This window comes from Diabrotica virgifera, chromosome 3 (genome assembly GCF_917563875.1).
Source record: "Diabrotica virgifera virgifera chromosome 3, PGI_DIABVI_V3a".
Lineage (NCBI taxonomy): Eukaryota > Metazoa > Arthropoda > Insecta > Coleoptera > Chrysomelidae > Diabrotica > Diabrotica virgifera.
Window position 1 is genome coordinate 142,420,024 of NC_065445.1, and position 72,089 is coordinate 142,492,112.

General features: G+C 32.7%; 2 protein-coding genes across 2 annotated transcripts; one reads left to right on the forward strand and one right to left on the reverse strand.

The window, feature by feature from the left end:
* The first annotated feature begins 5,668 nt into the window (after nt 1–5,668).
* On the forward strand, nt 5,669–6,697 carry LOC126881339 (insulin-like growth factor-binding protein complex acid labile subunit). Its single transcript, XM_050645563.1, has one exon. It carries the CDS (start codon nt 5,691–5,693, stop codon nt 6,618–6,620), a length of 930 nt encoding a protein of 309 aa, XP_050501520.1. The 5' UTR covers nt 5,669–5,690; the 3' UTR covers nt 6,621–6,697.
* A 23,254-nt stretch (nt 6,698–29,951) lies between these two features.
* Nucleotides 29,952–30,976, reverse strand: LOC126881338 (relaxin receptor 2-like). The gene has a single exon (XM_050645562.1). It carries the CDS (start codon nt 30,951–30,953, stop codon nt 30,021–30,023), a length of 933 nt encoding a protein of 310 aa, XP_050501519.1. The 5' UTR covers nt 30,954–30,976; the 3' UTR covers nt 29,952–30,020.
* Between the last annotated feature and the right edge of the window lie 41,113 nt (nt 30,977–72,089).

Sequence of the window (72,089 nt, forward strand, 5' to 3'; positions counted from 1 at the left end):
AAAATTGCACTTTTGACACTTATATCATAAATAACTATTAATAGTTGCCGAGATATTCTATTTGTTTATAAGCAAAAAAATTGTTTATAATTTTTAAATATTCTTGAGACCGCTTAAATAGTCCAATTTTAATTATGTAAAGTACATTAGATAGGTATCTGTTCGTTCAATTTCCATTGGCTTCTGGAAATATAATCTATATCAAAAGGGCTTTTATGTCACCAAGTTATTAAATTAATAATAAATAATTACTTACTTAAAATTTTAGTTGAAAATTAGAGATTTTGTTGGAAAAGCCCGCATTTTCCGAGGAAAATTTTCGTGGAGGTAAATCAGGAAAAACATGTTTCTATGCAGAATTTAATTACGGTTAATCTTTATTTGGGTGTTTTTGGTATAAAGTTAAAATCTTTGGAGTGACAGAGCAGTAATTGAAAAAGAAAAACGATTTGCAGACGCCATTTTGTTGATAAAAAAAGTAGCACACTATCTGCGGAATTTGTATACCTATATTATTAATATGCAGAATCATAAGATTCGATTCCAGCAATAAAATTTCTGGTAAATAACTTTTCCTTGTATTTTGCTAATTAGCCCAGAGTATTTGTATATTTTAAGTTTTTAAATGATATAATTTTGAGGGCACTCTTGCCCTATTTTGTATTTTAGAAGTGAGAATAGGAAATAATTGACGAGATGATAATACTGACAAATTTTAATATTACATCGAATGTGGAATACATCAATAGCACAAGCTAACCTTAAAATATCTTTGTGTTTTCCTATATTTAAACTATATTTATGAATTAAATCTAAAACATTGTCTACCATATAGAAATTAGAAAAAGTAATTTATAGCAAATATCTAATAATGTATTCACATCCTTGTTGTAGTCCTCTTCTTATTGGAATCTTTTTAGATTTTTGTTGGTCTACTCGAACTATGGCTTTCTATATCGGTTTAAATTTGTAATGATTCTCACATCCTAATCTACTGTTTCTGTGTTCCGTGATATGTTAGGAAGCCTACTGTGTTGCATGTTGTCGAAGGCTTTCTCAAAGTCAACCAAACATATGAATACGTCACAGATGATTCCTGTTCTGCTCTCATCTAGTAGTCTAGTCTAGTACACTCTCAAGAAAACTTTTAAAACATGGTTCATCAAACTGATGGTCCTATATTCCTCACATTTCATTGCGTTGGATTTTTTGGGTATTGGGATGAACTCAGATATTAGCAATTCTTTCGGAATTTCCTCAGTATAGTAAACTTCGTTGAATAACTCTACCAGTATATCCATGTGGTTCTGTGTTAGTAATCTTAAAATTTCTGTAGGTATTTTATCCTGTCCTACTTCTTTAATTTTTCTGTATATGTTAATGCTGTCATATTGTGTATCTAATCTTTTTATCTCTACACATTTTTCGGATAGCCACAATTCCTTTGTTTCTTTGATTTTTATTTAATTGTTTTATTTACGTTTTTGTATTGTTGTTCATTTTTATTTCTATATCTTTTTCCGATATCAATGACTTTCTTGTGTTATCCATTGTTTGCTTTTAGGAAATGGGAAATTTCTCAGGATCTTCTTTAACTCTTTTCATTTTTCTGTAGTATTAAGTTGTTCTTGTCTTTCTACTTTCTGAACTTCCTGTTGTATTTGTTTTTTGATCTCTTAGCAGAGCTCAGCTTATTTTAGTCTTCTTATATTAATTCTATGTGTTTTGTTTACTGTTTTTATTTTCTTTATTTTGAGTTTCATGTCTGCTAAAACAAGGTTGTGGTCACTTGCTATATTTGCTCTAGACCAGGGCATTTAGCACTAGAAACACCCGAATAAATAATTTTTTAAATACAGCACCTAGAGACTTGCAGTTTTTGCATTATGTTCAGGATGACGTCAGGAAAAAAGTGTACTATTCAAAAATGGGTGGAAATGCATAATTGCCCTGTAAAGTGCATAAAATTCATCCAAAATTTCATAAATATAAAAATATAGTCAAAATCAATATACTAAGCAACAAAATTTATTATTTGGAGCGTTTTCGGGGTCACTAAATACGATTACGCCATCAGACCTGATCCCCGGATCACCTGGTGCCCAAGCTCACGGCAAGAGACGTCATTTTCTGGAGTTTCGATGGTTTTCGGCATTAAATCGATGCAAACGGATTATTCACGAGTTTTAGGGGTCGCTAAATACGAATATGATATCAGAATTGACCTCCGGAGTACCTGATGCCCAGGGTCGCTACTAAGGCACGTCATCTTCTGGAGTTTAGAGGGATTTCGGCACTAAATTGATGCAACTGGAGTACTCGGGGGATTTTGAGGTGGTTAAACACGAAGATGCCATCGGGATAGACCTTAGGATCACCTGGTGCCCAAGGCCACTGCAAGGGACGTCATCTTTTGGAGTTTCGAGGGCTTTCGGTATCAAATTGATGCAAGCGGATTCCTTACGGGATTTTGAAATCGCTAAACACGAATATGCCATCAACACCGACTCCCTGTGCACCTGGTGTCCAAGCTCACTGCAAGGGGCGTCCTCTTCTGGAGTTTGAGAGATTTTGGCATTAAATTGATAAAAATGGATTACTCGGCGATTTTTGAGTCGTTAAACACGAATATGCCATCAGAACTGACCTCTGGATTACCTGGTGCCCAAGGTCACTGCAAGGGACGTCATCTTCTGGAGTTTCGAGGGCTTTCGGTATTAAATTGATGCAAACGGATTACTAACGTGATTTTGGAATTGCTAAACACGAATATGATATCAGAATTGAACTCCGGAGTATCTGGTGACGAGGTTCGTTACTAGGGCACGTCATCTTCTGGAGTTTCGAGGGTTTTCAGCATAAAATGGATGCAGATGGATTATTCGGGGGGTTTTTGAGGTCGCTAAACACGAATATGCCATTAGAACAGACCAACGGATCACCTTTTGCCCAGGGTCACAGCAAGGGACGTCATATTCTGAAGTTTCGAGAAATTTCATTAAATTGATGCAAATGGAATATTGAGGGGTTCTTTTCGGTATTCAATTGATACAAACGGATTACTTACTAATCGGATTTTGGATTTTTTGAACACGATTGCATCATCAGAACAGACACCATAGCACCTGGTACCAGGAACACGACATCTTCTGGAGTGTCGAGAGTTTTCGGTACTTAATTGATGCAAATGGATTGCTCATAGGTTTTTGAGGTTTCTGAACATAAACACGCCATCAGAACAGACACCGGAGCACCTGGTGCCTAAGTCACGTTATCTTCTGTAGTTTCGATGGTTTTCGGTACTAAATTAGTGCAAATGGATTACTCTTGGGTGTTTGGGGTTGCTGAACATAATTATTCCATCAGACCTAACCCACGCAGCATCTGGTGCCTAAGGTAGGTCAACTTCTGGAGTTTCGAGTGTTTTCGGTACTAAATTGATGAAAAAGGATTACTCATGGGTTTCTGAGGTATCTGAACATGAAAACGCCATCAAAATAGACACCGAAGCACCTAGTGCATAAAGCACGTTATCTTCTGGAGTTTAGAGTGTTTTCGATACTAAATTTATGAAAAATGGATTACTTTTTGGTTTTGGGGTTGTTGAACAAGAATATGGCTTACATGAGGAATTATGGAGTATCTTGTGATTACGGTAATCACTAATAACGTCAACGAATAATAACACTCATATAAAAAAAATAAATAGATCAATACAGTAGAGTTCGTATTCCGCAAACCCAAAAACCTATGAGCTATTTCGTTTACATCAATTTAGTACCAAAATTTTTCTAAACTCCATAAGATGATATACCTTAGGCACCAGTTGCTCCGGTGTTTGTTCTGACAGCGTATTTGTCTTCAGCAACCCCCAAAACCCATGAGTAATCCGTTTGAATATATTTATAACTCTCAAAAGCTCCTCCAAATATCCTCAAAACTCCAGAGGATAACGTGCCTTAGGCCCAAGTGCTCCGGTGTTTCTTCTGATGGCGTATTTGTGTTTAGCAACCCCAAAAACCCGTGAGTAATCTGTTTGCATCAATTAAGTACCTAAAACTTTCGAAAATCCAGAAAATGGCGTGCCTTAGGTATCAGGTCCTCCGGTGTTTGGTCTGATGGGGTATTCGTGTTCAGTATCCCCAAAAACCTATACGTAATCTGTTTGCATCAATATAGTACCGAGAACCTCGCCTAGTGGATGACGCCCCTTGCAGTGACCCTGGGCACCAGGTTCCACGATCGTCTGTTTTGATGACATGTTAGTGTTTACCGACCTAAAAAAACCCCCGAGTAATTTAGTTTCATCAATTTAATGCCGAAATTCCTTAAAACTTCAGAAGGTGCTGTCCCTTGTAGTGATCTTGGGCACCAGGTGCACAGGGGGTCGGTTGTGATGGCATATTCGTGTTTAACGACTTCAAAAACCCTCCAGTAATCCATTTGCATCAATTAAATGCAGAAAACCCTCGAAACCCCAGAAGATGACGTGCACTAGTAGCGACCCTGGGCACCAGGAATTCCAAAGTTCAATTATGATGGTATATTCATGTTTAGCGACCCCAAAAACCGTAAGTAGTCCATTTGCATCAATTTAATACCGAAATCCCTCGAAACTCCATAAGATGACGTCCCTTGCAGTGACCATGGGCACCAGGTAATCCAGAGGTCTGTTCTGATGGCATATTCGTGTTTAATCACCTCAAAAACCCCCAGAATAGTCCAGTTGCATAAATTTAGTGCCGAAATCCCTCGAAACTCTAGAAGATGAAGTGCTTTAGTAGCAACCCTGGGCACCAGGTACTCCGGAGGTCAATTCTGATGGCATATTAGTACTTAGTGACCCCTAAAACCCGTGAGTAATCCGTTTTCATCGATTTAATGCCGAAAACTATCGAAACTCCAGAAGATGACGTCTCTTGCACTGACCTTGGGCACCAGGTGATCCGGGGGTCAGTGCTGATTGCGTAATCGTTTTCAGTGACCCCAAAAAACCCACAAATAATAAATTTTGTTCCTTAGTGTACTGATTTTGACTTTATTTTTATATTTATGCAATTTTGGATGCATTTTATGCACTTTACAGTGCAATTATGCATTTCCACCCATTTTTGAATAGTAGACTTTTTTCCTGACGTCATCCTGAACATAATGCAAAAAACTTCAAGTCTCTAGGTGCTGTATTTAAAAATTTATTTATTTTGTGCTAAATGCCCTCGTCTACTCCTTGGTATCTAAGTTGTAATCGATACTATGGCGTTACGAAATTTTTGGTTTATAATGTAGTAAATCTGGTTATCTATTATATTTTAACTGTCATCTCTGGGGGCTTTTCAGGTGTACCTATATTCTTCAGACTGCTAGTTTGAAGCATGTGTTCATGTTTGAAGCATAGTTCGTTGTCTTTGAAAAACTGAACTAGCCTCTCTCCTCTCTAATTACGTGTTCCTAGTCCATATTCGCCTGCTACTTCTCCATCTTTTCCTTTCTCACTATGTTTAGGATATTGTTTTATTTCTCAGAGGACCTTAAAGCCTACCATATATCATATTTCGTTTTAATGCAGAATTTGTGTTTACTTGCTTAATTTTACAAACACCTCCATGAGACAGCACGACCCCGTATATCGAAGGTTAAAGTGTATCTTTTCAGTGAAATGTAGCATAATATAAAAACATCTATTCATCAATATGTCGTTAAAAACGACCGTTCTAATTTTATTATCGATTACTGTGTCAACGATAACTTCAAAATATTGCAATTCTAGCCACCTTCGAGATGGCATGTACTTCTTTAGTATCAAAGAAAACTTTATGTACTATCCTTGGAATACATATGTACCACCCGAGGGACAGGTGAAGTTTATGATAGCCAGAGAACAAAATATTCCGCAAATATGTAAGGATGCTACCAGGTACAACACATTGCGAGAGGTTATATTCTATAAAATTAATTTGCAGTACATGGAACCTGGATTGTTTCATAGTAGACATTTGGAGCAGATATTTATACAATATAACCAGTTGAAAAATATTCCTCTAGGATTGTTTAATGGTACTAAAATAAGGAGTTTGGTGTTGAGTGATAACCAAATTGAATATATTGATGATGGAGCTTTCAAAGATATGTCCAAATTGGAAGCTATTGCTTTGGATTTTAATAAGCTGAAATCATTCAATCCAGAATGGTTTATTGGTTCTAGTGTCTTCCATGAGTTACGTTTCATACATAATGAATTGAGGGACCTACCAGCGGAGACTACAAAATATATGGTGGAATCTTTCGACAAGCCAGGGTTCAAAGTATTTGGATCTATCAACTTTGATAACAATGGTATTCAATTTATTCATCAGGATGCCTTTAGTAACCTAAGGTATTTCGGAGCGATCAGTTTGAGTAATAATAAAATCCTGGGACTGCCCGATAAAGTATTTAGCCGGTTTGAATTTTTGTTGACACTATACATGAAGTCTAATTCCTTTAAATGTTTTACCAACCACACCGTAAACAGTTTTCATGGTGTAAAGAGATTGTTTTTGGGAGATAATCATATCAACGGCGATTGTGTGCAAAGGATTAAAAAATATTTTTATTGGAAAAATGATTTAGTGTATTTTTAAAACGTTTGTGTACCTAATCTAGTTTATTTCATTTATACCCTAGTTTGGTAAACTTAATAAAGAGTTTTTAAAAGACAGTAATTAATTTTCTTAATTGATTTAACGACGTAAAATTTACAGTTTTTAACACGTGTATATATGTGTATTTGTTTATATTATGGGATTTGGCCACAATTATTGGTGAAATGAAAATTACATTTTTTTTATTTAAATTTATTATGTGTCTCGTCTGCAATGTCCATTGACACAAACAATATTCGATACACAATAATTAATTACAATGAGCACTTATAACTAAATATTATTATAGTAGCCCAATAAATGACCGTTGTGGAGTGTAATTTTCAGGGGCAACTCCGAATTGCATGAAAATTTGGATTTAGGTTCTACTTACCCTCCACTTCAAAGTTGAATTTGTCCCATTGGTTGCTTTTACTTGGGGGGTGTCAGTCACCCCTTCTTAGGCGGTGAAAAACGCGTGTTTAAAATAAGCCCGGAAATGGATAAATTGACCTATTATAAGCAACTTTAGTTCTATAAAATTTTTTACCTAAGTCAATATTTTTCGCGTTATTCGCAATTGAAAATGTTGATTTTTCGACAAAAAACTACGTTTTCAGACCGTTTTTCGCAAATTACTCAAAAAGTAAATATTTTATCGAAAACAATATTCTTAGCAAAAGTGTAGCTTATAAAAGAACAAAAAAAAACGGTATATCAGCAAAGTACATAAATTGAGAAAAAGCAAAGTTGTAGCTCATGAAAAATACGTTCTTATTCGTCTAATTCCAAATCGAATAAGTCAACGCTAAATCACCGAAAAATTAAGCAATTTTCGGGAAAAGCCTATTAATATTTTTAAAGTACCTAAAAAAAGATTTATATTTGTTTTTTATAAAAGTTTCTAGCACCAAAAATAAACGAGTTACACTGAAAAAAAAAAGTTGGTCCCTTTTTTTGGTAAAAAAAAATGTGAAAGCCTACCTCTATTTAGCACCCTAAATAAAATTAATCGTTACCGTTTTACCATTTATTCTAACTGTATGTATATTGTTTATCTGATCTGTAAGTTTGATTGGCTTGAAGTGCTTATTTTTGAAAAACTTGGTTTTATAGTAAAACAAAATTTTCTAAAAATTTTTGAAAATTTTTTTTTTCAAAATAACTTAAAAAGTATTAGTGATAAGACAAATCTTAAAGAGTAAAAAATATAGGTTTTGTTATTATAAATATGCTAGTTTCATTTTGTTTTTCCGCAAGACAAAAATTGGTTAAGATATGGCTGTTCAAAATTTGCATACACTCGTGATTAGTGACCAGTTCAAGCTTTTTTAACTATAACCCTTTCAAAAATAAGCACTTTAAACCGGCGAGACTGACAGATTATATAAAAAATAGATAAGTAAGTAAATTGTTTGTAAAGCGGTAGCGATTAATTTCATTTGAGGAGCTAAACACGGGGAGACTTGCATGCTTTTTTTACAAAAAAAAAGAGGACCAACTTTATTTTGAGCATAACTCGCTTAGTTTTTAATGCTAGGAACTTTTATGAACAATTATAAGTAAGCTATTTATAAACACTTTAAAAAAGTTAAAATAGGTTTTTCCCGAAAAGTGCTTAATTTTTCGGTGATTTCACCTTGAAATATTCGATTTGGAATTAGACGCACAAGAACGTATTTTCCATGAGCTACAACTTTGTTTTTACTTGATTGATAGACTTTACTGATACACATTTTTTTTTTTTTTCAGTTTTTCATAAGCTACACTTTTGTTAGGATTATTTTTTTCGATCAAGTATTTACTTTTTGAGTTATTTGCGAAAAACCGTCCGAAAACGTAGTTTTTTTGTATATATGTTACACTTATATACATATATGTATATATATATATATATATATATATATATGTTACACTTGAAGTTTCCGCGGGAGCTATATGTGCTTTCTGTTGTTTTCCGGGTTTGACTCCGCGTTGAATAATTTTGGTTTTGATAAAAACCATTATTTTGACTACGTTTCGGCAACGGCTACGTTTTTAACTACAGTTTACTTCAAGCAGCAGCGAGAAGCGGAACTACCTGACTTGACAATGGCAAGTGAGATCTTGCCGAAACGTAGTCAAAATAATGGTTTTTATCAAAACCAAAATTATTCAACGCGGAGTCAAACCCGGAAAACAACAGAAAGCATATATATATATATATATATATATATATATATATATATATATATATATATATATATATATATATATATATATATATATATATATATATATATATATATTTGTACAAATATTTTCGACCGTACTGTGTTAAATAGTGATTTTTTGAATAACGGCAATTCGGTCAGATGAAATAAAACTCTATTTGTTCTAGGTCTCAATATTTCGTCACTATTTGGTGACTTCTTCAGGAGAAAACTGTAAATTTATTAAGATTAGATATGGACAAAAATCAAAACATTTCATTACTTACAACTATAAGAGTGATAATTTAAATTCGTTTAACATATTATATTGAACATTGACTTGAGAAATGACTGATGTTATTTTGACATATATTTCGGAGTTATGGTAACTGCAATATATTTTATGTTAATAGAATATTGTCTAATATTGAAAAAAATTTTATTTTTTATTTTTAGTGAATACGTCAAAGTAAACAAGAAAAAGTATTTGCGAAATTTTAAGGTGGAAAGGTAATAGTAGACAAATGAAAAAGGACTTGAAGTATTTTAAATTGACTATAAAATGTAATCGATGGTACGTAATGAGTTAGTGTAAGACTGGTATTCAGAACTTGAATAAAAATAAGGTAGATTCATTGTTAGTAGATTAATTGAGTAATTTGTTTGTATTTTTTAAATTTTGGGAAAGAATGTTATGAATTACTTAGAATATTACAGTAGATATTACTCAAATGGTTAGTGTCAGTCTTATAATTAATTGATTCTGGAGTTTTGTTAATATGTACCATCTCAAGGAAGAGTCGTTTTTTATAGTTGTCAACTTGTTCCAAAATTTTTACATTATTAAAATCAAATTTATGTCCTGTATTTAAGTGGTGATCTACTAAGGCACAACAGTTTTTTTTGATGTTGCAGTCACTTTTATGTTGAGTGACGCGTTGCTTAAGCCACTGTTTACTTTGTGTAAACTTAAAGTAAAAAACTGTATAAACTGTATAAACTCAAAGTAAACAGTGGCTTAAGCAACGCGTCACTCAACATAAAAGTGACTGCAACATCAAAAAAAACTGTTGTGCCTTAGTAGATCACCACTTAAATACAGGACATAAATTTGATTTTAATAATGTAAAAATTTTGGAACAAGTTGACAACTATAAAAAACGACTCTTCCTTGAGATGGTACATATTAACAAAACTCCAGAATCAATTAATTATAAGACTGACACTAACCATTTGAGTAATATCTACTGTAATATTCTAAGTAATTCATAACATTCTTTCCCAAAATTTAAAAAATACAAACAAATTACTCAATTAATCTACTAACAATGAATCTACCTTATTTTTATTCAAGTTCTGAATACCAGTCTTACACTAACTCATTACGTACCATCGATTACATTTTATAGTCAATTTAAAATACTTCAAGTCCTTTTTCATTTGTCTACTATTACCTTTCCACCTTAAAATTTCGCAAATACTTTTTCTTGTTTACTTTGACGTATTCACTAAAAATAAAAAATAAAATTTTTTTCAATATTAGACAATATTCTATTAACATAAAATATATTGCAGTTACCATAACTCCGAAATATATGTCAAAATAACATCAGTCATTTCTCAAGTCAATGTTCAATATAATATGTTAAACGAATTTAAATTATCACTCTTATAGTTGTAAGTAATGAAATGTTTTGATTTTTGTCCATATCTAATCTTAATAAATTTACAGTTTTCTCCTGAAGAAGTCACCAAATAGTGACGAAATATTGAGACCTAGAACAAATAGAGTTTTATTTCATCTGACCGAATTGCCGTTATTCAAAAATTCACTATATATATATATATATATATATATATATATATATATATATATATATATATATATATAATCATATCCCTTCTACCATACAATGGTGTAGGTTTGCAACATTAACCAAATTAACATATCTAGTTTTACATAGGTACTTACAAATATACAAATTACACTTTTACATCTAATTCTACATTTCTAAAATTAATTTCATTAATTCTATAAAAGTATCAGTTATCTATATACAAATTTTTTCCACTCTTTTCTGTCTTGTGCTATCGCTTTGGCATCTGTCCAGTTTGATCTTTTCTTTTGCAGAATGGCTCCTATTGCTTTATCCTATGTTTGTCTGGGTCTTCCTCTCTTCCTATTTTTTGATATTTTTGCTTCCCATACTCTTCGAACTGGTCTAGTTTCTTTCATTCGTTGTAGATGTCCCCACCAACATAATTGTCTTTGCTCTATATACTCCAATGTGGATGGTATTTTTAACTCTCTTCTTATGTCTACATTCCGTAGTCGGTCTAATTTAGTGACGCCTTTTACTTTTCTCAGGAACTTCATTTCCATGGCTTGGATCTTGCTTTTTTGTCGGTTTGTTAAGACCCAAGATTCGCTGCCGAAGGTTAGTACTGGTCTATAGATTGATTTGAACACTTTTATTTTTGTTTCTCTTGAAATTTCTTTTCTACTGATAAATTTTTTATTCATTGTATGGTACAGCTTTATTGTTTTGTCTATTCTATTGTTTACTTCAGCATCTTGAGTGCCTGCCTGGTCAATTATTACACCTAGATAAGAGAAAGTTTTCACTTGTTCAATTTGTGTTCCTTCAATTTCTATTCTTAGCTCCTGTCTCTCTTCACCGATCTGTAGTACTTTGGTCTTGCTTTTGTTTATTACCATTTCATTTTCGATGAACACTCTGTTCCATATTTCAATGTTGTGTTGTAAATCTTTTTCACTTCTTGCAATTAACACCAAGTCGTCTGCAAACACTCCTTCTGATATTTCTACTCTACGAAGATATCTGTGTCCAACATTTAATTTTCTGCTTTCTATTGTGCATCTTTTAATTATTTGGTCCATAAACAATATAAACAGCGTTGGGCTAAGAGCTCCGCCTTGTCTTAGTCCTCCTGTTACTGTGAAAGTGTTTGATCTATTGTTGTTACTAATCACCGAGTTCACATTCTGACTATATATTTTCTGGATGATTCGTATCATTTTATGTCCTACACCTTTCTCTCTTAGCACTTTCCATACTCTCTGTCTGGGTACTTTGTCGAAGGCCTTTTCTAGGTCTAAGAAGGCTAAGTATATGTTCTTTTTCTCTTGAAGCGCTTTTTCGCCTATTTGTTTTAGCGTGAATATATGATCTTGTATGCTCCTTCCGCTTCTGAAACCACTTTGTGACTCGTCTAGTGTATCTTCCGCGATTATTCTTATTCGTTTATCTATGATTTTCTCTAATATTTTCATGGATACACATAGCAATGTCAATCCTCTGTAGTTATTACATTCTCTTTTGTCACCTTTCTTATGTATGGGAACTATCAATGCGGTTTTCCAGTCCTCTGGTAATATTTCATCTTTCCATACTTTATTCATTATTTCTAGTAGTATTTCAGTACCTTGTTGTCCCATGTTTCTTATTATTTCCACCGTTACTTTGTCAATTCCCGGAGTTCTTCCATATTTTAGCTGTTTTATGGCTTCTTGTAGTTCTTCTAATGTTATTGGTTCTTCTACATTTTCTTCAGGTGTTTCTTCTGGTTCAGTATTGGTTTCTGCATTGTTGTCATGGTTCAATAGTTCTTCAAAGTATTCTTGCCATCTATTCATTATTTGAGTTGGTTCTGCTAATAAGTTTCCATTTTTACTCTTAATATTGTGTACTTTTTGCTTGTTCTCTGTTCTTAATGTTTTTAGTGTTCTATAGAAGAGCTTTTGATTACTTTGACTGTCTTGTTCCATTTTATCACCAAATTTTGTCCATGTTTCCTTTTTAGCTGCAGTTACTAGTAGCTTTACTTTTTTTCTTTCATTTTTATAAATGTTGTAGTATTCGTTTGTCTTGTTTTGCAGATATTGTTTCCATGCTTTTTTCTTAGCTTTTACTTGTGTTTTTATTTGTTCTGTCCACCAAGCTGTCTGTTTTTTCGTGGGATTTGTTTTACTTATTCCGCATACTTCTTTAGCTGAGTCTAGTAATAGGTGTTTAAACCAATTCCACGTTTGGTTTGTATTCTCTTCGTTCGTTTCTATTTTATTATTGAGTTTTTCGTTTACTTTCTTCTCATAGTCTCTTGCTGTTTCTTTATTTCTGAGTTTATAAGTATTAATAATTGTCTCCACCGTTACCATTATTTGATTATCTGGTCGATTAACTTTTATGTCTATTGTTTTCTCTCTTATCTTTGCAACAACCATATAGTGATCACTACCTATTTCTGGGCCTCTATGTACTTTAGTATTCATAACTTTTTTTCTGTCGTGGCTTTCAACTAGTACATAGTCAATTATGGATTTTTCGTTACGGCTCTTTACTTCTCTTGTGTACATATGGATATCTTTGTGCTTAAAAAATGTGTTAGTTATAATCAAGTTGTGGATAGTGCAAAATTCAAGCATTCTTCTCCCATTATTATTTCTAGACTGCTCTCCATACTGCCCTATGCATCTTGTGTATAACTCATCTCTTGTTCCAACTCTACTATTGAAGTCGCCTATTATGTATATCTCTCCTTTAGCGCTTTCTGTTATCAGTGTCAACTCATGCCAAAATTCATCTTTGTTGTATGCTGTGTCGTCTTCGTTTGGGCCATAAACTACTATTACAGTTTTTATGCGATTATTCTCTGTATTATTAATTTCGATACTCAATATTCTTTCTGACCATGCTTTCCAATCACCTATTTGTTTCTCCATACTTTTATGTATTATACATCCTACTCCTGCAGCTGCTCTTTGATCTTCTCGGACTCCACTATATATCATTGTGTGTTCATTCTCTAATTTTATTTCACCTTTACCTTTTTTCTTAGTCTCAGTTATTGCTAGTATGTCTAATTACGTTGTTTCAAATTCTTCTATTAGTTCTATTTCTTTCCCAGTTATACTTTTAATATTCCATGTTCCAATTTTCCAATATTCACCTTTATTTCTTCTTTGCTTTGATGTTTTGGTTATGTTTGTATTACTGCATGCATTTACCATTTTCTTGTCCTTGTTCATAGCCAGTTCCGTTCCTTTTTTTTTTCAAAATAACTTAAAAAGTATTAGTGATAAGACAAATCTTAAAGAGTAAAAAAATATAGGTTTTGTTATTATAAATATGCTAGTTTCATTTTGTTTTTCCGCAAGACAAAAATTGGTTAAGATATGGCTGTTCAAAATTTGCATACACTCGTGATTAGTGACCAGTTCAAGCTTTTTTAACTATAACCCTTTCAAAAATAAGCACTTTAAACCGGCGAGACTGACAGATTATATAAAAAATAGATAAGTAAGTAAATTGTTTGTAAAGCGGTAGCGATTAATTTAATTTGAGGAGCTAAACACGGGGAGACTTGCATGCTTTTTTTACAAAAAAAAAGAGGACCAACTTTATTTTGAGCATAACTCGCTTAGTTTTTAATGCTAGGAACTTTTATGAACAATTATAAGTAAGCTATTTATAAACACTTTAAAAAAGTTAAAATAGGTTTTTCCCGAAAAGTGCTTAATTTTTCGGTGATTTCACCTTGAAATATTCGATTTGGAATTAGACGCACAAGAACGTACATTTTCCATGAGCTACAACTTTGTTTTTACTTGATTGATAGACTTTACTGATACACATTTTTTTTTCAGTTTTTCATAAGCTACACTTTTGTTAGGATTATTTTTTTCGATCAAGTATTTACTTTTTGAGTTATTTGCGAAAAACCGTCCGAAAACGTAGTTTTTTTGTCGAAAAATAAACATTTTCAATCGAAAATAACTCGAAAAGTATTGACTTACATAAAAAACTCTATAGAACAAAAGTTGCTTAAAATCAGTCAATTTATCTATTTCCGGTCTTATCTTGAATATATGTTTTTTCACCCCCGAGAATGGGTGACTGTCACCCCCCAAGTAAAAGCAACCAACGGCACAATTTCAACTTTGAAATGGAGGGTAAGTAGAGCATATATCCAAATTTTCATGCAATTCGGAGTTGCCCCTGAAAATTACACGGTATCGCCGTATTTCCCGTTCATTTACTGGGATATAGTATTTATTTGGCACAGGCATTTGCCATTCAGCCAGTCACAACTTTTTAAGTTCTTCCTAAAGAAAAGAAAGTAATTATCACAATACCTATTTGATTATCAGTAAGGAACAAACATGGTTACTCGCTTCTCGTCTAGGGACCCATCACTAAATTAATACACAAACTATTTAGACTGGCTCACGGAGAGTAGGTTTTATACAAATGGGGTAAAGCAAAGGTTACTAGTTTAACTGCACTTACAAGTTAAGATTACTTTTTGAAATAAATTTTGTTAAATAGTAGTATACGGTTTTATTATTTAATGTGAAAAGGTATCAAATGTTATAGGGGGAAGGATTCTAGGTTTCATTAAATTTTTTGTTGTCATCAGTATGTTGTATATATTTTGTACATTCAAAGAAAATATGGTTTAAATCTGCTTTTTTTTTGACAATTTTCACATAAATTGAAATTTACAATTCTAAGTTTTGTCAGATTGGCCGGATAACATGCGTGTCCACATTTAATTCTGATAATAGAGGTTATTATTACAGTTAATTTCTAAATATGGGCCATTCCACGAACATACGCCTGTTTTGGATTACTTCGACAACGAATATTTTACTGTGCAACATAAGAAGTACGAAAGTGTAAATGGCGCTAATAATTATTCCAATAAAGAACAATGTAATTTGCAATTTACTTTCGTTCTTCTTATTTTGCACAGTAAAATATTCGTTGTCGAAGTAATCCAAAACAGGCGTATGTTCGTGGAATAGGGTATAGTACCTACATGTAAATACTAGATAAAAATTATGACAACAATATTGGGTATACGATGATTACTATTCGCGATGTTATACAGAGTGGGAAAAAGAAAAAGAGTCCACCTCGATATTTGGCAGTAGGTAGTTATTAGATTTTACGGAAATGCCGAAACAGGTCGATTTTTATTTTTAAATTACAATTTTTTTATATATATTTCCTACTAGTGACGTAATCCATGAGGGCGTGATGACGTAATCGATGATTTTATTAAATGGGAATAGGTAGTGTTGCCCAAAATCGGTCTTGGTCTTGCAGTCTTGGTCTTGTTCTTGCATTTTCGCAACACCAAGACCAACACCAAGACCGCCTAATTTTAGCAAGACCAAGACCAAGACTGACCCTACAAGATTTGAGCAAGATCAAGACTAACCCTGCGAGACTCTTGCGTCGTGCAGTTAGGACCGAGTGTCAATTAGGTAGTATAATATTTCAGGAATATGCTTAGATGCATAGAGACTCTATGAGACGCAAAAACATATGGGTCATTCTGCTACTTTTTTTCATATGGGTCCGATTTTCTTCAAATTTTAGTATGTTATAGTAGGTTATAAAAAAAAACTGTTGCCAAATTTTCAGATTTTTCCCCCTCTCCAAATCGGGGAACGAGCCATTTTTAGCTGAAAAAACGACCTTTTTTCATCGTTTTTTTACCTATTTTTAAAAATCTCTCAAAATTCGACTTTTCAACATTTTCTTATTCTGCAAGTTGCATTTTATACGTTAAGTCGTCAGGTTTCAAACAAGAGTGATCAAATTCATATATAGTGTGTCCATAAAAAGCTAGCCTATTGTCGAAAATGTGACGTTTTTTGCAATTTTCGTGTCCATTAAAATCGTGAAACCTGCTTCTATTATTTTTGACAAATTTTAACAATGTCATTTGATTCTAACAGAAACGCCATTATTATTGGCCTTTTAGAAGTTTAAAAACCTTAAGGTATGACAAAACTACAGCCCATTTAAAATTGCAAAAAATCGAAAAAACTTGTTTTTGCTCATTTGGACCCCAATTACAACTTCTGTGCAGAAATATATTTTGCTTTCAGATTTTCAACATTTTTTGCTCAAGGCACCAATTTAAAGATTTTGACTATCTCGTTCATGGCATTTGATATTATAATAGAAATTTAAGGCAATGAAATTTGAAAAAAATCGAAAAAGCGCTTTTTTGCTAATGTTGACCCCTATTACAACTTTTTTGTAGAAATATATTTTCCTTTCAAACTTTCAGTATTTTTTGGTTTTAGTACAAATTTAAAAATTTTGCCTATCCCGTTAATGGTATTTGATAATGAGATAGAAATTTATGGCCTTAAAATTTAAAAAAATCGAAGAATTTCGTTTTTGCTAATATTGATCCCTATTACAACTTTTTTGTGGAAAAATATTTTGCGTTCAAATTTTCAGTATTTTTCGCTTAACCTTCCGATGACCAACCTTTTTTTGTTACACGGATGACCAACGGGGGTACAAAATGACCCCAAGTCAAAAATGACAATTGACAAAAAAATGAAGTTTTTTTAAGAAATGTAACAATGTATTCGTAATTTTAATGTTACTATTGTATCAATAAATGATAAATAAACATTAGTAAAGCATACTTTTAGTTATAACTGAACAAAAACAGGAACCATCATTCTCAACTTACAACTAAGGAAATTTTAAAATATACACTAATTACTGTTGCTCTGAAACTATTTCCTTGGGGCACTTTTATGATTATCTATTTATATGGGAAATAAGCCGCAATTAAATTGAAAAAATAATTTTATTAACGTTTCGACGCCCAAATCGGGTGTCGTCAAAATACAAAATACTACTAAAATAAACAAAAATGTTGTTGCTAAGTAAAAAATTCTTCTAATAATTTATTTAATCTGACTCATTTATATTGGCAATTCAGATATATATTATACAATTTAAAGTAGAAGACTTTAAAATAATATTGCCAATATTTATGAGCTGCGTTCCTGAGGCGATTTTACTAAAAGATAGTTCGTTAGATTAACCTCAACTTAAGAATATCGGTCACAAAAAAAATCATAGCATGTGATCTGTCTTTAAAAAGACAATAAAATGCAACGATGACAGTAAAATTCTCGCGTTAGAGATTCCATAGTAAATCACAAGAGAAAACCAAGAAAAAACCTCGTGATACTATCCCGACATCGTAAGTATTTGGTCTTACATTTAATTTACTCTCAAAAAAATTAATACCAAATTCTGACTTTAACATGTTTAAATTATAAATAATATTAATAATACATAGATATATAAGTAATACTAAAATATAAAATATGTATGTACTAACTCGTATATATATTTTTTTCTTGGTTTTCCCTTGTGATTTAGTGTGGAATCTCTAACGTGAGAATTTTACTGTCATCGTTGCATTTGGTTGACTTTTTAAAGACAGATCACATGCAATGATTTTTTTTGTGACGGATATTCTTAAGTTGGGGTTGATTTCATTTAATCGAATGAATATCTGTTAGTAAAGTCGTCCCAGGAACGCAACTCATAAATATTGGCAATATCATTTTAAAGTCTTCTACTTTAAAATGTATAATATATGTCTGCATTTCCAATATAAATGAGTCAGACTAAATAAATTATTACAAGAATTTTTTACTTAGCAACATGTTTGTTTATTTTAGTAGTATTTTGTATTTTGACAACGACACCCGATATGGGCGTCGAAACGTTAATAAAATTATTTTTTCAATTTAATTCTGGCTTATTTCCCATATAAATAGTTAATCATAAAAATGCCACAAGGAAATAACTTCAGAACAACAGTAATTAGTGTATATTTTAAAGTTTCTTTAGTTCTAAGTTCAGAATGATGATTCCTGCTTTTGTTCAGTTGTAATTAAAAGTATGCTTTACTAATGTTTATTTATAATTTATTGATACAATAGTAACATTAAAATTACGAATACATTATTACATTTCTTAAAATAACTTCATTTTTTTTTCAATTGTCATTTTTGACTTGGGGTAATTTTTACCCCCGTTGATCATCCGTGTAACAAAAAAAGGTTGGTCATCGGAAGGTTAAGCGGAAAATACTGAGAGTTTGAACGCAAAATATTTTTCCACAAAAAAGTTGTAATAGGGATCAATATTAGAAAAAACGAAATTTTTCGATTTTTTTTTAATTTCAATGCCTTAAATTTCTATCTCATTATCAAATATCATTAACGGAATATGCAAAATCTTTAAATTGGTACTTAAAGCAAAAAATACTGAAAGTTTGAAAGGAAAATATGTTTCTACAAAAAAGTTGTAATAGGGGTCAACACAAGCAAAAACGCGGGTTTTCGATTTTTTCAAATTTCATTGCCTTAAATTTCTATCATAATACCAAATACCATGAACGAGATAGTCAAAATCTTTAAATTGGTGCCTTGAGCAAAAAATTTTGAAAATCTGAAAGCAAAATATTTTTCTGCACAGAAGTTTTAATGGGGGTCACGATGAGCAAAAACGCGTTTTTTCGATTTTTTGCAATTTTAAATGGGCTGTAATTTTATCAGACCTTAAGGTTTTTAAAGTTCTAAAAGGCCAATACTAATGGTGCTTCTATTAGAATCAAATGGCATTGTTAAAATTTGCCAAAAATAAGACAAGCAGGTTTCACGATTATTTTAATGGACACGAAAATTGCAAAAAAAAGGTCATATTTTCGACAATAGGCTAACTTTTTATGGACACCATCCATTCATCCAATGGCACTACAGCCCAAATCGAGCCTTGGCCTCCTTCAATAAGCTTCTCCAATCATTTCGATTTACCGCTGTTCTTTTCCATGAACGCGTTCCCAGGAAGTTCCTGGCATCCTCATCGACCTCGTCTTCCCATCTCTTTTTAGGTATTCCAACCGGTCTTCTTCCCTGCATTCTTGCATTCAGCAATTTTCTGGGGATTCTATTCTCATGCATGCGGACCACGTGCCCTGCCCACCGTAATCTCTGCAGTTTAGTGTGTTGTGCTAGAGTTGGTTCGCTATATTGCTCGTATATTTCTCTATTATACCTAAATCGCCAGTGGTTATTTTCCCTTATTGGGCCCAGTTTATGGACACACTGTATATGAATTTCATAACTCTTGTTTGAAACCTGACGACTTAGTGTACAAAATGCAGCTTGCAGAATAAGAAAATGTTGAAAACTCGAATTTTGAGAGATTTTAAAATATAGGTAAAAAAACGATGAAAAAAGGTCGTTTTTTCAGCTAAAAATGGCTCGTTCTCCGATTTAGAGAGGGAGAAAAATCTGAAAATTCGGCAACAGTGTTTTTTTATAACCTTCTATAACGTACTAAAATTTGAAGAAAATCGGAGGACCCCCACCCCCACCGCACGACTTTGGTCGAAAAGTAGCAGAATGACCCAAATTTGTAAAATTGGACTTCTGCGCATTACGAACAATACACTTTGGACACTTGGACACTTGGTTTGCAACACTAGGAATAGGGGTCGTGTGGCAGCTTATTTGAAAGGGTGTTCAATTCTCTATTTAGTAATATAAACTCAGAATTCAGAAGAATGTGAGTAATTTATTTAATTTAAAATAAATTTTACTGCTGTCAGAAAATAGAAAAAAATGTGTATACCTTAATATAGCTAATAAATTATTAATAAAATATGAATTTTTAGTATACTAACTTAACAAAATATGAAAATGCAACTAAATCAAACTAAGAAAAATAAAAAAATAGGTAACACCCTTGTTTGAACCGGGGAGTCACGATCTGAAGTCGAATGCTCTACCACTGAGCTATATTCGCTATGTTTATAATGGGTCTACCCCAAAATCCCGACAGCCAAAATCCCGACGGCCAAAATCCCGACGGCCAAAATACCGACAGGCCAAAATTTCGACACGCCAGAATCCCGACAGGTTTGATAAGTTCCTTTATAACATATAACTACATTAATTTCTGGTTTTTTGTTTATGACCATATGTTTTTTATTTTTTGTTGCTAAACAAAAAGTATTTAGCATTTAATATGAATTAATTTTCTAAATAAAATTTCTAACATGGGTATATGAATTAAATTATTTTTTTTTGCCAATATATAGTCCAATAATATATGTATAATCAAATCCTGAATTCAAGTTTACTTTCATATAATACATGTTATCATGTCACTTACAACCTTCCATTTCAGTAAGTATAGCTTTTATATTGTAAAATGAAGTGTTTAATGATTTTTTCTTTTAAAATACATACTAATTTATACCCGTACTTATTAGTAAGTAATTAATTTTTTAATTTCAATACTGTATAATATGATTTGGTATTGCATTTGAAAAGAAAACAATAAATATTCAAAATGTAGTGGTCGGGATTTTTGCTTATGGGAGGATTGTTGCATGTCGGTATTTTGGTCTGTCGGGATTCTGGCGTGTCGGGTTTCTGGCGTGTCGGTGTTTTGGCCGTCGGGATTTTGGCTGTCGGGATTTTGGTTGTCTGGATTGTGGCTGTCGGGATTTTGGGCCCCACCAGTTTTTAATGAATTACAAGATTTCCCGGACATGGTGAAAAAGACCAAGTAAAGTGTATAAAAACGTTTTAATATAAATTCGTGTATGGTTATACAAATGTTTAATACTAAATCACGAACGATAATTATTAAGCTCTTATTTATTTGAATTATTCCTCTCTCCCTCGCAGTTATTTAAACTTTAGTCCTGTCGCCAGGGGGGGTACAACGGCCTTCTTATTTCAGATGGACTTACCCATTTTTTTTATGTATTTTGACCAGTAGAACACGAATTTTTTGGGTAACAGTTGATCCGGATGTCGATAAGTTTGTTATAAACAAAGAACTTGAGGAATTACATAACAGCGATTTTTCGCAAAACAAAATATTTTTCTGTATTTTTTGGGTGATTGTCAGCAAAAAATGGCCTTACAAGCTTTTTCGTAGGATGCATAGTTTTAGAGATAAACGCGGTTGAACTTTCAAAAAATCGAAAAAGTGCAATTTTTGAACCCGAATAACTTTTGATTAAAAAATAAAATAGCAATTCTGCTTACTGCATTTGAAAGTTTAAGTCAAATTCTATCGGCTTCGATTATTTGCATTGATAAAAATTAAGTTTTTATTTGTTAAAGAAAGCCATAAAAACATAGTGTTTCCCGTGCCCAATACATGCGTTTTAATGTACGTAATATACGTAGAAATTGTGTGTATGCGCGCCTACTCGTTCGATTTCAAATGGGAAATGCATTGAAAACATCATTCAATCACTGTGTGTTTAGAGCTTTGTTTAACAATAAAAAAATTAATTTTGAGCAATGAAAGTAATCAAAACCGATAGAATTTGACTTGAACTTTCAAATGCGGGAAGCAGAATTGATATTTTATTTTTCAATCAAAAGTTATTCGGGTTCAAAAATTGCAATTTTTCGATTTTTTGAAAGTTCAACCGCGTTTATGTCGAAAACTATGCATCCCACGAAAAAACCTGTAAAAACATTTTTTGCTTAGAATGACAAAGAAAATACAAAACAATATTTTGTTTTGCGAAAAATCGCTGGTATGTGATTCCTCAAGTTCTTTGTTTATAACAATCTTATCGACATCCGGATCGACTGTTATCCAAAAAATTCGTGTTCTACGGGTCAAAATACATAAAAAAAACTTGGGTAAGTCCATCTGAATTAAGGAGGCCGTTGTACCCCCACTGGCGACAGGACTATTTTAAACCCTTTATAATTTAATCTTTTTATCTAATCTCTTTAGTTTCAAATTATTGAGAGTCGACTGTACACTTACTCAATTCTTTAACAACATTCGCTCGGAGCGTTAATTATGATTATAATAGGTCACATGGTAATCTCTCGTAATTTGGAGGACGATCTTTATGTGTATAATTTATATGTTATTTACAAAACAAGAGATTATCTAAAGTTGTGATTTTAATTTTGTGCTAATGCGTCAATACATTATTAGATATTTGCTATAAATACGTTTTCTAATTTCTATAAGATAGAAAATGTTTTAGATTTAATTCATAAATATAGATAAACACAAAGATATTTTAAGGTTAGCTTGTACTATTAATGTATTCCACATTCGATGTAGTCTTAATATATGTCAGTATTATCATCTCGTCAATTATTTCCTATTCTCATTTCTAAAATTCAAAATCGGGCAAGGGCGCCCTCAAAATTATATAAATTAAAAACTGAAAATATACAAATAATCTGGGCTAATTAGCAAAATACAAGTAAAAGTTATTTACCAGAAATTTTATTGCTGGAATCGAATGTTATGATTCTGTATATTAATAATATAGGTATGCAAAGTCCGCAGAGAGTGTGCTACTTTTTATAAACAAAATGGCGCCTGCAAATCGTGTTTCTTTTTCAATTATTGCTCTGTAACTCCAAAGATTTTAACTTTATACCAAAAACACCCAAATAAAGATTAAACGTAATTCAAATCTGCATAGAATCATGTTTTTCCCGATTTATTTAGACGAAAATTTTCCTCGGAAAATCTTTAATTTTCAACTAAAATTTTAAGTAAGTAATTATTGATCAATAATTAAATAACTTGGTGACATAAAAGCCCTTTTAATATAGATTATATTTCTAGAAGCCAATGGAAATTGAATGAACGGATACCTATCTAATATACTTTACACAATTAAAATTGGACTATTTAAGCGGTCTCAAGAATATTTAAAAATTATAAACAATTTTTTTGCTTATAAACAAATAGAATATCTCGGCAACTATTAAAAGAAATTAAATTATGAAAACGGTATTGGAAAGAACGCGGCAGAAAACTTTTTTTAAAAGAAAAAAGGTTTAATTGCGATGAGTGGTTCCTGAGATATAATCGGCCAAAGTTGACCGGCATGTACGCCGAAGATATAAACAATAGGATGGTAATTTTTGAAACATCACCATTTTATTTCGGTACTCTTTCTCCACACAAATTTTCATATTTTTCAAAGACTCATAAAATATATTATAATAGTAAAAACTATCGGTATTACGAGTGAAAAATGACAAAAATACCAAAATTTCAATCAAAAATCAAGTTGGAGAAAATGTAATCTCAAAGTTCAAAATCGGTATACGTTAAAAAATGCATTTTCTCAGCTTCCCATGAAGCAATTTTCTTCATTCTTCATTTTTTTGTTCCCAAGTAACTGGAGTAGAGCCACCTAACTAACGCATTATTAAATGTCAAAGTTGCTTTTGTTTTGTTATAATAAATTTATTTATATATTATAACAAAAATTTTTAATTTGTTTAAACAAAGATTCTTTAAATAATTATACAGCTTTCAAATGAGAATATTCGTATTTTAAATTTTAGAGGTACAATTGTGGTAAGTTTATCTAAAAAAGGTCTAAAGCTAGAAAAATTATGTAGTTTTATTTTCTTATAAATAAATTAATTTATTATAACAAAACAAACGCAACATAGACATTTAATAATGCTTTAGTTAGATGGCTCTACTCGAGTTACGTGTGAACAAAAAAAATGAAGAAAATTGCTCCATGAGAAGCCGAGAATAGTTATTTATGAAACAGTTCGTGAAGTATGCTTTTTGCGAAGGCACGCGATGTTTAGAGCACGAGTGACAGTGGAGCGAGTGCTACACACCTGTTGCCAGTTTGACCTAAATTTTAGAAGTGTGTAAAAATTAATTTAATTTCTTTCAATTTAATAAAACGAAATTTTAAATGCTTTCGTTTTATAAATGTTAAATTCTTTTTAAAAAAGATCAAAATCCTAATAATTATAACTAATAGTTATAATTAGCTAGCTAGTAACAAAATAGCTGCGAATTTAAAAGAAAATAAACTCAACAACAAGAATATACTAACAATAGCGGAATAATAGGCAATGGGATACATATCACCTACAATTTATACACAATAAATACAAAACATATTATGGCTAAGAGGATAAAAATATTGTATGTCCAAAATTAATGTTTTCGGTAAAATCAATTTAAAAGTTTGCGTTATCCGTGACAAACCGTACATACATTAAAAGTAACCAAATTACAGTTTGTTAAGTTCGCGTTACACCTTTCTTTTATATCTTATTCAGTTCTATTTCTGTTAGGGTTAAATGTTAATTACATTTAACAAGCTAAAAGTAACCCTCTGTATGGACATCTAATAAATGTGAAGTAAAATATGAACATACAATAGCTATTTGTATAACAAGGGAGGAAAGTGCTACTTTTCCTCCCGAGAATGAAGTTTACTTCAGTAATCATTCGAGGGAGGAAAAGGCACTTTACTCCCATGTTATACATATGATTTTTCCACCTTCCTCAAATATCAAGTAATTTTTTCATTTTCAAATAATTTATTTATGTAACTAACTGACAAAATTTATTAGAGCACTTAAACCAGGAATGGGCAAAAGCCGGCCCACGGGCCGAATCCGGCCCTTTGGCTTACTTTATCCGGCCCATTGAGAAATCCCACAAGCAGTTTTTTTAAGAGTGTAATGCATTCATTTCTTTCGAATCCTGCGGAAACTAATAAGTATTTTTGAAAAATTTGAAGGCAGAATGAAATAATACATTATTACCGAGGGCTGAAAGTCCCTGAAAACTTCTACAATGTTTATCAAAGAGTTGAAAAAAAAAGGAGAAAATTTAGTGTGATTTTTAAAAGTTCTCTGTTCCTCTTCCATTCTGTGCAACACCATTTCGTTCGTAGTATGATCGGTCCATGGTATTTTCATAATTCCCCTAAAAAGCCACATCTCAAAAGCTTGCAGCTTTTTCATTAAGTCAGCATTAACAATCCAATAAAGAAGAATAGAATCGACATAACATTTTTATTATTATTCCGGTTTTTTATAGCGTTCTCCGTCTTCCGGTTGCCAGTTTCCAGCTTCGTCCGTCGTTGCATTCGTCAGGGTGAAGGTTCCTTTCCGACATTGCCTTCTGAATGTCGCCTAGCCAGGATTGTTTCGGCGTTCCTCTCTTCCTTCTTTCCCTTGGCGTCCATTTTAAAATTTGTTTTGGCAGCCTGTCGTCGTCCATTGACGTCGTACACGACCATACCAGATCAGTTGTCTCCTTTGAATTTCGTCTATGATGGTTGACTTGACATAACATTTTCCATCCGATATTAGATTTGCAGATTGAATCTTTGGTTACTCAGAAATTTTCTCATCTTCAAAAAGGCTGCTCTTGATTAATCTATTCTTGATCGAATTTCTGAAGTTCATTTTTTATTTGGATCCTTGTTATGGCTTAATATAATGGACCATATTAAAAACTTCGTAATTTTACTGGGAACAAATTGTTCGCATGTACATACAAGAAAAACAATTTATTATTAACAGTCAAATGTCTGTCTCCAAATGCTTAAAAATGATACTTATAGTATTTTTGTCAAAAAAACTTCTTGGGCAGAGAAAAACCTCCACCAAAAACATTAGCGTAGGTACATACTGGGTATAGTGCTCCGGCCCGGGAGACATTTCGAAAGTTTCATTTTGGCCCGCGCTTAAAAGTATTTGCCCACCCTTGACTTATACTAACAAGTAGGTACAGTATAACTCAACTGTCAAATATAAGTCAAATTATTAATGTAAACATTGTTAAATCAAAATAACCATTTACTGTTTTTACCATTCTGCAAAATACAGGGTGCTCTAAAAATAAACGTTAAAATGTATAGATATACTTACGTAATGGATAATAGAATATTGTATAGGGCGTCAATAAGTTATTTCATCAATGACATACCATGACGTCACTTTTACTTTTCCTCCCTACGGAGGAAAAGTACGACTTTGCTCCCTACGATCAGGTCAGGAAAAGTATACTTTCGGTAGAGGTAGGTGGAAATATATTATTTCCATACTGCAATTATGAAAATATTATAAAATCAGGTTTAGAATAGTACTAGTAGTACAAATGAATTTTTTATTAAGGACGTAGGCGCAAAATTTCTGACCAATTCTTTTTAAATGCATTCATTTTTTTCGAATCTTGAGAAAACCAATAAATCTTTTTGAAAATTTTAAACGCAGAATGAAACAAATATAAACAAAAAGTTTCTTTTGAACGAGATATTCGAAATTAAAAATAACACTAAAGTTCCTCTTTTTTTTCATCCCTGTAGCTTAATAAAATAAACATTATAAAAGTTTTAAGGGACTTTCGCCCTCGGTAATAATGTAATCTTTCATTCTGCGTTTAAATTTTTCAATAATACGTATCAGTTTTCTCAGGATTCGAAAAAAATTAATAGGTACATTTAAAAAGCATTGGCTCGAGATTCTGCGCCTTCGCTCTTAGAGGAATAAACATGCATAGACTCAACCGCAATTAAACCTTAGGGTATCTTTACGCAGACGCGTGAAATACATATTATAGGCTGACCAGCCTCCAGTAATATGGACAAATATTGTACCGTTGCATTGGACATAAAATAAAAGAGTCATTTGATTTGAATTTTGTGAACAGAACAAGTATTGTATTATTGGACATACAACATTTGAAGGGGATAAGTGGATAAAGGTCATATGTCACATTTTTTGAGAAAATTGTTTTATTAGCTTTTTGTTCTTGTAATATGCTGTTGTGTAATAACAGGAAGGTATTAAGGCCATCGGTACATAATTCGCAAATATTTTAGGGCTATCCCTCCTTTTACTGTCTTTACACGGCAAATTACGTGTAGTAAAATTCACACTGGTATGGATACGTAAACTTTACTAGAATGTCTTTCTACTTGAAAATGTCATCATTAACTTAAAGAGATGGCTTTTGAATGTTCTTGGATAACTGTTATTTGTATAATTGCAAATTGTTAATTCAGTCAATAAATGTGATAATTTTTTCACTAACTATGTATTCAGTGATTGTAATAATTTATATGTACAACCAAAACTAATACTCAATCGAGAAAAGAGGAAAACTGTTAAAGTGATTTCTTAATAATATATTGTTACTATGGAACGCTTACAATTTTGAACATCTTTAACAACAAAATACTTGGATCACAGAATTTATTATCCTGATGTATTCTCTGCTTGGATCTTCCACAAATAATACACAATAAATAACTTTCTATTAAGTTCACGTCTTAAATCAATTATTTATCAAATACACTATATATTAGTTTTATTTAATCAACAACTCAAAATATTCCCGATGCCATGTCAAATATTTAAAATTGTCACTGATTGTCAATGTCCGACTGACAATATATTCTATTCGACTGAGTGCGTTGTAAGAAGAAGATAGATTTGGAAAATATTACCACGGACATTGTGTTTATTTTTTTCGAATCCTGAAAAAACCAATAAATATTTTTGAAAAATTTAAACGCAGAATGAAAGACTAAATTATTACCGAGGCCCGAAAGTCCCTTAGAGAAAACACAACGTTTGTTTTGAATGAGATATTTGAAATTAAAAATCACACTAAATTTTCCCTTAGTTTTTCACCCCTATAACTTATTAAAATAAAAATTATAGAAGTTCTCAGGGACTTTCGGCCCTCGCTAATAACGTAAACTTTCATTCTGCGTTTAAATTGTTCAAAGATATTTATTACTTTTCTCAGGATTCGAAAAAAATGAATCCCCATTTGAATAGCATTGCAGCCGAAAATACGTACCCATCCTCTTAAAGCAATATGTCACACAATGATTTCCGAATTGTGGTGGATAAAGGTATTATGTCCAAAATTGCGTTTGGACATCATACCTTTATCCACGTCAAATGTGTAAATATGGAGAATTTTCTACTACTTACTATTTGGATAAAGGTAATATGTCCACAAAATTTGAAATATTTGGCTTTAGGTAACTTTTTTAAATTTCATTTAAAGCGTAAAAGAGTACCTTCAGATACCTGTTTAAAAAAGTATAACAATGCAAATTTATAAAACAAATAATTACTTGGAACAAAAGACACTAAAATGCTCATTACTCAAAAACATTATTTTGTGACATATGACCTTTATCCACTTATGTCTTCATTTGTGCTCTAAGTTTATGGTGTTGTTAATGGACATGTCTTTAATGCTATTTAGTAACTAGAAAACCGTTCTGGAAAGAGGACATACAATGTTTGAGCACATACAATGTTTGAGCACATACAATGTTTGAGCACAATAAAGATTTCATCTCGACTGTCATCGACCAGGGACTATCTCATTTTAAACAAAAATGGACATGCAATATTTGTCATCTTAGCCATCGGTATAATACATAGACGAATAACCCACGTTAACGTACATTACACAAACATATAATACAACAAAAAACTCAAAAAACAGTCGAATTTAATATTCTGAAGGTAACAACACCACCCTGCGAATTTTTAACTCGATCAAGGGCAAGTAAGTCACCCTCAACTTTGAAAAGCATAACCTACAACATCAACTTGTTGCTGTTGCTTATATATTTTCGTAGAATCTTTAAAATAATCTATTTTGAAAACGATTTCAAAAGTGAAAATCGAAACGTCAAACATTAGTTAGTTAAAAATGTAATTTTCATTTCAATAATTCGTGGCTTAATCTCATACAAACATTATTTTTAAATTTTAATTAGAGTTATTATATGCTACATTTGGTCAATCCCTCTGTATGGAGTTGAAGCATGGACATTAAGCCTTTAAAATGTGGCTTTATCGAAGAGTATCCTGGACGAAGTAGATAACGAATCGAACAGTATTAAACACCATAAACAAATGAAGTATATGAACAAATCATCGACAATCTCATACATAATACAAATTCAACGCACAATACACGAACACACATCTATGTACAAAATTAAAAAAAACGTAATTTGCACAATCACATCTATGATACAGATTACACAAACAAATTAACAGAAAATAACACACAAAAGCAGTCAGAATTTGATACACCTAGGGTAATAATATCACACTCAAACAATTTATTTCAACCACACCCTTGCTGTAGCCTATAAGAGCTAGGTCAAGTATGTCAATTTTTGAAAAAAGAAATACCTACATAACCTAATGAAACTATGCTAGATAATCTTTTGTTAGGTTACTACTAACTAGGTTAGAATTTTATGAATAATCTCATTTGAGAATGATTTCCAGAATGAAAGTCAAAACATCAAACATTAGTTAATTAAAAATGTAATTTTAATTACCCCAATAATAGTTGTGGCTCAGCCTCATATAAAATAATACTTACGTGAATACACGTATTACAGAATGTAAATTTTACTTCGTTTAACCAATTATTAAGGAAATAATACTGTCTATTAAAAACTATTTATTAAGTTTATTAAGCTTGGGTATAAATGAACTAATCTAGAGTACACAAACGTTTTAAAAATACACTAAATCATTTTTCCAATCAAAATATTTTTTAATCCTTTGCACACAATCGCCGTTGATGTGATTATCTCCCAAAAACAATCTCTTTATACCATGAAAACTGTTTACGGTCCGGTTGGTAAAACAAATAAAGGAATTAGTGTTCATGTATAGTGTCAACAAAAATTCGAACCGGCTAAATACTTTATCGGGCAGTTCCAGAATTTTATTATTACTCAAACTGATCGCTCCAAAATACCTTAGGTTACTAAAGGCATCCTGATGAATAAACTGAATACCATTGTTGTCAAAGTTGATGGAACCAAATACTTTGAATTCAGGCTTGTCGAAAGATTCTGCCATGTATTTTGTAGTCTGTGCTGGTAGGTCCCTCAATTCATTATGTATGAAGCTCAACTCATAGAAGACACTTGCACCAACAAACCATTCTGGATTGAATGATTTCAGCTTATTAAAATCCAAAGCAATAGCTTCTAGTTTGGTCATATCTTTGAAAGCTCCATCATCAATATATCCGATTTGGTTATCACTCAACACCAAACTTCTTATACTAGTACCATTAAACAAACCAAGAGGAATGTTTTTCAACTGGTTATATTGTATAAATACATGTTCCAAATGTTTACTATTAAACAGACCAGGTTCCATGTACTGCAAATTGATTTTGTAGAATATAATCTCCTGCAATGTGTTGTACTTGGTAGCATCCTTACATATTTGCGGAATATTTTGTTCACCTCTGACCATCATAAACTTCACTTGACCCTCGGGTGGTACATATGTATGCCAAGGATAGTACATAAAGTTTTCTTTGATACTGAAGAAGTGCATACCATCTCGAAGGTAGCTAGGATTACAATATTTTGAGGTTATAGTTGACACAGTAATCGATATTAAAATTAGAACGGTCGTTTTTAACGACATGTTGATGAATGAATGTTTTTATTTGTTACATTTCACTGAGAAAGATAATCTTTAACCTTCGTTGTAGATATACAGGGTCATGCTATGCTGTTTCGGGAAAGTGTTGGTTAAAATTGCGCAAGTAAACACAAATTGTGCATGTAAAACGAAATTTGATAATATGGTAGGTTTTGAGGTCATCTGAGAAATAAAATCCTACATCACAATCCTACTTGGTGTTTGTTTTTGTTACTTGCTAAAAAACTCTTCTAATAATTTAATTTTATATGGCTCATTCATATTGACAATTAAGACATACCTATATTACCTATACGTTTTAAAGTAGATGTTTTTTAAACATTGTTGTAATTTGATTCGTAGTTTAGATTAAGTTAGTGTGTATTGGATTTCTATATAGGTGAAACATCAATACCTTTAAAGCTTTTAGCGTTATTATTTGTTATTGTGGGAAATTTTGTTTATAAATAATACTTGTTTCAAAATCTTCCATAAATATATCCGCTAATATTATTGAAATAAAGCATTGCTATTAGACCTGGATCTCGCGTACCAAAAAAAAGTTGATCAATAGCAAGCTGAAAATTTGTTAATAGCTTAACGGTGTCTAGTCGGACAAACTTTGATGTACGGAAATACTGGAAAAGGGAAGTTTTAATTGTGGAAAAGTTTGAAAATTTGGAACGTCAGATTACGAAACCGTCCGATATATGTTGTCGGACAGAATATCGAATTGATTTGTTACCCTTTCCTTAAACTCTCATGCAAAAATCAGACTGATATTACTAACCAACATGATCATTTGACTAACCTGTCACTTGACATGTTCTTCGTGTTCCACTCACTAAAATGCCCAGTTGGTGATAAACACCAGTCTGATTTTTGCATAAGAGTTTATTGAAAGGGTAACAAATCAATTGGAAGTTCTGTCCGACAAAATACATGTAGTCGAGGCATTGAAGGATTGAAGTGCCGATTTTTTGCAGTAAGACGGATTTTAATGCGGATTGGTGCGTGGCATTCGTGAGAATGTCATGAAATTTTGTGAACTAATGTAATGAATCAGAAATCACAAATTTCATTTGTGCATAAGAAAAATGCATTTCAAAAGTGCATTTTGAAATAGGCAATTATTATAAATTTGCAACTCGGTAAATTTTCTTACTCGGGGGGTTTTGGGATCGCTGAAAACGAATATGAGGTCGGCGAGAGTGTGCAAACTACCTAGTGCCTGTAGCGGGTGTAATAAACGTCTTCCTCTGGAGTAATATGGTAATTTGTTAAATAATTGGCCCAAACTTGTAACTCGGGGGTTTTTTGGGGTAATCTATTTTCTTCGATGTAACGATAGTGGTCGAAAAGGATGGTATTTTTATGATAAATAAACATAAATTTTTAAAATTATAATATATTTATGGTTAAAAAAGTTCATTATACAAAATTTATCGTAATTTATCTTTAAAATTAATTTTCTTCATCATTATCATCTTCTTCATTATTGCCTTCCTCTCTCGAGTCCAATGCAATATTTGTGCAATCAGAGCCTGCACAATTTTTGCAGGCTAAATTACAAACTAACCCATGCTTCCTGCAGCCGCATGAGTGGCCCCAGTCTGACTTACAACTACTGAATATTAAATTTAAAATGTTTGGAGGACCAGGTGGCTGAGTCATTCTAACTGGAATTAATACATTATTTTGTAATTCCCATCCCCAATCGGTTAGGTTCATGTTACTGTCCTCTCCATGCAGCCAAATTTGTGTTTGTAAATATACCCTTTTTAAATGCTGGGTAAATGCATCAACAGATGAAAGAATTTTTCCAATGACAATCTTTTTATTTTTGACAATAGCCATTAAGTACATTCTATATCGGTAAGTTTCAGCTAATTGGATATTACTCAGTTTAAACTGCTCAGGAATATTCGGTTTCCTGAAACGTATCGGGGCACATTGTACATAGCCATAAGAAGTTGGCAGCCGTGGTCAATAATTTCATTAAGGGGTACAACATACAGTAAACCAAATGTGCTTGAGAGTCTGGCAAAACCTCTGGAATAGAACAAACTCAACAATCCATAATATTCAACCCAGAATACCTGCCTTAAAAATACCAGCACTTTGTAGAAGGGACAAATTTGTCATGAGAAGACTAAGAATTGGACATTGCCTTCTTACATATGGTTACCTGATGAGCCAGGGAAATACTCCTTGGTGTCATACCTGCAACACTCGTGTCACCGTCAAACACATATTAGTTGAGTGCCAGCTATACACGAACACCCGAAAACAACATAAACTGAATGAAGACCAAACCACCACTCTTAGTGATAATCATCATCATTATCTTTGCCTTATCCCTATGCGGGGTCGGCTTCCCTAATTGCATTTCTCCACACAATTCTATCTTGGGTCATATCAATGTCAATCCCCTTTACCAACATGTCCTGCCTTATCGTCTCCCTCAGGTCTTCTTTGGTCTTCCTCTCGTACTCCTTCCAGGAATCTGCACTTCAGCTGTTCTTCGTATTGGGTGATAAACGTCTCGACGTTGAACATGACCAAACCATCTTAACCTATGCTCTCTCAATTTGGAATCAATTGGTGCCACACCTAAACTTCCCCTAATATACTCATTTCTAATTTTATCCTTCTTTGTCACTCCACTCATCCATCTAAGCATTCTAATTTCCGCCACATGCACTCGTTGTTCCTCTTTCTTTTTCACTGCCCAACATTCAGTTCCGTACATTATAGCCGGTCTTATGGCTGTTTTATAGAATTTTCCCTTCAGCTTCATTGGAATTTTTCTGTCACACAACACATCACTCGCTTCTTTCCACTTCATCCATCCAGCCCTAATTCTACTGCATGCATCTATATATATTTCTCCATTACTCTGTAATACCGATCCCAGGTACTTAAAACTATTGCTTTTTACAATCAGTTCACCATCCAAAAATACCATTTTATTTGTAGTAACTCCATCTTTAAATAAACATTCCAAATACTCTGTTTTTGTCCTACTAAGTTTTAAACCTTTTTCCTCCAGAGCTTGCCTCCACTGTTCCAGTTTTTGTTCTAAGTCTCTCTCACTATTTCCTACTAACACGACATCATCAGCATACATTAAGCACCATGGAATGTTACCCTGTAGTTTCGCTGTTATCTGGTCCAAAACTAGTGAGAATAAATACGGACTAAGCACAGAGCCTTGGTGCAATCCTACTTTCACATGGAATTTATCAGTCTCTCCCACACCTGTCCTAACACTAGTCGTTACTCCTTCATACATATCCCTCACAATCTTTACATATTCACCAGAGACTCCTTTCTTATTGAGTGCCCACCACAAAATCTGTCGAGGAACTCTATCATATGCTTTCTCAAGATCAATAAATACCATATGAGCGTTTGTTTCTTTACTCCTGTATTTTTCCATCAACTGCCTTATAATGAAAATTGCATCTGTTGTTGATCTGCCCTACATAAAGCCAAATTGATTCTCGGTTATTTCGGTCTCTTCACGTATCCGTCTATCAATTACTCTTTCCCATATTTTCATGGTGTGGCTAAGCAGTTTTATAGCCCTGTAGTTTGTACATTGTTGTATATCTCCCTTGTTTTTGTAAACAGGTACCAGTATACTGCTTCTCCATTCGTCTGGCATTTGTCCAACTTCCATAATTCTGACAATTCTGACATAATTCCACAAAGAGTTGTGACTGCATAAACTTCACTGATGATGCTTAAGGATGCTGAAATAGCTGTATGGAGATGGTGGTCCAACTCTGAATCAAATATAAACAAAAGCTGCCTTGATCTTTTTTATCTTTTTCCATAATTCTATTAAATAGACCTGCTAGCCACCTTATTCCTGTCTATCCCAATGCTCTCCATACTTCCCAAGGAATATTATCTGGTTCTACCGCTTTTCCTTTCTTTATTTTTTGAAGCGCTTGAGCCACTTCCTCGTTTGTTATTTTGGTGACCATTGCTGCTACTGTCTCCGTTGACTCTACAGGCTGTCTGTCAAATTCTTCATTTAATAAGCTGTCAAATGAAGAATTTGACAGACAGCCTGTAGAGTCAACGGAGACAGTAGCAGCAATGGTCACCAAAATAACAAACGAGAAAGTGGCTCAAGCGTTTCAAAAAATGAAGAAAGGAAAAGCGGTAGGACCAGATGATATTCCTGGGGAAGTATGGAGAGCATTGGGAGAGACAGGAATAAGGTGGCTAGCAGGTCTATTTAATTACCACTCTTAGTGATAATAGTAACTTTAATAATGTGATCATGTTTCTCAAAGACTCTCGGTTATACTACGCCATATAAATGTTGGTTTTTATCATTTTGCTGATATTGTAATTTCTTAATTTAAATTCGTAATTTTCTTAATCCTTGTAATTTAAACATATTGTAAACCTTACTTTTGTAACCGTGTCAATGGCCTGAGTTGCTGAGACACGTTAATTTAAATAAAAAAAAATATTTTTTATACTTCTTTATAATAAATTATTTCAATAACAGAAAAACAAAATAAGAAAAAAAAACGTGTTCTGTTTTGCTTACAGTGTAACCGTTATATTAGTGTATACAAACGTGTGAGAGAGAAATAGGCAATAAATCCTACATGAAATTAGTCAAGAATGTATCAATACTGCCAACATAATTTTAAGCGCCAAATTAAAAAAAAAATGGAGATCCTGAACAAAATAATCATGTTTTTTTATAATATCCTATGAAATTAGAATTTAGTCGTTGCGATATTTATTTTCAGTGACCCCAAAGACCCCCGAGTAATGAGTTTAAGCCAATTATATGATAAATTACTACAATACTCCAGAGGAAGACATTTATTACACCCGCTGCAGGCACCAGGTAGTTTGAACACTTTCGCCAACCTCATATTCGTTTTCAGCGACCCCAAAGACCCCCCGAATAAGAAAATTTACCGAGCTGCAAATTTATAATAATTGCCTATTTCAAAATACACATTTGAAATGCATTTTTCTCATGCACAAATGCAATTTGAGATTTCTTATTCCATCATTTCTTATTCCACATTAGTTCACAAAATTTCCTGACATTCTCACGAATCCAACGCACCAAACTGCATTAAAATCCGTCTTACTGCGCCAAAAATCAACAGTAAGGCCTTTTTTTTTGTGCTTCAATGCCTCGACTAATGGAATGTTTTCGTAGTCTGACGTTCCAAATTTTTAAACAGTTCCACAATTAAAACTTCCCCTGTTCCAGTGTTCCCATACATCAAAGTTTGTCCGACTAGACACCGTTGAGCTCTTAACAAATTTTCAGCTTGATATTAATCAGCTTTTTTGGTACGCGGGATCCAGGTCTATATACCAAAAACTTTTTTATAGAATTGTTTAGCTGAAACTAAGTATTACATATTGGTAAATAATGTCAATAACTCCATTAATAAATGTATCAGCAATAATGGAATAACAAATTTCAATTAAAAAGTTTATTAATGTATGATTATAATTATGTGTGTATGTAAGAGGGTCATTCGTAAAATAAGATTCCCTACGCCGCGCCGCTGAGAATGAATGCGAGGTGCTGGACGAAATCTGGCAACACTGCCTTACACATTAACTCTCCCTCTCTCTTATTTCACCAGTTTCGCATCTCTGTATTGCTCAGTGTCGGCCTAGCAGCTTTCGAAGTTGGTGGTCCCTCTCGCTGTTACCGCCAATATTAAATTATATTTTAAATACAACATGGATTTCACCTATTGGAATTCATCGTCCGTTAATCGAAGTTTATGGGTAAATGTCAATTGCGAACATGTTAAACATATGTTTAAAAACATGTTCGCAAATGGTGTAGAGTGTAGAGAATTTACTGAAGGCCGAGCCTAAGGATTTCAGATTCACTGAATTCTCTACATTATTTGAGAACATATTGAACAGATATGCACTTTTTCGTTTCGTATCAGTGTTGCCAGATTTCTCCCGTAACAGAACCGTACAGTCACGTAATTTCGGTCTCATTAGAACTCATCAGGATAATTGAAAACAATTCAAACACAAAGGCCAACAAGCGTCTCTTTAATATTTCACTCATGTGGTAAGTGTACAAAGGTGCTATCTGTTGAATGCATGTTGTGCATTATTTCTGTGTTGAATTTCCTCACTTGGCAGTTTTTACTCCCGAATCTCGTTTAAAACATAAAACTGTTTGTGACTCATCTTGTGACCTAACCATAAGCCAAGGAGGATCCAATAGTGTGTTGCATAATGTAAGACGCAAAACCTGGTACACATTACTCCGAAATGGGATCCCAACGCTGTAGGTCAATGCCCGATTTCACCAACGATACCTAAATATTTAAGAATTACCTAAGTGGCTTTAGGTACTTCCTAACTCTAAAACGGATTTCACCATGCGATAAGAATTGCCTAAACCGCTTAAGCATTACCTTACGTTAGGATACGGATTTCGATCTCTCTAAACTTTAGGTATTACTTATCGTTGACAGTCAGGTTATATTTTTACAATTTTGACTAATGTACTTCTGACGTTTGTCAATAATTTGCTTCTTACTTTAATTTTTCTGTTATTCTGTAATATTAGGTATATTAGTTGTAATTTTGTATTTTCTTTTATATTATTAATATAATATATGTTGGAAAATAAAGAAAATCCTTTGGAGTTTATTACAGGTCTATTGACAAAAATATGTATTCTACCTACTACCTAACAAACTAGTGTTGTGTTTCAAAAACCCATTCATGATATAACTAAAAGTGTGTCACTAAAAAATTAATAATAAAAAGCAATTTTCAACATATTATTTATTTTAAAATTATTTCATTAATGACAATTCAACTAACTTCAATTTTTCGTCATATGTGAAATTTACAACTCTTTTCTTTTCCTCAATTTCACTGTACATATACAAATAACATACAAGACTATATTTATTATATACAAACTTAATGCACAAATAACTAACTACTAAATAAAATAACTATAATAGTACAAAATTGAATAAAATCAAATTGGCAAACAAACAATAATGACAAATAATCGAAAAAGTAAGGAAATGTCATATTATTCTTCTTTTTATTTATCAAAAATAGTTCAAACATACCCTAGGTAATACCTAGGAAAGCATTTCCTAGATAAGCAGTTCTTTTAGTTGTGAAATGCGATTGTTTCTAAGTATTGACTTAAGAAGTTCCTATCGATAAGAATTACTTAATAAGGCAACTGTTTAGGTATCGTTGGTGAAATCGGGCATATAAGTGTACCTAGTAACTGAGGAACCGCAAATAGAACAGCATAACTTTTGTAAAATATTATTTCGTGTTCTAAGTATTGCAGTCGTCTTTATAAGATGTTGTTTGAATCTCAGCGTTCTATCAAATGTCACATTTAGATATTTTGGGTGTTAATGTTAAGTATGGCTGAGGAGTCTGTTTTCAACGTTGATTTTTAATTGGTAGTTGGTGTTGGTGACTGACCAGTCTGTTGTTTAAATACTTTAAATTTAAAAGTTCTAATATCATTCTAATAGCACAATTACCCTTGCAATAACTCTGTTGATTTAGACGCGTTGAACCATTTTCTCAGATTTTGAAGCAACAAGGATACAGCATTTATTCCTCTAATTGGCTGTATACCCTAGTAAAAATTGAAGTAAACATCTTCTTTTGTTACATAGAGGGTATATAAATGTTATTAAAATTTTTTTCTAAAATATATGATAGACTCAAAGTACATCACAAACGTTTTCGGTCTGATCAGACCATCATCAGGTTAAACTTCAGAACTTAGTAATAGACGCAAATTTGACTATTAATTTAGATGAAAGCAGCTTTTGTCATGAATCAGCTAAAAATACCACTCAGGTCCGTAGATTGTTAGGAGTGTGTTATTAAAAGAAGTTTGTTAAGTCTTATTCTACCTTGTTGTCTCCCATCACAGCTTTATTTCAGAATAGGAAAAAGGGATATAATATTGTTTAGACACCCGAGGCTAATGAAGCTTTCATTAAAATCAAGGGATCTCTCACAAATTCTCCAGTTATGGTTGCCCCAGTCTTCTCTAAACCTTTTTAGCTGATGACAGATTGTTTACACGTCGCATCTGGAGGTGTACTGTATCAAATGGTAAATGGTAAAGAACACCATCTAGCTTACACAAGCAAGAAATTAAATATAGGTAGCCCAGAAAAAATATGCTCACCATGAAGTTTAGAGCAAAGATAAAGGCACCATTGTAATAGTTTTTTAATCTTTAAGCCCAAATGGCTCAAATTTTATAATTAAAAGGTCATGTGACCAAATTCTGTGGCTAGTTCCAACTACTAAAATCTGGAGTTCAACCTGATGGTCTGATAAGACCGAAAACGTTTATGATGTACTTTAATTTCAACTGGGATCCTTTTTTAGAAAAATTTGTTAAATAAAATTTATCTACTATCTACAGAGGAAGATTTTTATTTCTTAGGTCAATTTAAATTTTATTTATTTTTTCATTTTGTTACACAGAAAATATTTTCAAAATATTATGGGTGTTTGTATTTTTACGTCACTTAGTATCTACTAAAGTCAAAACGTCAAGGTAATAATTTACAAGAATAAAAAACCGCTAAACGCCGTAAAAATGAGTGGCGCATAAAATATTCCAGCTACAAGAGATCTGATATGAATGTTAGGTGGCGCGAAAATGGATTTTCATTTGATGCAAAACAAAATTTTAGTTTTATTTTAAAATATTTTTCAATAATATTTGCTAAATTTGAAGTAAACGCGCCACAAAAGAGTAACTTTGATACAGTTTGAATTTTGAAACTCTTTTGTGGCGCGTTTACTTCAAATTTAGCAAATATTATGGAAAAACATTTTAAAATAAAACTAAAATTTTGTTTTGCATCAAATGAAAATCCATTTTCGCGTCACGTAACATTCATATCAGATCTTTTGTAGCTGGAATATTTTATGCGCCACTCATTTTTACGGCGTTTAGCGGTTTTTTATTCTTGTATCAGGAGTTTTTCAAAGGTATTTATAAATTAAATGTATGAAGTTGAATGCAATGTTCCTCTATTACACGTCAAGCTTTATAAATTGTCACCTTTGTTACATTATCTCCCAAATGATCTAGTGTCCATCGAATGTACACTAGATTTTTTTCTATTCGAAATAGATTGAAAAAAAAAATATATTGAGATGGCCGGTAAATGAAGTCGGATTGCCCATTGCCAGATCAAATTTAGCGTCGTAACCACTACAACTACATAAACCATTTGGGGAATAATCGTTAATTGGATTATACTTTTGTATCTTAATAACTTCTAAACGGCTTAACCGATTTTGATCAGTAAACATGAGTTTGAAACGTATTAACCAGTAGTACCTGATGGATCTAAGGTCAAGTATGATAACTGAAGCTATTACAGGAATTATTGAGCTTTCGTAACCGTTTTTCCCACAGGAAATAGATTTTATCATATTTATGAAGCCTATAACCTAAAAATTCGAATTTTCCCGGATATGAGGTATACATCGTTAGATTCGTCTTAAGTCCTTCTACAAACGCTAAGTTATTGGCGCAATTCGTACGTTGAAATATTTAGTAATTGTCGAAAAACCAAAATTTTCAAAGTTTAGTTTTTCAGTTTTTCGGCTATACTGAGCCGTGTATATGTCTGATCCTGACGGCTTAGACACCATTTGAAAGCTTAAGTCAACACTATTGATTTGATGTATTTGCGGTTCTCCTGCCTCTTCGTGATCCGAATATATATACCCCCAAAATCTATGCCATTTTGTACTTACCAAGTCCTATAGCTGGCTTATAGGTGGTCAAAAGTAACAAACTACACCGGTTCTAAATCGGCCCTGACCCCCTCTTTAAACACAGAGAAAAATATCAAATCGGTTTAACTTTCAAACACACATACATACATATCCACAAACATTTTCCCTTTTTTAAATAAAAATTGAGTCACATTTCTAAGCTCTATAACTTTTGAATGGTATAACCGGTTTTCAAAATTAGACATGCGTTGGAAAGGTAATGATCAGTTCTATTAGAAGCCGCAAAGGTTGGACAAATTTTTAAACTTTTTGGGAGTTTTGGTGACGAGAATGAAAAAGAGGCCCTAAATAGGAAGGGCCGTAAAATCTACATCCTTGGACCAAAATCGATGGTTGACATATGAATGGGTGAAAATTTCGTATATATAATAGTGTCGCGTGTAGGGAGGTGTATTTCTGCGCCACTGGCGAGAACTGCCGTTATCTGGTAATCTTTCCGATATAAAACTAACAGCTTCGATAACTAATAAATCGAAAACTATTTATAAAACGAACATTTTTTGTTTATAATTAATATTTTTACCAGCATTTGCGGTCAAAATATAAAAAAAATTTTCCAGCCTCGAGATGAGGTGGCAACCACCCCATGGTAAAAGCGTCTTTCGGCATCATATAGATTTTGATCCTTGGACTATCCACTACTTATTGTCAAATTTTTAAGCAAATCGATCCATTCTGTAAAAATTGCTAAGTGAAAAATTTCAGTTCCTGGACTAATTATACTTTTGGAGCTCTATAACTTCTGAACGACTTACCTGATTTTGATCACTAAACATGAATTTGAAACGTATTGACAAGTAGTATCTGATGCATCCAAGATCGAGTATGATAACTGAACCTATTACAGGAATTATTGAGCTTGAAAAACCGTTTTCTCCCATAAGATTTGATCATACTTATGAAGCCTATAACTTAAAAATTCGAATTTTCCCAGATATAAGGTATACACCGTTAGACGCGTCCTGAGTCCTTCTATAAACGCTCAGTTATTGGCGAAATTCGTAGGTTGAAATTTTGAGTAATTGTCGAAGAACCAAAATTTTCAAAGTTTAATTTTTCAGTTTTTTGGCTATGGTGAGCACTGCGTATGTCTCAGCTTGATCGCTTAAGCGTTATTTGAAAGCTTAACTCAACCCTATTGATTTGGTGTATTTGCGGTTTTCCTGTCTTTCCTTGAACCTAAGATATATACGCCCAAAAAATATGCTATTTTGTATTTACCTAGTCCTCTAGCTAACTTACGGGTAGTCAGAAGTCAAAAATTAGACCGGTTCTGAATCGGCCCTCACACCTTCTTGAAACACAGAAAAAAAAATTCAGATCGGTTTAACTTTTCGACACATATACATACAAACATACATACATATCCACAAACATTTTCCATTTTTTAAATAAAAATTGAGTCATATTTCTGAGCTCGATAACTTTTGAATGGTATAACCGATTTTTAAAATTAAACATGCGTTGGAAAGGTCTATGCTATCAGAAGCCATAAAGGTCGGGCTGAAATTTTTGAAATTTTTGTGAGTTTTGGGGACGAGAACGAAAAACAGGCTTTAAATGGGAAGGGCCGTAAAATCCACACCCTTGGACCAAAATGGAGAAGTAACATATGGATGGACGAGTCTTTTCCTAAACTTTAAGATGGGATTTGGCCCAATTTTCAATTCAGTCAGGTTTAGAAAATCGAAAATTTCGTGTATATATAGTGTCGCTTGTAGGGGTGTTGTGCGCCACTGGTGAGAACTGCCGTTCTCTGTGGATTTTGAAAAAAGAATTTTAAAAAAATATAGTAGAAAGAATCAGTTCTAGAACGAAATGAAAAAACACTTGTTGAATAATCACTACAAACAAAACGAAGTACATACCTATATTGTGTTTGATTACGTGTGGTGTTTGCACAACATTTGTGTAAATTAACTATATTCCATCTCTGATATGAGATGATAAACATTGCAATACAATATATCTCTGTATGTCTGTATCAATCTGTACGGATGAGTTCACATTTCCATAAAAATGGATGAGTATATTGCGTATAAATAGGTACGTGTTCCCCATCGGTTTCGCTTAAAAAAACATCCGGAGGGACGGACGGAAGGATTAATGTTTAGGTATAGATTTTAAATCCTTTGTAATTACATACTTCATGTATTATTAAAGTAGAACGAATGTAGGTACCTACTTTAAAAGAAATATGTTTCATATAATATGTCGATAATGATAAGGTATCATTACGGTTTAAAAATAATAAGAAAATCTTGTACATGTGATGATTTTTAGCAATAAATACTTTTTTGACGCAAGGCGTACAAGATGTTACGGTATAGACCAGGACATTTAGCACAAAATAAATCGATTCTTAGGACCTTACAGTACCTAGAGACTTGCAACTTTTTGCATTATGTTTAGGATGATGTCAAGAAAAATGTCTGCAACAGAAAAATAGGTGAAAATGTACAGTTGCATTTTAAAGTGCATAAAATGCATCCAAAAGTGCCTAAACATGTCAAAATAAGTGTGTTCAGGGCCAGATTTTGTTACTCGGGTGATTTTGATGTCGCTGAAGACCAATAGGCCATCAGAACCGACCACGGGAGCACCTGGTACCCAGGTTCACTACGTCATCTAGAGTTTCGTGGCTTTTCGTCAATAAATTAACGCAAACAGATTACTCGGGGATTTTTGAGGTTGATGAACAAGAATGCGCTATCAGAACCGATCCCTCGGTGCACCTGGTGCCCAAAAACCCTCCCAACTCCAGAAGATAACATGTCGTTGCCGTGACCTTGGGAACCAGGTGGTCAGAGGTCAGTTCTTATGGCGTATTAGTATTCAGCGACCCCAGTAATCTAGTTGCATTATTCAGTGCCGAAAATCTTCGAAATTCCAGAAGACGACGATCTTTAGCAATGACCTTGGTACCAGGTGACCTGAGAGTCTGTTCTGACGGCGTATTCGTGTTCGGCAACACCAAAAAACGCCCATGTAATCTGTTTGCATCAATTAATTGCCTGAATCATTGAAAACTCTAGAAGGTCACGTGACCCTAGACACCAGGTGCTCCGGGTATCTTTTTGATGGAATATTGGTTTTCAGCAACACCAAAAACCACCCGAATAATTTGTTTGCATCGAATTAATGACGAAAACCCTCAGAACTCCAAAAGATAACGTGCCTTAGCAGTGATACTGGACAGCAGGTTTGGTTCTAATGACGTACTCGTGTTCAGCGACTCCAAAAATCTTCAAGTAATCTGCCTGTATCAGTTTAGTGCCTATGTTATAGTCAAAGCCCGAATTTCAGGCACTCCTAGGTTTGACTAGGCAATCCTCAGGTCTGACTGACGCCCTTAGTCAAAGCCCGAAATAAATTGCAGTTTCGGCCTTTGACTAGTCACACCTGGAGAGACTAAGTTGGTCAGGCAAAGGTCGAAATTTAATTTTATGAAATCGGGGTTTGACTAGTCAAACACCGATCAGTTATTAAAATGTTGTAATTCGTTAGATTAGGGTTAATGAAACGTCATTTTTTAATTTTATTGTTTATTATTTTTATATGGCCGTATTTAAAATAAATAAATTAGTGTTTATTCTCACATGTTGAGGCCTCACATGTTTACTTTTTCTTATCCTCAGAATGCAAATATCCCCAGAACACTTATATTTAGAAAAACGAAAACTGGTACGCTTATTTATCTTCCAGAGATAAATCGATTCCATCAATATTTAAGAATTTCTAGTACCGGTCATAGGCGTCCGTTTTGAGTAGGGCAACAGTTATTTTATCGCATAACTTTTTTGTCTTCAACTTCTAAGCATTTTTGACACTGGGTTATTAAATTATAAGGCATTCTAGTACTAAAAGGTACTCTTGCGTTAAGTCTATAAAATGCACCCTTTTCTAGAAAAATCTATTCAAAATTTTTAGTTTTTTGAATTTGAGAAAAATTTTCAGTAGTAATTGCACAAGAGCTCTAAAATTATTGAATTTTTCCCGAGTGTCACTTTGGCAGTTTTAATTTCACGAGCCGAAGGCGAGTGAAATTATGTCAAAGTGTCACGAGGGCAAAAATTCTATATTAATTTTAGAGTTCGAGTGCAATTGGTTGCGATTATTTCATGAATAAAACTGTTCAAAACCAAAATTTTATTGTAATTTATTTATGTAAGTACAGATTAGTACAATTAAACACAAAGTTTTTATAAATATTTGACGATTGAAAGTCATCACTTTTATAATTTTTAAAACATTTGTCATTAATGTCACTGAATGTATTTTTTCGTAGCAACGAAGGGCATCTGACGTAATATGCTTAACGACGGGAGATTATCAAAAATTACCACCTTTAATTTGCATGTATGTAGCTTTCTATTGGTCAGAATCTCCTATGAATCAAATAATCAGTAGTAATTGCACAAGAGCTCTAAAATTATTGAATTTTTCCCGAGTGACACTTTGACAGTTTTAATTTCACGACCCGAAGGGGAGTGAAATTATGTGAAAGTTTCACGAAGGCAAAAATTCGATATTCATTTTAGAGATCAAGTGCAGCTTGTTGCGATTATTAATTTCATGAATAAAACTGTTCAAAACCAAAATTTTAATGTAATTTATTTATGTAAGTACAAATAATTAGTACAATTAAACACACAGTTGTTATAAATATTTGACGGTTGAAAGTTTGGAAGTCACCAATTTTATAATTTTTAAAATATTAATTGTCATTAATGTCACTGAATGTATTTTTTCGTAGTCACGAAGGGCATCTGACGTAATATACTTGACGACGGGACATTATCAAAAATTATCAGTAGTAATTGCACAAGAGCTCTGAAATTATTGAATTGAATTATTATATTGAATTATTGAATATTGAATTGAGTGACACTTTGACAGTTTTAATTTCACGAGCCGAAGGCGAGTGAAATTATATCAAAGTGTCACGAGAGCAAAAATTCTATATTAATTTCAGAGGTCGAGTGCAATTTGTTGCGATTATTTCATGAATAAAACTGTTCAAAACCGAAATTTTATTGTAATTTATTTATGTAAGTACCATTAAACACACAGTTTTTATAAATATTTGATGATTGAAAGTCATCACTTTTATAATTTTTAAAACATTAATTGTCATTAATGTCACTGAATGTATTTTTTCGTAGCAACGAAGGGCATCTGACGTAATATACTTAACGACGGGAGATTATCAAAAATTATCGATTTAATTCAGATTTCTGTAGCTTTCTATTGATCAGAATCTCCTATGAATGAAATAGTCGGGTATAATATCACAAGAGAGTAAGAATAAATTGAAAATAATGCGACAGTTTTTCGAAAATTCCTTGTCTGGCAATAGACACGAGAGCCCGCAGGGCTCGAGTGGCTATTGCCCAATGACAACAAATTTGAGTAAAAATTAAGCATTATTTTATTTATTCTTACTGTCGTGTGATATTAGTAAGATTATTTTTTAATACGTAAACTATGGATATTTTCTTAAATGTGACAGTTGTCAAAACCAGGAAACTGGTTTCCATTAAACAGAAACAATCTACTTAAAAAAATTCTATCGGTAATTTTCTACAGTAGATAATTCTCAGTAGTAATTACACAAGATCTCTGAAATTATTGAATTTTTCCCGAGTGACACTTTGACAGATTTAATTTCACGAGCCTAAGGCGAGTGAAATTATGTCAAAGTGTCACGAGAGCAAAAATTATATATTAATTTCAGAGATCGTGTGCAATTTGTTGCGATTATTTCATGAATAAAACTGTTCAAAACCAAAATTTAATTGTAATTTATTTATGTAAGTACAAAGTACCATTAAACACACAGTTTTTATAAAAATAATATGACGATTGAAAGTCATCACTTTTATAATTTTTAAAACATTAATTGTCATTAATGTCACTGAATGTATTTTTTCGTAGCAACGAAGGGCATCTGACGTAATATGCTTAACGACGGGATATTATCAAAAATTATTACCTTAATTTGCATTTCTGTAGCTTTCTATTGGTCAGAATCTCCTATGAATGAAATAATCAGTATAATTTTAATCTGATTGGACGGAATTAAGCACGTGATCAAATATCTTACTATACGATTAGAAGTTAAAATCATTAAAAAATAACCAGTTTAATTTTTATTTCAGTAGCTTTCTATTGGTCAGAATCTCCTATGAATGAAATAATCAGTAGTAATTGCACAAGAGCTCTAAAATTATCAAATTTTTCCCGAGTGACACTTTGACAGTTTTGACGACCCGAAGGGGAGTGAAGTTATGTCAAAGTGGCACGAGGGAAACAATTCGATAATAATTTTAGAGATCGAGTGCAATTTGCTGCGATTATTTCATGAATAAAAATGTTCAAAACCAAAATTTTATTGTAATTTATTTACGTAAGTACAAATTAGTACAGTTAAACACACAGTTGTTATAAATATTTGACGGTTGAAAGTCATCATTTTATGACTTTTAAAACAGTAATTGTCATTAATGTCACTGAAATTATTTAGTAACTATTTTTTATTTAGTAAGTATTTTTCGTAGCAACGAAGGGCATGTGACGTAATATACTTGACGACGGGAGATTATCAAAAATTATCACTTTAATTTTTATTTCTGTAGCTTTCTATTGGTCAGAATCTCCTATGAATGAAATAATCAGAAAAACACGGTGTATTTTACCGACTTAATAAAAGTAGCTATTAGTACTAGAATACCTAATAATTTAATCATCAAGTATCAAAAATGCTTAAAAATTAGAGACAAAAAGTTATGCGATAAAATAACCGTCGACCTACCCAAAACGGACGTATATGACCTGTACTAGAATTTCGCAAAAAACGTACCAGTTTTCGTTCTTCTAAATAGTTTTTTTATGTTTTTTCAAATTAAAAAAAAACGAAAAATTTTCAAATCGATATTTCTAGAAATGGTGCATTCTACCGACTTAGAGCAAAAGTACCTTTTAGTACTATAATACCTCACAATTTAATAATCCAGTGGCAAAAGTGCTTAGAAGTCAATGACAAAAAAGTTATGCTGCGATAAAATATCCGTTGCCCTACCCAATGCAGACGCCTATGACCGGTACTAGAAATTCGTAATTCATGGAATCGATTTATCTTTGGGAGATAAATAGGCGTACCAATTTTCATTTTTCTAAATAGAAGTGTAAATAGAAGATACTTAAGAAAAACTAAATTTCATAATGCCTAAACATGTGAGAATCAACACTAATTATTTAAAAATAATAAACAATAAAATTAAAAAATGGCGTTTTATTAAACCTAATCTAACAAATTACGACATTTTAATAGCTGATCGGGGTTTGACTAGTCAAACCCCGATTTCATAAAATTAAATTTCGACCTTTGCCTGGCCAACTTAGTCTCTCCTAGGTTTGACTAGTCAAAGGCCGAAACTGTAATTTATTTCGGCTTTGACTAAGACCGTCAGTCAGACCTGAGGATTGCCTAGTCAAACCTAGGATTGCCTGAAATTCGGGCTTTGACTATAACACCTATAACCCTCGAACCTCAAGATGACGTACCTTAGTAGTGATCCTGGGCACTGGGCAAGAGGTGCTCCGGAGGTCGGTACTGATGGCGTAGTCGTATTCAGCGACTACAAAAACTCCCGAGTAACAAAATCTGGCTCTTAGTATGCTTATCTTGACATGTTTATGCATTTTGGGTGCATTTTAAAATGCAATAACCCAATAAATGACCGTTTTGGAGTGTAGTTTTCAGGGACAACTCCAAATTGCATGAAAGTTTGGATTAAGTTTCTACTTACCCCCCACTTTAAAGTTAAATTTGTGCCATTGGTTGCTTTTACTTGGGTGACAGACACCCCTTCTCGGGGGGTAAAAAACATGTTGTTCTGAAGCTATTTTCTTGTGGCATTTTTATAATCAAGTATATTCAAATGGGAAATAAGCCACAATTTTACCTAAAAATGATTTTATTAACGTTTCGACGCCCAAGTCGGGTGTCGTTGTCAAAATACAAAATAATACTAAATAAACAAAAATGTTGTTGCTTAGTAAAAAATTCTTCTAATAATTTATTTAATCTGACTCATTTATATCGGCAATTCAGACACGTATTATACATTTTAAAGTAGACGACTTTAAAATGATATTGCCAATATTGATGAGTTGCGTTCCTGGGACGACTTTACTAAAAGATAGTTCATTCGATTACATGAAATCAATCCCAACTCAAGAATATCCGCCACAAAAATCATAGCATGTGATCTGTCTTTAAAAAGACAACCAAATGCAACGAACTATCAAATGATCAAACATGAATGAACTATCTTTTAGTAAAGTCGTCCCAGGAACGCAACTCATCAATATTGGCAATATCATTTTAAAGTCGTCTACTTTAAAATGTATAATACGTGTCTGAATTGCCGATATAAATGAGTCAGATTAAATAAATTATTAGAAGAATTTTTTACTAAGCAACAACATTTTTGTTTTAATTATTTATATGGGAAATAAGCCACAATTAAAATGAAAAAAATAATTTTATTAACGTTTCGACGCCCAAATCGGGTGCCGTTGTCAAAATACAAAATATTACTAAAATAAACTAAAGTGTTGTTGCTAAGCAAAAAAAAAAAAAAAAAAATTCTTCTAATAATTTATTTAATCTCACTCATTTATATTGGCAATTCAGACATATATTATACATTTTAAAGTAGAAGACTTTAAAATGATATTGTTTTATATTATTAAAAATAATATAAAATTATAATAAAATATACAACACTTTAGTTTATTTTAGTAATATTTTGTATTTTGACAACGGCACCCGATTTGGGCGTCGAAACGTTAATAAAATTATTTTTTTCATTTTAATTGTGGCTTATTTCCCATATAAATAATTAATCATAAAAATGCCACAAGGAAATAGCTTCAGAACAACATTTTTGTTTATTTAGTATTATTTTGTATTTTGACAACGACACCCGACTTGGGCGTCGAAACGTTAATAAAATCATTTTTAGGTAAAATTGTGGCTTATTTCCCATTTGAATATACTTGATTGTTAAAAACATATGTTCAAAACAAGCCCAGAAATGGATAAATTGACTGATAAGCAACTTTCGGTCTATAGAGTTTTTTTATGCAAGTCAATACTTTTCGAGATATTTGCTATTGAAAATGTTTATTTTTCGACAAAAAAAAACTACGTTTTCAGACGGTTTCCCGCAAATAACTCAAAAAGTAAATATTTTAGCCAAAAAAATATTCTTATAAAAAGTGTAGTTTATAAAATAACTTAAAAAATGGTGTATGCGTAAGATCTATAAACAGAGTAAAAGCAAAGTTGTAGCTCATGAAAAATATGTTCTTATTCGTCTAATTCCAAATAGAATATTTCAACATGAAATCACCGAAAAATTAAGAAATTTTAGGGAAAACTGGTTAACATTCTTTAAAGTGTTTAAAAAAGCTTTAATTTTTATTTTTTGCAAAAGTTTCTAGCATCAGAATAAACGAGTTACGCTGAACAAAAAGGTGGTCCCTTTTTTTGGAAAAAAAATCGTGGAAATCTCCATCTATTTAGCACCCTAAATAAAATTATTCGTTACCGCTTTACCAATTACTTTAAATGTATGTATACTGCTTAGATGATCTGTAAGTTTGACCGGTTTGAATTGCTTATTTTTGAAAAAATTTGGTTGTATAGTAAAAAAAGATTTTTCTAAAAATTTAGGAAAAATTTCGTTTTTCAAAATAACTTAAAAGTATTAGTGATACGAAAAATAACAAAGAGTAAAAAAATGTAGGTTTTGCTGTTATAAATTTGCTAGATTTATTTTGCTTGTCCGTAAGACAAAGGTTGGTTAAGATAATATGGCTATTCAAAGTTTGCATACACTCGTGTATAGTGACTCGTTCATGCCCTTTCAATTATAACCCTTTCAGCAATAAGCACTTTAAACCAGTGAAACTGACAGATCATATAAAAAATAGAAAAATAAAGTAAATTGTTTGTAAAGTGGTAACGGTTAATTTCATTTGGGGAGCTAAACATGGGGAGATTTTCATGATTTTTTTACCAAAAAAGGGGGTCAACTTTATTATCAATGCTATAAACGTTTATAAACAATTAAAATGCAACTTTTTGTAAACACTGTAAAAAAGTCTAAATAAATTTTTACCGAAAAGTGCTTAATTTTTCGGTGATTTCACTTTGAAATATTCGACTTGAAATTTAGACGAATAAGAACGTATTTTTCATGAGCTTCAACTTTGCTTTTACTCTGTTTATAGACTTTACTCATACACCATTTTTTAAGTTATTTTACAAACTACACATTCCCTAAGAATATTTTTTTCGATAAAATATTTACTTTTAAGGTATTTGCGGAGCACCGTTTGAAAACGTAGTTTTTTTGTCGAAAAATAAACATTTTCAATCGCAAATATCTCGAAAAGTATTGACTTACATAAAAAACTCTATAGAACGAAAGTTCCTTATATTCAGTAAATTTATTCATTTCCGGGCTTATCTTAAACGTATGTTTTTTCACCCCCGAGAAGGGGTGACTATCACCCCCCAATTAAAAGCAACCAACGGCACAAATTCAACTTTGAAATGGAGGGTTAGTAGAACCTAAATCCAAATTTTCATGCAATTCGGAGTTGCCCCTGAAAATTAGACGGTATCGCCGTATTTTCCGTTCATTTACTGGGCTATATGCATTTTCACCCATTTTTCTGTAGTAGAATTTTTTCCTGGCACCATCTTGTCTCTAGGTACTGTATTTAAAAATCTATTTATTTCGGTGTTTTTAGTGCTAAATGTCCTGGTCTATATAGTATGATGAGGGATATGTAAAATGTAATCTAGGTATATTTAAAGAGGTTCTGAAACTGTTTTCTTGTGCCATAGTTAAAAAGGGGAGATCATTATGTTATGTAGACAATATCTAAATTAAGTTTATAAAAAAGCTTACCAATATCACTCTTGCATGTGTTATAGTCAAAGCCCGAATTTCAGGCAGTCCTAGTTTGACTAGGCAATCCTCAGGTCTGACTGACGGTCTTAGTCAAAGCCCGAAATAAATTACAGTTTCGGCCTTGGACTAGTAAAACCTAGGAGAGACTAAGTTGATCAGGCAAAGGTCGAAATTTAATTTTATGAAATCGGGGTTTGACTAGTCAAACCCCGATCAGCTATTAAAATGTCGTAATTTGTTAGATTAAGTCTAATAAAACGTCATTTTTTAATTTCAATGTTAATTATCTTTATATTGTCGTAATTAAAAAAAAACTGTTGTTTATTCTCACATGTTGAGGCATTATGGCATTTAGAGTTGCACAATGCGTTAGACCTTTTATAATTTTGAAGCGCATTTCTTATTGCAGTAGCATTTTATAAAGCCTTGTCCTTCAAATTTAGAGTCTTCTGTAATAATTTCTCTTAGAGACAGCTTATCGTCTGGAACATCTTCGAAATTAAAAAAATTATCTTTGCATTCTCTTATTTGATTTCTTAAAAAAATTGTGTTTATTTTTCCGTATTGCGTACCAACGCTATCGTACTCTTCAGAAAGGGAAGGAGTACCCAAGATCTGATATTCATATTGAGACAAATAGGAGAAAAACTATTGATGAAATGCAAAGAGATACACATATGCTTTATTGATCTGAAAAAAGCTTTTGATAGAATAAGAAGGGAAGATATATGGAAATGTTTAAAGAAAAATGGAATAGAAAAGGATATGATAGAAATAATTAAAGCCTTATATAAAAATAATAAAATAAAAATAAGGACTCACAATCAAGAGTCTGATGATTTCCAGGCAAAGATGGGACTAAAACAAGGCTGCGTACTAAGTCCATTACTTTTCTCAATGGTATTAGATGACGCAATAAAGCAATGCAAGGAGAAATCTAAAGACATGATATTGGGAAAATGGAAAATGAACAATGTACAAATACAAGAATTACTATTTGCAGATGATATGGTATTGTTAGCTGACACGGAAGAGAAACTGCAACAAATAATAAACACTTATATAAAAGAACTAAGAAAAATGAACATGGAAATAAACACCGATAAAAGTAAAACAATGGTTATGGCAACTACAAACAAGTGATAAAAATTAAGGTAGATGGACAAGTGTTGGAACAAGTAAACAGCTACAACTACTTAGGTACAATTATTGAAGAAGATGGTAAAATAGACAAAGAAGTAAACAATAAAATAGGAAAAGCAGGGACAATTTATAATACATTAAGAAATACGTTCTTTGGAAAGAAAGAGGTACACAAAGAAATCAAAACACAAGTGTACCAAAAAGTGGTTCGACCATCAATCGTCTATGGGAGTGAGTCGTAGACGCTAACAAAGAACAACAAAGAAAAATCAAAGCTACAGAGATGAGATTCTTGAGAAAAATAGAAGGGGTTACACGAAGAGACAAAATAAGAAACGACAAAATAACTCAAGCTCTAAAGATAAAACCCATAGAGACAATTATAGGGGAACGACAGTTAGGATGGTTGGGCCACATCCACAGACTAAACGACACAAGAATAACGAAAAAAGTATATGAAGTCAGAGTACAAGGGAAAAATAAAGTAGGTCGCCCAAGAATGAGATGGGAAGAACAAGTTAGACAAGAAGCAGAGAAGAGAGGACTGCAATGGAGAATGGCAAAACAATTAGCTCAAAATAGAACAGCATGGAAAAGAAGTATCAAAGAAGCACCACAAGATTAAAACATATGGACAGAAATATGGATCAAATAAGTAATTTATATTCATTAAAATTGTATTGTTAAAATAAAAGTATTGTATAATTATTAAAATGTATTGAAATGTAGATATGGAACTAGTTGTAAACAGCCCAACACCGAAAGGTACGAATGGGCTTAACTGATTAAATAAATAAAAATTTCGTACCAACTCTATATATTATAAACCGTCAATTGTTTTATCTTGTATGATACCCAAAATATTTCGAGCATCTCCTTCGGTTCTATCAAAACTGGGGATAGGTATTGTTATAGTAAAAAGACAACAATCAAAGAAGAGGCTCTAATTATGCTAAATGAAACCAAATGTGTCGCAAATTCCCCGGTAGAATGCAGTTGGGTGTGGTTACCCATACTAAAAGAGAAAGTTAATAGAAAGAGAATACCGTTACATATCGAGGATAGTACATAATTGATAATTTAGTATTATTTATATATCTAGGTATTATTAATATTATTCATAATTTAAAATAACCCACATATTATAAAATCGGAATTTGGTGTTTTGAGAGTAAACTGAATGTAAGACCAGATACTTACAATGTCGGGATAGTATCATGAGGTTTTTTCCTGGTTTTTCCGCGTGATTTACTATGGAATCTCTAGCACGAGAATTATACTGTCACCATTGCATGTGGTTGTTTTTTTAAAGACAGATCACATGCTATGATTTTTTTGACGGATATTCTTGAGTTAAAATGATTTCATGTAGGTAATTGAATGAACTGTCTTTCAATAAAGTCGTCCCAGGAACGCAACTCATAAATATTGGCAATATCATTTTAAAATCTTCTACTTTAAAATGTATCATATATGTCAGAATTGTCGATATGAATGAGTCAGATTAAATTAAATTATTATAAGAATTTTTTTAGTAAGCAACAACATGTTTGTTTAATTTATTAATATTTTGTATTTTGACAACGACGTCCGAAGTGGAAGTCGAAACGTTAATAAAATTATTTTCCAAAGTAAATTGTTGTTTATTTCCCAATTAGAATAATAAAATGCATGCGTTGTGTACAGACAAAAAAGTTTAAAATAAATAAAGGAGAGGCGATTGAAGGTTTTCATGCCCAGGCTAATGCTATGAAACAATCAAGTGAAAAAGGATTTCCTCCAATTTCAATCGGAAAAACTGTAACAATTTCTATCCCCAGCTTTGATAAGGCCAAAGGAGATGCTCGATATATTTTGGGTATCATACAAGATAAAACAATTGACGATTTATATAGAGTTGGTACGATGCGATGTTCCAGACGTTAAGCTGTCTCTAAGATAAATTAGTACAAAAGATTCTAAATTTGGAGGACAAGGCTTTATCAAATGCTACTGTAATAAGAAATGCTCCTCAAAATTACGAAAGTGTAAAAGGTCTAACGTATTGTGCAATTCTAAATGCCATAATGCCTCAACGTGAGAATAAACAATAGTTTTTTTATAATTACGACGATATAAAAATAATTAACATTGAAATTAAAAAATGACGTTTTACTAAACTTAATCTAACAAATTACGACATTTTAATAGCTGATCGGGGTTTGACTAGTCAAACCCCGATTTCATAAAATTAAATTTCGACCTTTGCCTGACCAACTTAGCCTCTCCTAGGTTTGACTAGTCGAAAGCCAGAAACTGTAATTTATTTCGGGTTTTGACTAAGACCGTCAGTCAGACCTGAGGATTGCCTAGTCAAACCTAGGAGTACTTGTAATTCGGGCTTTGACTATAACACATATACTCGCAGTATTCAGATTTCACTCTACTTTTTTTTAAATGGTCGTTCACTGAGAGAGACCGAACAAGCACGTCTATTTTATATAGGAATAAAGAGCTAAGCGAGAGAGCGAAAAAACTTCTATTCAATACGAGAGGTGGTATCAGAGAGATTCACAGTATTTTAGCACGTGGTACTAGTGGTTAGTACTGCGTGAGAGTATACAAGATAGAAAAACGCGTCTTTTCAATTCAGGAGAGAAGAGAGAGTTATTTTTCGTTTTCCATTGTTCAAGCAGGTCTGTATTTCTAAAGCAGTTGAATATTATGGGAGATATAGCGCATTTATACTCAGTCCTGTTGGACAGGGAATTGGGCAGGGAAGTGGGCAGCGTGAATGTGTAAATAACTCACCCGCTCTGCCGCTGCTAATGCTACTGCAATTGAACGGCGCTCCCAAAAGTCGGTTTTCGAGATGGAAGTCAAAGTAACTACTCTCTCTCTCTCACTTGCCGCCGGCAAAGCGGCAAGTGAGTAATGGAGCAAGACGATACTGTCGTCACATTCCATTCTTAAGACTCGTTCGGTTAATGAGTTGTGAGGACATTGGCGAGGAACTGATGTGAACACCTCACTCGCGTCGATATCGTATTTCGGCAATATTTCCGGCAACGGCAGCAGCAGTGGCAATGGCTGAGTATAAATCCGTCATAAAATATAAAATTGAACTTGAAAACTGTCGAAATGATACAACGAAAAATATAATATTGTTTTTTCGTATGTGTAAGATTGAACAGAAGGGCCTCAATGTACCATGTTGTGTTCAACTCGTAAGATGATTAGGAAATTTTGTGAAGTAAAACTGCATTATTGAACAAAGAAAATGCATATTTCAAAGTGCAAGTCAAAGTGATAAAACAATAAATTTGCAATTTGGAAATAATTGGCGGAAATGAGTACTTAGGGGGTTTTTGGGATCACTGATCACAGGATGGGCCTCGTCTGAATTTTATGGGAATTCGAGACAATATTAGTGCAAACTCATTACTAGGGAGTATTTTGGGGTCACTCATATAGAATATCATGACGATGATATTCTCATCTGACGAAATTGACGAAACTTGTTGCCCAGAAAGAGCCTCGTCTTCTGAAGTCTTGTAGAAATTGGACACAAAATCAGTACAAGTTCATTACTCAGAGATTTTGAGATCGCTGAATACGAATATCATGTCGGCAATGGTCTTCGAGGCACCTGATGCCAAGAAGATGGGCTCGTCTCCTGAAGTTTTATGGAAATTGGATACAAAATACAGGTACCTCGGAGACTATCACCAACTCTACACTGATTTCGTATCGAATTTCCATAAAACTCTAGACGAGGCTCACCCTAGACCCCAGGTGACTTGTAGACTATCGCCGTTATGATATTCGAAAATGCATTTTCATGGTTCAATAATGCAGTTTTTATTTAAACACCACCACTTTAGTTCACAAAATTTTCCAACGCTCTGCGCATTGAATGCAGCAAATTTCGTTAGGATCCATCCAACTGCAAAAAATATGTAGGTTTTGAATTGAATAAGTAGGTCACAGTTCCATTAAAACAAAAATAAAAATATATATATTTTCTTATACCGAGTGGTGGATCATCAAACGGGCCATAGTAAACTCAATAGGAAATTCTAAATTGTTGAATGTTAGCTTCCTTATTATTTTACCATGAACATTTACATTTTATCAAAATTTATGAAAAACCTTTTGTAGAGAACTGAAATATTTATTGAAAACAAATTAAACGCATTCCACACTTTTGAAAAAATATAATACACTAAACAGTAAAATTAACACACCAGCTTTAAAATGGGACATTTTTGATATCTCGAATTTAGTAAACCTGTTATCCGATTTTATTGATTTCTTTAGTATGCTTTATTTTTTAAGAATATCGTAAAAAATATCGTGTAGTAATATTGTTGCAGGACAGGTAAATATAATTGTATACAGGGTGTAACAATCAGACTGTGTTTTTTCCTCACAGTTCGGAACGTCCTGTGGAATATTGTAGTATGTAGGTACATAAAAAATATTGAAATTAAAACTCAATTGTAGCCTTAGGTTTTCTTAATATTCTGTTCTTTTACTCATTCATTTCTGTTGGATAATAAAAAAAAAGTTAGGTATGTTAAGAAGTAGTCACATTTTTTATCAATAAATCCTTATTTTCTGCTTAGTTTAAACAAGCCTAAAGTAGGCTATAGGAACACTACTATAGGCCCTAACACTACTTATAAAAATCGTAAAAAATTGCACAAATTGCATAGTTGTAATGTACGTGAAAATTACATATATGAATTAAAAACAGAAATATCAAAATCCATTAAGTAGATCCGGAGATATAGAAACTATTATTAGTTTGAAATTGCTTGTTCGGCATTGGAACTCAGTAATAATAGTAAAAATTGGGTTTATTTTTAGCAAATAAATTGTACCTACACACTAAAATAACTCAGTTCTCACTGAAGTTGTACGAACAAATTGTGTGTGAGGGTTAAATTTTGATTGTATCAAACAACACTAATTAATTTTAAAATTAAAAAAAAAAGGAATCAAATAAAGTCTTTTTCGCTCATCTGTCTTCAAATTTGGGCTCTCCTTCTCACGAATTCAGTTACTGATAAATTTTTTTTATCGTACCTCATAAAATTAAAAAAAAAAAAAGATTGCAAAACATTTCCTATCGATCTACTCTGGAGGGACTTCGTTTTCTATGTGAATTATAATTTCTTTGTGAATGTGTTTTATCCATTATTTATCATAATTTTGATAATCTAAACACTTTTAAGTGACATTTCAAATAAAATGTATTTGGATTTTTAGGTTCCCCCTAGTAACCATTTGTACTACGTTTTTGAAAATTCGTAGAAGGTCCTGTGGTAATACAATGTTTGTGATTATTTCTTTCGTAGGAGATTCTGACCAATAGAAAGCTACAGAAATCTGAATTAAATCGATAATTTTTGATAATTGCCCGTCGTTAAGTATATTACGTCAGATGCCCTTCGTTGCTACGAAAAAACACATTCAGTGACATTAATGACAAATAATGTTTTAAAAATTATAAAAGTGATGACTTTCAATCGTCAAATATTTATAAAAACTTTGTGTTTAATTGTACTAATTTGTACTTACATAAATAAATTACAATAAAATTTTGGTTTTGAACAGTTTTATTCATGAAATAATCGCAACAAATTGCACACGAACTCTAAAATTAATATAGAATTTTTGCCCTCGTGACGCTTTTACATAATTTCACTCGCCTTTGGCTCGTAAAATTAAAACTGTCAAAGTGTCACTCGGGAAAAATTCAATAATTTTAGAGCTCTTGTGCAATTACTACTAAAAATTTTTTAACAAAAAATAAAAATCCGATTCTTTGAAATGGCGTCAATGAGGTTTCTTAATTATTGTAAAAAATTAGCTGTGAATTAAAAAAACACATGACTTACTTTGGCCCGAATTAACCTAGGCCAAATTTTTTATTAAAAGTTCGTGTTAAAATACTAGCTTTCCGAGGGTATAAAAAAATTTGTTTATGGACAATATTTTTAAGGTTATTCTAAAAGTATACCTACAAACTACAAAATTTCAAAAATTTGGATTAGGATTTTTGACTATATTTATTTATTATTTTTTATTATTTTTTTTAATACACTTTGGTAGTATTACTCGTCTACTTTAATTTGGCATACGCAGAATTGCCCTATCTTCATTATTATCTGTCTGCTGTTATTGCAAAACACAGGTATAACTTTTAAACTAATTAATGGATCGGTCTCAATACCCAACTTCGAGTGAAACAGTAAAGTTATAACGCCCGGTTTCATAATCAACTTAAAGTGAACATTAACTAAAGTTCACTTTAAAGTTGACATTTACCCATATGAATTGCATTGATAAAAGTACCAATTTAAAATGTAAATGCCACTTTAACTGATTATGAAACCGAGCGTAAGTTAGCTTTAGTAAAAGATATTAACAAATAACGATTTTCACTGATTTTGCAATTCGCGAAACAACAAATTAACTTTTTAAATTTCAAAACTCGGCAAAGTTTCTTCAATGGGTCTATTGAATAAAAATAAGTGTTACCTTAGAAGTAGTAACTTTTTACTACTAGGTAAGATATTAGGGAGAAGTGGGTAATTGGAGCCTACTAAGGAAAAAAATCAATAAAAGGTTAATCTATAGATTTTTTAAACACTTTTTATTAGAAATTAAATCCTTACTTATTTGACTATCGTTAATTCACAGTGTCAACGGTACATTATGAGACAGTTGGCCCCAAAAAAACTTTTTTCAAAAAAACGTAATAGCTCCCATTAGCCGACTTTGCGGGAAATGAGAGCCTATAAATTCCTATATGTGTAATGAAAGCTACTTAAATTTAAAACTTTTTTAAAACTAAAACAAAATTTTTTAAAGTTACTCTAAAATCTTAGTGATTCATATAAACATTAATATAAACAAAACCGCATAGTTTAATAATTTAGCTTAAGGATTTAAACAGAAAACGCAAATAATTTCACCCGGGCTATCAGACCCGCAACACTCCTTATGAGCCCATTTACCGCAACATCTACAACGGTACCATATTTCCTTATTTTTTCCAGCATCACAGCAAATAGCACACGTCTCATCTTCAGAATTTTCTGAATTATCTTCGCAAAGATTCTCAACGTCCTCTTCTTCAGACGTGTCAGTTTCATTCTCAAAAAGTTTCCTTTTTATTCTTTTCAGTTTTTTGTTGGTTATATTCTTTAGTTTTTTTTTCCTTTTCCTGGGGTACATTTTCTTTCTTTGTTGTTAGTTTCTCCCTTTTTCTTTGGATTGATTTTAGTTTTACCTTTTTTTCCAAACGTTTCTTTTCCTTCTCTTCAAAAACTGTTTTCATTGGCGTGCTAGATAAGATTACTGAATGTTGCTTTTGCCGCGAAGTTTTGTTATTGTTGGGTATGTTAGGTAGTAGACTTATAGTTGATAGAACTTTGGCAAAATCTAATTTTTTTTGCAGTTATGGGACAAGCTGTTGGTGCCTCCTCTTACGAAATATTTGCTGTGGATGAGAAGGTGGTAGCAGAGTTCACCGTAAGTGAGTCTTGTTGTAAATCACTTAATGTAGATACATTCACTGCAGGGTTCATAATAGCACGTGACTGCTCTTTTCAATATTTGTTGTTGGGGTAGATTGGATCAATATAGAGCTAGACACTTGCAGTTTCTGTTGAATACCACGAGATGTAGACGGAAGTGTGTCAGAGTCACCAGTGTCCTGAGATGTAGATGGAAGTGTGTTATAGTCACCAGTATCCCGAGATGTAGATGGAAGTGCGTTACAGTCACAAGTATCCCGAGATGTAGATGGAAGTGGGTCAGAGTTACCAGTACTGTTGTGATTGAGCAATAGCAGTTAAACTTGCTTGTTCATCGACTTGGTTCTGATCTTTATCCACGGTAACAAAATCTTCTTCTGAAAATATAGCAGGGTTCATGGGAAAAATTCCTGTGGCCTTGAAGCCAGAGATTCCTTTGTCTAATTTTGCTACTTTGAAATAAGCTTTGTTGAATAGTCCTTCAATCTCGTATGGTGTAATTTTTACCATATTTTTGGATTTTATAAACATGTCGCATTCCTTGTTGTAAGCATTCTTGAGCGGCCCATAAAAAGTCACATCCAGAGGCTTCAAGCGATGTGATGAATGTGGTGAAATGGTAAGCATTATGACACTATTTGCTTAAGCCACTTCCCAAGCTTCTAAAGTACAATGGCTATTGTGGTGTTCCATAATCAAGAGAATAGGTTGTTCAGCACTAGGTTTTGAGTGCTTATTGAAATGTCGCAGCCATATAATGAATATGCTTTCATTTGTCCAACCGTTATGTGAACATGTATATACAGCTCCTGGTGGACCATCTTTTTCTAATTGCGGCGAATGACGTTGTCGAGGGAAAATAAAAAGAGGCGGTATGAAGGATCGTGGAGCACTCATAGCACAGATAACCGTAACGTTTTTACCTCTTTCCCATGATGTTACTGCTCCCACTCGTTTTTGTCCCTTGGGCGCTATAATCTTTTCTGTTTCCTGAACCGTCGTTATGCCAGTCTCATCTATATTGTAAATGTAAGATGGCTGAAACTGATGCTTGGTCATGACACTATCCAAATTATTAAAGAATCGATCCACTTCGGCTTTATTGAATCCAAGTATTCTATTAATACTTGTCGCTTCTGGCTTTCTAATACTTAGATCAGGATATCGTTTGAAGAAGCCAGCAAAAAAGTCTTTGCCCGCAGACTGCTTGGATTCGTTAAATCGATCTGCGACACCAAATGTTTTAGCCATGGAATAACACATCTTACAAAACTGGGCCTCGTTAGTCCGTAAAATTTATTTGACATCTTATGAAGATAATCAGTCAGTATGGCTTCTTTATCAGTCAGTATCATTATTTGACTTTACTCAGTTAAACCTCTTTTTCAAAGTACTGTAAAGTATCCCAGTCTCTTTGATACCTTGTACACAGATTTACCACCACGCCGAAGTATTTTGACAGCATTTTCCAGGGATTCTACAGTCCAAGATGCTTTCGTAGTGGTTCGTTCCCTTTTTCTTGGCATTTTGGTATCTGAAAAAAATATAAATTATTCTTTTCAGATACTACACATTAGAGAAATAATGGGAATCAAACGAACAATTACAGATGACCGAACAACAAAACAACTTATCTGGTTCGGACATATACAAAGAATGGATGAACAACGATTACCAAAAGAAATATTAAAATGACAAGCAGAAGGAAAGAGAAAACGAGGTAGACGGAGAAAAACCTGCAGCGAAGGAATAAATAAAGAGCTGAGAGAAAGGGCCATAGAAGAGGATCTATGGAACAACCGGACGAAGTGGTGATTGGAAGTTGGAAAACGGCAGAGAACGTTATAAACCGACAAGTAGTAGTAGTAGTAGTAGTAAAAAAATATAAAATATTTTAAAATGCAATCGGGTAATGAGAACTACATGGGGTAATCAGAGCCTAAAAAGCTCTGATTACGCGAATACTACCATCTTGAAATTTAATAAAATTATATCTTAAATGTAGCTTCTAATGAAATTATACGCATAGATACTCAAAGTAGATACCATTAGCAGTAAAACAAAATAGGTTTGATAGTAAAAAACATATAACTTCACACTTACCAGGTAATTGAAATTTCGAATTTTTTATAAGCGGACCAAACAAATTATCGAACGTTCTTGGTGACTAGGGATGGGAAAAACCTACCGGTTTAAACCTAAAACCAGTTTTTTTACTTCGCAATAACCGGTTTTACCGGTTGTTTTTTATCCCGGTTATAACCGGTTTTTTCTTTTTAAAGTAAAAACCGGTTATTAGGTTTTTACGGTGATTAGGATTAGGTTAGGTATTATTTTGATCCCAATCATAATTATTGTTCCCAGGTAATTATTCCACACAAAACTATTATTCAAATTTTATTTTATTTTATAAAATACAGAAGCAAGCTGAAAGTGCAATCTCACATCAGCCAGAAACAATTAGTAAGTTTTATTATAATATTTCCTTGAAAAGGTATTTGTAATCATAATATTTACGTAAGAAATGATCTGGTTGAATTAGATGCAAACATCATCTATTTTTCACACTTAACTCTTGACATTGAAAGTGGGTGAATGACTTTTTCTGATTACCAAAAATAATGCTCTGACTGTGAATATCGAATTACTGATAACTAGAGAGCGGAATATATGCAACACAACATTACCAAAATATGCGCATATATATGCATTACTTTTACTACAAATATGCAGGTATTTTTTCTAAATTTGTCTAAATATGCAAATGCATATTAAAAATACTCAAAAATAAAACAATATATTAAGTCGTAAGATCTTCAGAAAAGTTGCCTTCAAAAATACGTACAACTTTCCTCAAACAATCGAAGCCCTCATTTTTTTCTAAAACATTTAATTTATTTCTAATTGTAATCCCTGTATTTCCGGGAATTTTTTGACAATGAGCAGAGAAAGTGTTAACAAGATTAACCGAATCACTTAATTGTAAATTCCTTTGTTCTAATGACTTTATTAGATCTGGTAAAAGACTAAAATTAACTTTTATGAACATAAGTTCTTTAGCAATTTGTACGTTACTTAAAGAACAAAGTACGTTACTTAAGCTGAAGAACAAAAGCGGAATTGTCTACAATTTGATGGATTTTTGTATTTTGATGCTTCTCTCTATGTCCGTCTTTATAGAAGTAAAAGCGAATTTGTCGAATAAAAACACACTTTCCAGAAAAATTTCTTTTGTGGGACATGATGCTTTTGTTTGTCAGTTCCTCATTTAAAAAATGAAATGTGAAAATGAATGTAACTTACGATTTTGGAACAGGCCTTGCAAAATACTTTGTCTCCACTTTGCTTTAACTCGGGAAAACACTTTAACCAAGCACTTTTTTGAATGGTAGACATATTTAAATTTAATATATACCAATCACTTCAAAAACACTAAATACGATACACCGTTTACTTTAAACAAATGTTGGCCGGAAACTGACAAAATAATTATTAGACCCTTAAAAGCAAGTAGGTATAGTCTGTTCGCTAAACTCAGACGCAACTTTCTAGATGTTTTAGTCGGTAATTTTGCCAATTTTAGTAAAATTGGCAAAAAATATTTACTAAATAGTTAATAATCACTAAATAGTTAGTAATTTTGCCAATTTTTGCAAAATTGGCAAAAAATAAAAAAATTATCGACTAAAATATCTAGCCAGTTGCGTCTGAGTTTAGCGAACCGACTATACCTACGACTTGCTACACTAATAAAATAATATTTTTCTGGGAACACCCATAATTGTTAAATTCAGGTAGTAATGGGAAAGTCCAGATGAGCGATAGATAGATAAATAACGAGCTCGTTCATATCGAAGTTATAAAATTCCAACTAAGAGAAGAAAATTTTAAACTTTTATATAATTTATTTTTAAAATATGCAAAATAAATCGTGTTTAGCTTAAATATGCAATGTTGTGTTTGTTGTCTGAAAATATGCAATATATGCATCTATATGCATATATCACTTTGCATATATTCCGCTCTCTACTGATTCCTAATACGATTCTCCAAGAATTTCGCTACGTTTTCAAAACGATACACTCATACAGGAAGTATTAAATGAGTTAAAATGTACCTTTTCTACAAATATACAAACGTGTTAAAAGTAATACATGTTCTTTCGATAGTATGTACTAATTTTGATCATATTGATATCGAGTCGAATGGAGTATCGCAAACTAAAGTGTATTGTAAATGTAACTTTGTAACCTATTGGATTAAAAAAACCGAAAACCAGTTTTTTTGGCCGGTTATAACCGCTAGGTTAAACCGTAAGCAAAAAAAACTGGTATAACCGAAAACCGGTGTTTTGTCAAAAACCGCCATCCCTATTGGTGACACAATAAGATGCACTGGCATCATGCCCCGCGCACTCTAATAAAAAACATGTAATCGTATTTATTTTCCTTCCAATTTGTCAGAGGCGCTGATGTTGCGTCGTGATTGGTGGAACATGACTTTTGACAAATCCTGCGCTATCTGTGAATCTGTAATCTGTGTTCGTGTTCGTTCTCGTTCAGTCATTTTATATGGTCGGTTATGTGATGTGTTTGTGTCACTATAAAAAGCTGATATTCAGTCGTGTTTTTTGATATTTTTGTTATTTAGTAATCGAGTACCTTTTTAAAGGTAAGTTTTTCTGATTGTAAGGTAGAGATTTTCTGATTGTAGGTACTATTTATCCAACAGTTTTAAAATACACATTTTATTTCGCGTTTTGTTGTTAGGTTTAATGGCTCCGTTCAGCTGTTGTGTGCAGACGGTGGAAGAATTCAACAAGTTAACATTTATTTAATCTAAATTAAATTCTCATATTTCTATGTAAAATGTCACATTATTGTATAAATAAATAAAGAAACAAAAGTTGTTTGTGTTTTACCTTTATTGTCCACTTGAATAAAATATTAAATATTGGAAGTAACGTATGGAGGCTATGTACCTAGCATGGAGGCTAGATTATGGTACCCTTCCTATCCAATCAACAACAAGAACGTTTAAAATTTCACACCTATCATGTCGAAGCTACAGACCACTTATGTGGAGGCCAGATTTGTAGTATCCTTCCAATTAACCAGGTGCTGAAATACGTGACATATTTTTTGAAGGGTAATATCGCATTCTACCCAATCACACAACACTTTTTTCTATGACTGGCATGCTAAGCTAAGCGTTGCAGGGCAGGGTAACATGGCGGCAATGTGACGAAGGCATCCGAGTAGCAGCTAAGCAAATACGAGCGCTAGTTTTGTCTCTAGTCGCACCGTTCTTATTACCCGCTGGCTCTCATTACCCGCTTCTCCCCTACTAATTTATACTTGAATAAAAGTAAGTTTTTTTCTGTTAAGGTAATACTGGAAAAACATTCTAAAATTTAAGTATATACTTGTAAGTGTTAACTTATGCTTGTAAGTTTTTACTTTAAAAATTGTCTTGTGATGTTATTTATATCTGCTTTAAATATTGTTTCCACTATTGATTGACGTTTTTCAGCTCCTCTTTGATAGAAGCTCCTACTCCCGCTTCATTGTGGTGTACATCATAAAGGTCCTATAAGTTTTCCAGTTCAATTTTGGAAAACTCAAATTCATCACGTATATTTTTGCAAATAATGTGCAAAACAGCACAGCAAACAATGATTTTTGGAACTTTTGCCAAAGATATTCGTACTTTAGACCCTAATATAAGAAATTTCTGCTTTAGCCGCCCAGATACTCTTTCAATTATCACCCTTTCTCTGGAAGGAGTGATATTAAATAATTCCTCGCTTCTGTTTTTTGGATTTTAAATTGAGCATAATAACCATGGAGCACACTTGTAATCACTTCATTTGCATAACAGGTTACTTATATATTTTTGCTAGTCACCAAATTCTGAAGGTTTTTTAAATTTGAACATGGCCATGGGTACAATTCAGTGTACCAATGACTTTGGTCAGATATTTGGAATCGATTTGCCTATTTTATCCTTGCTTCTTCCATACCCTCCAGGTCAGACGGATACTTTATCCACTAATGTCATTTTTTTTAAATTCTGTCATCAACATTACTTTATGGTTTTACATACCGTCATATGGTAAACGCAGAAATATTTTTGCAATACCTGGTTGAAATCCAGTATCACTAACGTCTCGCTAACTAAGTATCACTAATCCAGTATCACTAACTAAGCAAATTAGCTATGAAAACAAAATTAAGACTGATAAATAGCATTATACTGCCAATAATTACATACGCATCTCTTGCATGGGGTCACATAAGTCAAAGTAACAAAAAGAAGATACAAGCGGCACACAACAACTGCCTCAGAGAAGCTGCAAACGTGCCCAGATACGTCGCCGAACGGTTCTTATTTAGAGACCTAAAACAAATAAGAGTACTGGATATTATGGAGGAAAAAGCCAGAACAAAATTTGCTGAGCTAGAAGACCACCCAAACCGGATCTTGCAAGAGATATTAAGGTATGATGTGTACCATAGATGGAAACATAGGAGACCCAAACAACAAATATTAGTAAATATATAATAAAGGCTAGATAATCGTAGCTCTATCAAAAGAAGACAACTTGCTCACCTTTGGCATCTCATTATATTTATTAATGTTGATTTTTATAATTTTCAGACATCCCTCAAAAAAATATACAAAAAACTTCAAATCGGCTTCAGCCACTAAAAAAATCAATAAAATATTAACAATAGGCGAAAGCCACAAAAAAAAATATTAGTAACAAAACCCAAAAAAGGGCATGAGGGGCCCACATCCTCGAGCGCCGAGTCGCCGAACTGGACAGAGCCCAGAGCGGGGACTCGGCGCCCGAGCAAGCAAAACAGATCGAAGATAAGTCACTAGAGATAGCGGGAATAGAGCGCCTCACGCTGGCCTGCATTGATCGGGGTAGGATTTCATATGGGAGTCCGTGTACCCAAGACTCCCATATGATAAGCACTTTGCTGATTGAGAGCCTCTATAGCGCATCAGAGTGCTATCGGGGGGTAAGTGGATGGTCTGGAGCATTGAAGCGGGGTGGAGTGATTCCTGCTTACGGGAGTTAATCCTCCTCGCCCCAATGAATTGTATCACCCGAATGTCATTCTCTAGGGGTGAGCAAGTCTCTCAGGCTGGGTTAAATCACTATGCTTGCTTGCTTGCTTAACGTCTCGCAGAAAAATCTCGAGAGCAAAGTGCACCTGTACTGGTCTGATCTAGCTCTGGCAAAAAATAATCTGATAGAAGGTCTATACTTTCGCTTTTAGAAACGCAATAGAACCTTAGATTTACTGGGACTTATACTTTTTCTTGTTTTGTAATGCTTACTTTTACGCGCATATGTAAGGTCAACTATAATTATACTAACCCGTGTTGAGCTGGCCCCCCCACTTGCAAAAATTAAAAAACAAATAGCCCTGATTTATGAGCTATTTATGAGCTCTCATATTCCGCAAACTAAAAATTTTGAGCTCGTTCCACTGAGCAGGAATTTAATACCCTAGCTGAGTCAGCCCCCCCCCCCCCACTACTTAAAAATAGGAATATTGAATCGGTTTTTGCGGCAGAATTACGAGCTATTTATGAGCTCTTGAAATTATATACTTTCGATTTTTGAGCTCATCCCCTTCACCCCCAAACAACCCTTTAATTGATTTAACTTAAGAGAAAGATGCTGAGAAAACTTAAAATATATCGTATTGCGGATATAATTCATATAGCTTATATACTCTAAGAATAAACTATTAAATCAAGAGCATTTCGATTATTGAGCTACAACCCCTTCGCAAGAAAACCACCCTATCTTCCCGGCTTAAGAGAAAGTTGTACTTAAAATGCAATAAACTAATTATTTGGCGACTACATATCATTTAATAATTTATAACCTTCCAAATTACGCGCATTTAGATCAGTAAATTGCAATTTATTTTGTATAGTGCAGTCACTGAAGGTAAAAATCAACGATTACCTTCAATTTCGGTGAACCTTCATCGATTTTCACGAAAATTGGTCAGTAGTTAGAGGATACGTCAAGAAACAAAGGTGACATGGTACCACCTTGCGCCTTTACCGTGAGGGTGGATACCGCCCCTTCTCGGGGGTGAAAATTATTTTATAAAAAATAAATGCACAAATCAATAAAAGAACAAATTAAAAGCAAAATTTATTATATAAAGTTAATAAAATAAGTCGATACTTTTTAAGTTATTAAAGATCAAAGATTTTAATTATTTGTGAAAAAAATGCATGTTTTGAAGAGGTTTTTTGTAAATCACTGAAAAACTTTAAGTTTTTACAAAAAAGTTAATAGTAGTTTAATTCGTATAGCTTATATTCTAAGAATAAACTCTTAAATCAGGCGTCTTTCGATTATAGAGCTACAACCCGTTCGCAAGAAAACGACCCCATATTCCCGGCTTAAGAGAGAGTTGTTCTTAAAATAATTTAAATTAATTATTTGGACTACATATTGTTTAATAATTAATGAGCTCGCAAAATATACGCATCTCAATTCTTGAATTGCAATTTTCTCTCTATAGTGCAGTCACTGAAGGTAAAAATCAACTATTACCTTCGATTTCGGTAAATCGCCATTTATTTTCACGAATTGACAATAACAACTTGGGGTTTTAGCCTGGGGTATATGTCACCCCTTCTCGGGAGTGAAAATTACTTTATTAAAAATAACCCCACAAATCGAGAGAGGGACAAATTGTAAGCAAAATTTGTTATATAATGTGATTAAAATAAATCAATACTTTTTGAGTTATTAAAGATCAAATATTTTAATTTTTGGAAAGAAAATGCATGCTTTAGAGCGATTTTTCATAAATGACTCAAAAACTGTAAGTTTTTACAAAAAAGTTTTCATCACTAAAATTGAAGCTAATAAAAAATATAATAAATTGCTTACTTGAAAAACCCTTTAATGTTAATTTAAAGTAAGTTATTGGTAATTAAATGTATATTTTTTTCCGCGACTGTTCAAATCTAAGGGTTCAAGCTTAAATAACGGGAAAGAGATGCATTTTATAACACTTAGGTACTAAATACTTGTCAAAGTACTTAGAAATACCTATGAAAAATAAGATTCAGAAAAAGTTGATAGTATCAAAATCCGCTCACCAATTTTCGTGAAAATGAATGGAGATTTACCGAAATCGAAGGTCATAGTTGATTTTTACCTTCAGTGACTGCACTATAGAAAGAAAATGGCAATTCAATAATTAAGATGCGTATATTTTGCGAGCTCATAAATTATTAAACAATATATAGTCGACAAATAATTAATACAACCCTCTCTTAAGCCGGGAATATGGGATGGTTTTCTTGCGAAGGGGTTGTAGTTCAATAATCGAAAGGCGCGTGATTTTAGAGTTTATTCTTAGAATATAAGCTATACGAATTAAACTACTATTAACTTTTTTGTAAAAACTTACAGTTTTTCAGTGATTTACAAAAAACCTCTTCAAAACATGCATTTTTTTTCACAAATAATTAAAATCTTTGATCTTTAATAACTTAAAAAGTATTTACTTATTTTATTAACTTTATATAATAAATTTTGCTTTTAATTTGTTCTTTTATTGATTTGTGCAGTTATTTTTTATAAAATAATTTTCACCCCCGAGGAGGGGCGGTATCCACACTCAGGGTAAAGGCGCAAGGTGGTACCATGTCACCTTTGTTTCTTGACGTATCCTCTAACCACTGACCAATTTTCGTGAAAATCGATGAAGGTTCACCGAAATTGAAGGTAATCGTTTATTTTTACCTTCAGTGACTGCACTATACAAAGTAAATTGCAATTTACTGATCAATTTGCTTATGTATTTATTTATTTATTATTTATTATCAATTTACTATGCGCGTAATTTGGAAGCTTATAAATTATTAAATGATACGTAGTCGCCAAATAATTAGTTTAACGCATTTTAAGTAAAACTTTCTCTTAAGCCGGGAAGATAGGGTGGTTTTCTGGCGAAGGGGTTGGAGCTCAATAATCGAAATGCTCTTGATTTAATAGTTTATTCTTAGAGTATATAAGCTATAGGAATTATATTCGCAATACGATATATTTTAAGTTTTCTCAGCATCTTTCTCTTAAGTTAAATCAATTAAAGGGTTGTTTGGGGGTGAAGGGGATGAGCTAAAAAATCGAAACTATATAATTTCAAGAGCTCATAAATAGCTCGTAATTCTGCCGCAAAAACCGATTCAATATTCCTATTTTTAAGTAGTGGGGGGGCTGAGTCAGCTAGGGTATTAAATTCCTGCTCAGTGGAACGAGCTCAAAATTTTTAGTTTGCGGAATATGAGAGCTCATAAATAGCTCATAAATCAGGGCTGTTTGTTTTTTAATTTTTTCAAGTGGGGGCGGGGCAGCTCAACACGGGTATTATAATAAACAAAAAATGTTTAAAACGATCACTCTACTGCTGTAAGTATTCATTTGAGATCCCTTAATAAATATTAAGGTATTACTTACTAATTGTAGGATATACTTCTTTTTGTTCAACTAAAAAGAAGTAAGAATTGGAAAAATTTATGTATAACCTTGGACTTTCAGTAACTACTTGAAAATAACAGAGATTACTTTTTGCTCTTTAAGCTCTTTAATATAAAGTAGTTACTATTGTTTCATTCAATTACTATTAAGTAAATATTTAAATACGAGGAAGTAAAAGCAAATACTTCTTTTTATTCAATAGACCCATTGTTCTAAAAAATTTAATTTTGTAATTTTATATCAACTATTTAGCTTTTTAATCAAATGCAAGAAATCGAAAAAATCGCGTTTTTTGCACTAAATTGTTAATAATTAAAAAACGGCTCCTAACTTAAAACAGGAAACAGCTTCAGGAAATAGTTTTCTTCCTATAAATCTACAATACTTAAAAAAGTTGTCAGCTGGCTGGATATTTCAGTGTCCTGAGGAAATCCTTATTTCCCTGGACTACTAACTATTGGACTAATAATACTCTGGCAAATGTATTTTTGAAAACTTTTGGAATGTGTTTAATATTTTGAACAATTATTTTGACATTTGTTTTTAATACAGATTTTAGTCGTTTACAAATATTTCCTAATTACTTTTAATGTAAAATAATTAGAGAAGAAGGAATTCAACAATTTAAAATTTCCTATTGATTTTCCTACGGCCCAATTGACGATTCACCATCCAATATAAACAAAAAACGTGCATATTTTCAACCAAAAATAAAGTCTGAAATTATTAAATTATTTTACAAAAGACAAATACGTACTACACGCGACAGAAAAACAAAGAGCCATCGTTTCACCAGGTCTGCGTTTTTGTCAATATTTAAAATCGCGAAGTTATGAAATGCAGATGCCAATGAAAGAAGAATCGTTTTATCTCTATCTTTTTGGTCCGGTGGAGCTTTTGATGGTTTTTCGGTGATGTGCTCTTTGGTTAGCGGTTTGATTTATTGGCCAAATTTTATTTCCTTTGCCCGAGATTTACCGGAGAGGTATTTCCGGTTTGCGGTGTCCAAAAGAAATGTATATTATGAGCAATTCTACGCCTCTAAAAGTAAACGACCGTTTTTTGTTGGCAGGGGATGACAAAT

Excerpts from the sequence above, each read along its gene's own strand:
- LOC126881339 (XM_050645563.1), top strand. The coding sequence starts at position 5,691 with ATGTCGTTAAAAACGACCGTTCTAATTTTATTATCGATTACTGTGTCA.
- LOC126881338 (XM_050645562.1), bottom strand. The coding sequence starts at position 30,953 with ATGTCGTTAAAAACGACCGTTCTAATTTTAATATCGATTACTGTGTCA.